This window comes from Mytilus californianus, unplaced genomic scaffold, assembly GCF_021869535.1.
Source record: "Mytilus californianus isolate M0D057914Y unplaced genomic scaffold, xbMytCali1.0.p SCAF_2, whole genome shotgun sequence".
NCBI lineage: Eukaryota > Metazoa > Mollusca > Bivalvia > Mytilida > Mytilidae > Mytilus > Mytilus californianus.
In genome coordinates, this window is record NW_026262668.1 from 1138274 (window position 1) to 1199529 (window position 61256).

At 32.6% G+C, this 61256-nt stretch overlaps 1 protein-coding gene across 1 annotated transcript; it reads left to right on the forward strand.

Annotated features, from left to right (window-relative positions):
- Positions 1–14031: 14031 nt before the first annotated feature.
- LOC127729050 (flavin-containing monooxygenase 5-like) lies at positions 14032–35373 on the forward strand. Its single transcript, XM_052236674.1, has 6 exons — positions 14032–14137; positions 19864–20078; positions 21355–21654; positions 31702–32256; positions 33495–33660; positions 34899–35373. Exons 1-6 carry the CDS (start codon positions 14032–14034, stop codon positions 35168–35170), a joined length of 1614 nt encoding a protein of 537 aa, XP_052092634.1. The 3' UTR covers positions 35171–35373.
- Positions 35374–61256: the final 25883 nt, after the last annotated feature.

Consider the following 61256-nt stretch of genomic DNA (forward strand, 5'->3'; position numbering starts at 1 on the left):
CTTATACCATATCTTATAAAGTTTATAACTTATCTTATATAACAGACATCTAATAATTTCTTTAGTTATAACTAAGATATCTCATAACAGATGTAAGACATCATATATAAATATAAAACAATAAAGAATAAAATATTAATAAAAATATAAATATAAATTACATCAGAAATCATATATCAGTCAGATGTAAGATATCTAATTAAAAAAATTCAAATTAAAATATAAATATTTGGAATATATCTAATATAATTCCGATACAAGACGTCATAAATAAATCAAATATAAAAGTATAAAGAGTATATATAAATAAAATCAGATATAAAATATTGTATGCAAATTAAGATATAAAAGTATGAATATATATATATAAATTTATTAGGATATCTTATGAGATTTATATATAAATCAGATATCATTTTTAAATATGAAATATAAAATTAGAACAATTATACAATGTATATAAATTAATCAGATATCTTATATCATTCATTTTGCCACTGGACGTTAAGCAACCAACTATCAATGAATATAAAATTCTATAAGATATCTGATAAATTCTAAAAGAAAGTATATGAAATATTGTATATATTAAAGATATATAAAATGTCTCAGAAATTGTAAGATATTTCATTAACTATGATATCTGATAACAATTTAAAAGATATCTTGAAATGTTTGTGAGAAATCTTGAAAAATAGGAGATATAAATATAAATACGGTGAGCTATATTTTACGGATGGTGTAACCAAATTGATACTGTGTCAAATTCATTTATCCGTTTAATTTTTCTTGAAAGGAATGTTTAGTGCAATTCAATTGTTTTGGCATTCTATAACATTTAAGGATTAAATTTTCATCACAAACACTTTACTTCCGGGTCTAAATTGAAAAAAGAGGTCATTTGTTTCGTATTTAGCAATAACTACTTTAAAATGAGGGATATTTCCCGGATAATTAAACATTTTTTATGTTTAGGGGATTGGATGTGGTTTCTCTTCTACATGAGCACTGACCTGTTTAAAGTAAAGTGGATGTCTTTAAAACACTATAAGGTCTTCCGACTGCTTAATTTCTTCTATGCAATCAGGAACAGAAAACTCAGCAAAATTGGCAAAATGATCTTGGTTGGTAAATGTAGAATCTGCAAAATGAACATCTTCTTGTATAAATGTAGAATACTCAATCGGGCTGGAAGAGTCCATAGGTGTTAAATAATAAAAACCCCATTTCTTGCTGCCATTCATAAAATTCTTTCTTATCCATCCAAAGCAACATTTCCATTCATAAGAGATAATTTCAGCTTAACTTGGTAACCTATGAAATAAAATAAAAAATGAAATAGATGTTTAGGATTTAATTCCCTATCACTTTCATTGCCTCGACAATATCATCAATACTTATCAGTCAAACGTAATATTTGGAAAACTCTTATATCAAAAGGACGGCACTTCTCTGTTGTTTATATAGATAATCACCTCAAATGAAGATCACAACGGATCCTTGAATCGATTTAAGCGTTATTCAGCTGTGAATATATAGTATTGAGTTATGTCTTCCCGCATATACTTCAATTTACTACCAAACAATACAATGTTAAATAGTGATTAAGATTATATTACAATGTTGACTGCTGTATCCCCAATTTTTGACATTTTACCTATTATATCTGTTAAATTTCGCTCACATTATTGTTGTCAATATAATGGAATTATATGCGACTGTCATACAAATGAGAGGTTAGGATAGTTATAAAACCAGGTTTAATCCATCTCTACATAAAGAAATGACTGTACCAAATCAGGAATATGACAGTTGTTTTGCATTCGTTTGATGTGTTTGAGCTTTTGATTTTGCCATTTGATAAAGGGCTTTCCGTTTTGAATTTTCCTTGGAGTTCGGTATTTTTGTTATTTTACTTTTTACATACGTTTATTTTATATTTTCTATTTCAAAGATTAGTTTGCTCTGTTTGTAATTAAAACTAACTGGTTCTCAATTTGACAAACCATAGTCATGTGTTATATTTTTAATTAACAATTTCAACGTTATGGAAATTTTCTACTAAAAGCGTTTAAATACCGTATGCTATGAATTAAAAATGGGTAAATTTTCATTAGGTTCTCTTTGATTGAACTAGACAATGTATAAACATAAGATGTTTTGTTAAAAACACAAACCTGTTTCTACTTTGAAAATACCCCTACTTTCTTCTTCGCTACGTTTAACTGATGCAACACGAACTCCGCCATTCAATGGAAAGAAGCAATCCTCTGAAATGTAAAATACCAGAATCAAAGGTTTTTTTTTTAATTCAAATGTTCCATTGTAAATTGAGAAATGTTTCTTACGTTTTTTACGTGAATAGTTCTAAGTCTTTATTGCTGCAAATTGATAAAACCTTATTAAAGAGACTGAATAATAAATTTTAAAAGATAATTCAACAAAGGCTTAAACTGACAATTTAGCAAATATTTAAAATCTTAAAGAAATGACGCTTCAGTGGAACCAAATTTACAGTTCTAAATGGAGGACAGAAAGATCCCTACCTCACAAAAACAATTCTTACCGCAGTACATTAAGATGTCAGGGTGTGCACTTTGTGATCCTTTATGGACATCATTGCTAATTTATCGTCAAAAGGAATTGGCATTGCATATCTTATATCAACTAACATTGTCTTTCACAATCATCTTCCCCGAGCTGAAACAGGTGGGTTTTTTTCTTTTTTTTATCTTTTGAAGTATGTTCCGTTGTTCATGCCCAAGATTTTATAGTCACATTGTGTGTATTGAATCTTTGGAAGCTTTTCTACGTGTCCAGTTGCTTCGAGGAAGTCATAATTAAAAAAAGGGGGAAATTTACTTTTTGTTGTAAGTTTTAACAATTTGATCTGGTGAGTTATTTTTATCTCTTTTTGTAGAGAAAAAAAAGAGTGATTTTTGCTTATCAGAAAAGAAAGAAACTTACTTTTGATTATACACATGGCAATGACAAAAACATATTTTACAAAGAATAAATATATATACTTATTATTACTTAGTTTAAATTCATGTTCACCGATTTGACTCAAATTCTCATATTTGGTTTATAACATACTAAAACGTATATCCAAATTTCAAAAAGTGTAAAAGACAATTAACAATGCCTGGGCTCGATAACATGTATCAGCATTTCGTGTGTATTTTAGTTTAGTCTAATTAACCATCAGGATGACATCCGAAGACTGCCGATGGTCAAATAACCCGATATAAACATAAATATAAATGAAGAAAGATTGCGAGCACGTGCAATGGAATTTTTCTAGGTCTGTTTGATTTCATGTTATAGGTTAAAAAAATCCGTTTACCATCGTTTTTACTTGTTTAAAATTGATCTTTTGTGAATCCAACCAGTCAACGAAATGGCTCACCCTTGTTTCACTTTCTTTGTTGACATTCCTTTCCTTTTAATAGCTGAACACGCCTAGAACATGCGTAACTCATGTTTAGATAAGGGGTTAAATTGACGGTCACTTGAATACGGATTTACATGAGGTTGAATTATTGACTTGCAAGTCAATAATGCATCAGCAATTTTTTTGAGCTTTTTTGACAAATTCGGGCCAAACTGACTGCTTTTAACGAAATATTATTTCAAAAGCCCGCTTTTAACTATACTTGAAACAAAAAGAATCGTATTTTAAATATGTTGTCTAAATCGTAATTAATGCCCCTTTAAATATTAACATAGTACCCAAACAACACAATATCTTTCACAAAGTGAACTATTACTGTTGTTGGGTCACGAATTGAATACTTTTCGATATTTTAATCTTTTTATTACGTTGTCTTTTTAATGCGAGTCAAGTAGAAAATGCAAGGAACTGTATCTTTTATGAAAATGCCTGTACTAAGTCAGGAATATGACAGTTGTTATCCATACGTATTCTGAATACACCTATATTTAGGAATCTGGCACATTTGATCCTAGATTTTGCCACACTTGATATTATTTACGTATACAACAATCACTTTCGCATTGTGGCGTCAGATATTTGTTTTTTCCTGACGACAAATTAATGCTGCGTTCACACGTAATTCGAATTCGATTCGCATTAACTAATTCGAATTAGTTTAATTCGCATTCGAAACGTTTTACGTCCAAACGTAAATTCTAATTCGAATTGCAATGCGCGTCAAATTCGCTTTACTGTCCGAACGACGTTAACTTTTAATTCGTATTAACAAAAACGCATTTCTAATGCGAATTAGATAATGCGATTTAGTTAATTCGAATCAATTCGAATTAAAAACGAAGAGTGTGTGAACGCGATTAGCGAATTCGATTCGCATTCGATTCGAATTCAATTCGAATTAAATGTACGTGTGAACGAGGCATTATATAGAAACGTTTGTGATATTCAGTAATTGCGGACAAATAGCGATACGGTCTATTGTTGCATGACGTCAGAGGAGTGAAATATTATAAGATTTCTTACACTGTGAAATTATCAGTGTTTATTTGACTTGATTGCAGCAAATGTAATAAATGCCACTTTTATTAGAAACCATAGCAAAGTTGAACAGATCAATTCAGAAATTGTGTTGAATTGTGGTAAATTATATTTTAGGACTGAGCAACGTGATATACAAAAAGATTGAAACTTAGTGAAAAAAATTACGTTGGTCCCTGATGTAATTTTTGAATTGGTCCTTTTATATTATCAGTATTTAAGATACAGATTTTTCAAATGATATGGATTGAAATGAAGAAAGAAAAGGAGCGTTTTATTTTAACCTGTTATATAAATTTATGACTAAGTGACATACCTCAGGTATTGAAGTTACATATGATGCTGTTGTTACTCTGTACAATCTGTCTACTATCTCACTAATGTTCAGTGATTGGAGCTGTTTACGAACAAAGTTAAACCTGTAAAAAATGTAAATCGTATAAACACTTTATTCATTTTTTGAGGGGGAATAACTTTAATTACCTTGTACATACTTTACGTTCAATCAGAATATTGATTGATTGATTGGTGTTTAACGCCACTTTCAGCACTATTGTGTTATTTCGTGGCGGTCAGTTTTTATTGGTGGAGGAAGCTTCCTCCACCAATAAAAACCTTCGGTAGGAAAACTGACAATCCTAAATCAATCCAAATATGGCTTTAAGACGTATCTCTTTCAAAATATTAATAAAATCCTGTTGTATTTTCACCTAGGCTGTAGAAGAGAACACATATATTTTGCAAAACTCCATAGTACTGGAACCATCTATTTACATTTTTTTTTTATCGAAAACGACTGTGTTTCTGTGGTTACGTAGAAACTTCCTCTCATTATTTCCTCAAATATCCAAAATATGATGAAATTCGAAGGGATACTACCAGGACAGTCTCTTTCATTAACCTAAAGATTATATTATACGGGGACAGATTAAAGTCTGATGGGGACAATTGGGAAATATCTCAAAAGTGTTTTGAAAGTTGACCTTGTATATAATATCTTTCAGTTATACATATTGATGTCAAATCGATCGGACCAACCGTAATCGACGATAATGTGTGGTGGTTCCAGTGACCTGCTTTCATTTGTGTTTGTGTTTTGTATTTATCAAAATTTATTATATTTATCTTAAACTGAATATACTCTTGGCACGTCGTATTGTTTGTTAAATAATTGTTTTTTTTTCGGGAGACGGATTTATAAAGTTTTTGCCAATTTTGTTCCAGAATCCCATATTTGACTGGTATGTAAAATTGTACTACTTTATTGTTTTTCTATAATAAATACTGTATGAACAAGAAGAGGACTGACGGACGGGCGGACTGACGGAATGACGGACTAACAGACGGAAGGGTCAAAAACATTATACCCTTCGCAATATTTGTGCGGGGAATAACTAAATTAGCATGCCTATGAAAATAAATAACCAAAAAGAAAAGATGTAAATTCTTTGTGTTTCCGTTTTCCGTTCCGTATTCCGTTTCCGCCTTTTAGCAACACCCGTTTTACCCTCCATCTCAAATTTATCAGCTAGCAAACAATCACTTAATAAACGGTACTTTGATTATTTACTCGTTAAGTGCATTATAAATTTAGCGCAACAGTTATCTTTTAAATTAAAATCAGTTTTTAACATAATACAAAATATAATTTCCCTTATTCGAAAAACAATTTACTTACGTAGAATAATACTTTGGTTTATATTCCTGCAGCTTAGCAAAGTCTGGTGTTTGTTTGTTGAGTAGGTATGCTGTATTACACAGTGGAACAAGTAGGTTCTTCATTTCCAGCATACCTATAAGAAAGGTTTTACACTAAAACTGCTCGTGAGATAGTTAAACCAATGACGCAAGACAATGGCCAGGGAGAAAACTAGAAAACTGGTTTAGGTCATCTTCATTTATTTATTTAATTCCATGTCAATCTACATGTCCTGCATGTACTGTATATCTTTATTGTGAATATTGATCAATAAAGCTGCCACAGTCGACAGGCAGATGGTCAGTTTAGCTTGTAGTTGAAACATTTCTGCTTCAAAACAAATTGTTTGATTTTCACCGACTCAAAACTATATTTGGAAATGTCAAATTAAAGAACCAGTCTTTAGAAAGTGTGATTTAACTCTGTGGAAGAATGCAAAAAAATCACCTGGATTTTTTACAATAATAAGTTCGGTTTGCTGACCGAATATTTGTCGACTCAATCTGCTTTTCTTATAAAGTGCCAGTGACTCCTTACACAAAAAAAAACCTTACGATTAAAATTGATAGTTTGTTTTTATTCTGATGGGTTCATTACTTGCTTCCATTGTTTATCCGTATATTATTTTTCAAAGATTACAGTATATCGAAGGGTGTTCAATGTGGCATGATATTATGCGATAGTTCTTTATTGTAATTACCGATAGTTCTATATTGAAATTACCGATAGTTCTATATTATAATTACCGATAGTTCTATAATGTAATTACCGATAGTTCTATATTGTAATTACCATAACAGAACAACTGTTTAATTTAAGAAAGTTTTTTCCAAACAAGATTTTTTATCATGGAAAAACTACTAAGATCGAGATTATTAATGTTTATTTGAAATCGAAACTTTAATGGATGTTATCAGAGAGTTCGAAACTTTAATGGATGTTATCAGAGCGTATAGGAAATATTTTAAGAGAAATCTGGCATTCAAAAATTGTTTAAAAAAATGGTAAATACCTCTTACATACATGTATAACGACATTACGACGATTTTAATGAAGTGAACAGACAAAAGACAATTTCACTGGGTTTTCTTCTCGAGTCAAGATATAGTTTGTAATAAGTTTTACCCAAAGATTGGCAAGATGGGATTTAACTTTTACTGACCCGAATTGATATGTTGGAATATGCAAGTGTAAATGAGACTTTAGAAATTAAGAAATGAGAGGGTGACAATATTAAAAATAGTTACCAAAATTATCTGTTTCCTGGACATAAGCCATCCTCCTGGCTACAAATACTGGTGCTGGCATTCCACATATAGTGAATCCTGCTCTAGCATGTTCTTTTAAAATACGACAGTACCACTTGTAATTGTCAATCCTTGAAATAAAACATATTGAACTAATGTTTGTGATCTTCGACACAAAGCCCACACTATAATATATTTACAGTTATAATTTTTGTCAGAAAATTAAACATTATCATTAAAAAAGAGAAATTTCCGTGTTACCAGGAAAAAAATTGTCAAAATTTCAATGTACGTATTTCGGTAGAAAAGGATATTTCAAACAGAATAAAACTTCAAAGATAATACATCTAATGCATCGTAAAGCCTATTTGGCTGAATGAAAATCATATTTGACATATATATATATATTTGAACATTATCATTTGTTATAATTCAGGTTGCACTTTAATATTAAAAGATTCATTCATTCTACTGAAATGATCCAACCACAGATTGAAAAATTAAAAGTGAGCTAAAACCTACAAAACTGTTCAGCAGATAAAAAAAATTGTACACAGGCAGCTGTATCGATGTTCAAAAAGTGCAAACCGCGAATCGTTGATTGGTGATAAGGATAGAATCGATCAAATGCTTGATTGTTGTTCTTTCCGACCCATCTGATGAAGCGGCTGATTGTTGTTCAATAAACTCATAAATCAACCATCGATTCGCATACACCAATCAACGATTGGTTAGCATTTTCTGTACATTATAGATATAAGAAGATGTGGTATGAGTGCCAATCTCTCCATCCAAGTCAAAATTTATAAAAGTAAACCATTATAGGTCACAGTACGGTCTTCAACACGGAGCCTTGGCTCACACCGAACAGTAAGCTATAAAGGGCCCCAAAAATTACTAGTGTAAAACCATTCAAACGGGAAAACCAACGGTCTAATCTATATAAAAAACGAGAAACGAGAAACACTTATGAACCACATCAACAAACGACAACTACTGAACATCAGATTCCTTATGTATGTAAGAAAAACTCATTTATATCACTTTATAAACTGGCGAAGAAGTCATTTAGCCACATGAAATCTTTGTCCAGATTGCTTCCAAAGATTTTTATTGTTGATCATTACTTTTACTCTCCAATGAGAGTCTGGTGATACATGGGACATAGCTATATCATATTTTACAGTTTGTGGACGTAAATTATAGATTTTACTGTCGCAAAATGATTTTTCTCGCTGCCTTTGGAAACATATTTTTTTTTTTAATCAATTTAGATCATTTTTGCTAACCGTCCTGTCTGAATGGTTAGATAATTGGAAATTGAAAAAAATGACATACACATCGATACTACATGTACTATGCATTTCATACTTCAATAACTACAACATGGAATAAGAAACAAACATGCAAAGAAAATAGTAAAAAATTTTAAAGGCACTTACCTTATGAATTGCTTTAAGGATGTTCGCTACTCTGTTTCAAAATAACAAACTTTTTTAAAGACTGTTATAAATTGATAGTATATAGACAAAGAAACTAAAAAAGCAGAAAAAAATGAAAGTTCCGTGTGCTTGTTTTCGAGATATAAGTCATTAAAAATTTGGCGGGAAATGATTCTCTCTAGATTTTTCATACATCTAACATTGGCTCTTTTATTCTTTCAAAAACGATGAAAAAATAACAAGGATTTTATAAGATTTTCAAAGATGACATTTTAAACCGTATGTAATCAAATTATGGAAAGAAAAGTAGGGGTTAGTGGGAAAAATTATTAATGACACTACATGGATAAAACCAGAGGATTCCGAATATCTGACAAAAATTCAAAAACAAGAGGAGCAAACATCCTTAAAGCAAAGCTAAGTCTTGACAACGTTATGTTCTCCTTATTCCTTAAAGATACTAGAATCCTTGACAGAAATTTGCGTGCGATAGAGTCACTACAAGAGTGGCAGCAATCAAAGTGGGGTGGGGGCTTCTTTATAGCGCTACATATGTTGTTAATGTATAGACTTTGTACAAGTCTCACTCATAACGTTGCCTTTTTGGTGGGCCCCCCTTTTTCAAAATTCTGGATCTGCACCTGATATGTAACTTACCTTAAGAATGATAATTTTTTTATGATTTTGTTTAGTTGATATTCAGTTTCTTTATGTTTTGCAAATTATTCTCTATTCTGTAAACCAAATCGATACCCTCTTTCGAGTTTCTTGCATACTTTAAAATTTTCTCTATGAAAATTCGACAATGCCTTTACCTCGTAAAAACCCTGGATGTTTATTTTAGGAAAATGGACATTTCCTTGGACATAATAAGGTACGGTTGTTGAATGCTGGACATATAGTTCAACAGATATCATCAAGAAATCAAAATATTGCACACATTTTAGTCTATGTATTGATGCTGTGACCTTCATCTTTGACCTAGTAGTTTCAAAATCAATAGAGGTCTTTTTCCTCCTAAGGTTTATTATTCACCAAAGGTTAGTAAAGATACGATTTGAGGCTGAAAAGAGTGCCTGGGTCTCGTTCTTCCAAGAGGATTCTCAAACTTTTGTTCGACTAAGCTGCAACTCGGCTAAAAATGGCAAATGTTAATATGACCTTACAGGCCTGTTGAACTAACAATATAGTATTTAACATTTGAGCTGCGTCGGATACACTTGTGCAAGTGTACGTATACATGTACATGTGTAAGACTTTTATTGATTTAAAAAAATAATTGGAACACTCAAATACGAAATAAAAGATGAATGTTGGTCTTTTTTGAAGGGTTCATATTTGTTTAGGGGCCAGCTGAAGGACGCCTCCGGGTGCGGGAGTTTCTCGCTGCATTGAAGACCCATTGGTGGCCTTCGGCTGTTGTCCTGCCGTATGGTCGGGTCGTTGTCTCTTTGACACATTCCCCATTTCCATTCTCAATTTTATTTATCAACTAAATTTTCAAACAGTTACAGTCTTTGCATAGAGACTTTTTCAACCCGAAAAAGGTTAACAGATGTATTGCATAAGGTCGATTTCTATACGACACAGCTTTTCATAAATGTACTGGAAGGATTTTAATTATACCTTGAAACTCTAACTATTATGGAAAAATTGAACAAACTGCACTAAACAGGATGGAGACAAACGATGTCTTCAAAACTAACCAGTGAAAAGCTGGCACTGCCAACTAATGCTCATTAAACTGTACATTTATTGCTTAGGTAAAACATGTACTATTATCGCTAATTTTCCACCTGTATAAATGTGTTACAATTCATCATGGGCTCCGAAAACATTATGACTAAGTAAGGACTGTATGCTCCAGGGAGTTTAAAATTTCAGTTATCTAGAAACCAAAGTTAGTACCAATATTTTCTGCATAGTTCCAAATACAAATACATAAGAACTCTTTAAGGGCATACACTTAAAATATTTGGTAGAGGTTCACCTGACCCTGGCAAACTCACCAGGTCAAGAAAAATATAAAGACATATTCAAGAGATATGATCATTTAGAAAACAAAATTTTGAAAAATGTCATACTATGTATGTACAACTATCCTAAGCAACTATGACATTGGCTTTTGACAAACTGACCTAACACCAATAGGCTTCCTACCTTTTTTTCTAATTTCAACAACTTGTATAAGTTTGCTTAAATACAATCCAAAAAGTATACCTAAAATCATCATCCAGAAACAATTAGTTTTTCTTTTTGTTCATTCTATTTTAGCAGCTAGCTGTGACACTGACCTTTGACATTTTAGTCAAAAAAGATCAATCGTATTCTCTATATCTTCCTTCTATGTAAGTTTCATTATAAACCTAAAAAGGATTTTAGCTGTGACCTTGACTTTTGTCTTGAAAATCAATAGATGTCTTCCCCTTCTCTATGGCTTCCATATATACTAATTTCATTAAAACTAAAATAGAAAACTGATTTAACCATCCCGAAACCAACTTTTAAATCAATCTTTAAGAGAGGCGAAGGATACCAAAGGGACATTCAAACCCATAAGTCGAAAACAAACTGACAATGCCATGGCAAAAAACGAAAAAACGACGAAAAAAAAACAACAGTACATAAAACAGAACATAAAAAACTAAAGACTGGGCAACACGAACCCCATCAAAAATCCGGGGGTTATCTCAGGTGCCCCGGAAGGGGAAAGCAGATCCTGCTCGACATGTGCACCCGTCGTGTTGTTCATGTACAAACCCGGTGATAAGTCTAATTCGGTAGGTCACATTCAAGGAAAAGAGGCCGGGATTGGGGAAAGTGACTTTGATCATCCGACATATTGACCCCACTATCAATTATTATAGGCTTCTTGCCCATGCATATATCTTCCATCTGTATAAGTTACAATCCTATCAAGCAAGGGTTACTAGTACTCAAATTATCATCTAGAAACCGTGCGTACTGTCCACACAGACGAACTAACAAACATGTTAACCCTGCCACATTCTATATGTGCCTGTCCCAAGTCAAGAGCCTGTAGTTCACTGGTTGTCGTTGGTTCAGGTCTGTCATATTTGCTTTTCGTAAATTATTTTGTAATAAATTAGGTCGTTAGTTTTCTCGTTTGAATTGTTTCACATTTTTCATGTCGGGGCCTTTCATAGCTGACTGTAAGGTATGGGTTTTTCTCGTTGTTGAATGCCGTACGGTTGCCTATAATTGCTTTCATCCTTTTCATATGCACTTCGTGGATAGTTGTCTCATTGGAAATCATTTCTTACTATACAAATCCTTGTTTAACATACATTTGAAATGAGTATTTGCGCATTTAGATCTATTATATCATCACAATATGGTTATCTAAGGCCGTGTGGTGTAAGTGTACTCTCAATTATGTTCCCACTGATAAAAATGAATATTTACATGTAGATTAAAACAGGTTTTGACTACATGCAGTCGATAGTCGATGTAGGCCTTGTGTGGGTTAAGTGTTCATAAAACAAGATATCAAAAACGCGGTTTATTGTGAATTTTTAAGGAATTTACATAGATATAGGAAGATGTGGTATGAGTGCCAATGAGACAACTCTCCATCCAAGTAACAATTTATAAAAGTAAACCATTATAGGTCAAGGTACGGCCTTCAACACGGAGCACTGGCTCACACCGAACAGCAAGCTATAAAGTGCCCCAAAAATTACTAGTGTAAAACCATTCAAACGGGAAAACCAACGGTCTAATCTATATAAAAACGAGAAACGAGAAACACGTATGAACTACATAAACAGACGACAACCACTGTGCATCAGATTCCTGACTTAAGACAGGTGCAAACATTTGCAGCGGGATTAAACGTTTTAATGGTACCAATCCTTCTCCCTGTATTGAATAAACATGATTATAATAATACTATTTATATGACAAAAAATCAAAAAATGCTCCGTTAAAAACATGATTTTTTGCATGAAACTAATTGTAAACATGTTTACAGTGCCAAGCGTTTGGTGTAACCACGGCTTCAATAAACGTTAAAAACTATTTTTAAATGATAAATGATAACAAATTTAAGGTCAACAATATTTTTCAAATTTAACGGCTGTGTAGAAAGATTAGGTTTAAACTATACGCTTAGCAGATAACAGGTAAGTAAGCGCATATTAACCTTTATTTACTCCGAATTTACAGTGTACTACAGTTATTCTGTTCTGAACTACATTGAAATATTCCTGAGAGAAACGAGTTTGATAATTTTATCCAAAACTATTGATGTCCGTGTAATGAAAAATGTTCATGCATTTCTCGTATAAACCATAGGTACTTGGGGACAGGACAATTTTTTTTTTTACCCTCCCCCTTTTTTCAAAAATCCGTTATTTTTTCGTTTTCTATTAATTTCAATTATTTTCGCGTTTTTTTCTGTATTATAAGAACATAAATATACTACAAATAACTTGTATTTGCTATTAACTATATCAATTCCAAGTTTACAATCCACAGCGGTCACCGATATATTATATAGATTATACCACATTTTCTTATTTTCATAAGCAGAGCAAAGCGGGTCCGTTCAGATTCAGAATAATGTGTCCGTATATGGTGGCATTGCCACTAGACATTACAACCATTCTTCCTCGTCATTATTTTCCCTCTTGTAGTCTTTCATCTTACTATGGAAAACTACGATCTAGGGTGGAAGCAGGTAATTTCAATTTTAAATTATTTTTGTTCATACGGCCAGGTGACCGAACGAACCACGATCATTCACTCTTGAGGCGAGCACGTTGTGGTGCTTCGAGTCGGTCATGAGATTGTGTGTTTGGATTTTTAATCAACTGTTTAGTCATATCAGTCACGCTTTTCACAATGATATATGAAATACTTATAAACCAGACTACCGATCTTGTTTATGAAATGAAGTGAACTTTGATTTTATACGTCTGCTGCAACTCGAATTTAGTTACTAAATGAATATATTTCAAATTACAATTTATTTTGAAACGAGCAATGTACACGTTAACAACATTTATTTTGATTTATATTCGATTAAAAAATTATGGTTATGCAAAAAAAAGAAAAATATTAACAAAGCACAAAGAATTTTCAATTTGAAAAAAACCTCATTATTATATGGTATTACAGACAATAAACATGAGGGTTGCGGTGATAGGAGCAGGAGCCAGTGGATTAACTGCTATAAAGTGTTGTATAGACGAAAGACTAGAACCAGTATGCTTTGAAAGAACTAATGATATAGGTATTTATCAAAGGACTTTTGTCCTGGACATCAATTGTTTTAAATTAGTTTAAAATGTATGTGAAATGACAATGCAGACTTCTGTCTATAAAATTAAAGCGTCTACTAGTATTCTCAGCAAAAAATTGTGATATATAAGATAACTATCTAATTAACATTAATCTTACACCTATTTTACTCTTCGACAGAATATTATGAGAATTTAAAATACGGAGATGTTGTATTATTGACAATGAGACTATCCACCAGACATTAAAGGAAGTGGATGTAAGGAATTATAGGTCACCGTATAGCTGTCACCGGGGAAATATGGGTGACTTGTGAGGTTGTGTTAACAAGAGCCTGACTGAATGGCCTCTTGTTACTGAAACTGTGTGATGCACCTGATCACACAATGAACGAATGCTCTGAATAGCAATGACACTTCTGAGACTGAAACTTTGGTGAAAACTAACTCTTGAGACTCTGAACTAGCGATGAATAAATCAATAATTCAGCATGGATACTTTTATTACAGATGGACTGTGTTCAGTGTAAAGTCCTGAGTCCAAATCTTGCTTATCAAAATTATAAACAAGCATTTATACACAATTGAAATGACAAGAATAAACATAACAAATAACAATTGATTTGAGTAATATTGTTCACTGTCAAGGATTAAACTAATTTTATAACTTGAAGAATAAAGTTAATTTACTAATCTGATTGGTTTATTCCTTGAATGCCAACATCCTTTGATCTACCGACGATTTACCTGTAAAATTATGTTGGCGTTCAAGGAATAGGTGTAAGTAGTTATCACAACAAAAGTGCATGCTTATCAAAACAATCATACTAATTAAACAGATAGGTAAATTACAGGTAGCTAAATCTAATTCATGTTTGTCAAGTTGTTGAATATCATTTTTTGCTGTTACTGCTTGAACAAATATGGATTCTCTTAAAATGAAACTTTGAAAAGTGTTGCATCACAAAGTGAACATGTGCATATTGTCAGGAATTCCAGTTTGCTCAAATTCTACAATAGCCTCTTTAGTCTTTGAAGGTTTTTTTTTCAATATTTCTATAGTTGTGTGTGCTGTAATATCCTCCCATATTACTTGATGGAATTTCTTGAAACTTTGTATCACGTGTTAGATTACAATGTTTTTATTTTGTTCAGTTTGTTCAGGATATTTTTCTTGATAATAATACTACACCTTTTTTTGATTGTAATTGATTCATAAAATAATATTGTTTAGGTGTTTAAAATGTTCGCAACTGATATGAATTCTTGTTTCCCCATTATTATGGATTTTCTTGAAACTTTTAAAGTTTCCAGCTTCGAAGTTATCAAATTTACTTAATTAGTTCTGAAAATTTTTGTCGAGCATGCGACTTTTGTCGCAGAGAGCTCGACATAGGGATAGTGATGCGGCGGTGTTAGCTAACTTCTTAAAAGCTTTGTATTTTAGAAGGTGGAAGACCTGGATGCTTCATACTTTGTATATAGATGCCTTATGTTACGAATTTTCCGTTTGTCACATGTCCATTGTCCATGACCTCATTTTCATGGTTCAGTGACTACTTAAAAAAAAGTTAAGATTTTTTGTAATGTTAATTTCTCTCTTATAATGAGTAATAGGATAACTATATTTGGTATGTGCGTACCTTGCAAGGTCCTCATGCCCATCAGACAGTTTTCACTTGACGTTGACCTCATTTCATGGATCAGTGAACAAGGTTAAGTTTTGGTGGTCAAGTCTATATCTCAGATACTAGAAGCAATAGGTCTAGCATATTCGGTGTATGGAAGGACTGTAAGGTGTACATGTCCAACTGGCAGGTTTCATCTGACCTTGACCTCATTTTCATGGTTCAGTGGTTATAGTTAAGTTTTTGTGCTTTGGTCTGTTTTTTCTTATACTGTATGCAACAGGTCTACTATATTTGGTGTATGGAATGATTGTAAGGTGTACATGTCTAGCTGGCAGTCGCCTTCTGACGTTGACCTCATTTTCATGGTTCAGTGGTCAATGTTAAATTTTTGAGTTTTGGTCTTTTTTTCTAATACTATATGCAATAGGTCAACTATATTTGGTGTATGGAATGATTGCAAGCTGTACATGTCTGCCTGGCATGGTTCATCTGACCTTGACCTCATTTTCATGGTTCATTAGTCAATATTTAGTTTTCTTGGTTAAGTCTGTATCTTAGAAACTATAAGCAATAGGTCAACTATATTTAGTGTATTGAATGATTGTAAGGTGTACATGTATTTCTTGTTTGGTTTATATGACCTTGACCTCATTTTCTTGGATCATGTTAAATTTATGTGATAGTTGTAGTAAAGCTTTATATTTAGAACTATCAACATAATATCAATGATTAGTAAAGAAGGCGAGACATTTCAGCGTGTGCCCTCTTGTTAAAGTTTAATTACTTATTCAATTGAAATCTTCATTTAGTTCATATTAACTATAGTCTATATAATATAATATTTAAAATGATATGGAATTAAATAAATCTCTAATATCCTTTTTTTAATGTCTTATGTTAATAAGCATTTCCATTCTCAAAATATCTTTTTTTTAATAAAAAGTAATAAAAATGTTTTCATCTTCTTTATTTCTTTAAAATTCACAATAATTTTATCCTAATGTCTACTATTTTTTCTTATCAAAAAGTGATAAAATTTTGCAATTTTATCAAGTTCACTAATTATTTAACAGTTAAATACTTATAAAAACACCTATTGTTATTATATAAACATCCATTGAAATATTTTTGTTGGCATTCAAGGAATAGGTAACATATAAAATGTTGGCATTCGAGGAAGACACCATCTGATTATGACAATTTAGAATATAGCAAAGTACTCTCGACCAATGAAATTGTAGGATTGGATGCCTCTTAGTATATGTAAGAGAATGATAATCCCTTTCTTCATGAATAAGTACGGAGTTAGCGAGTACTTATCATGAAGTAAGGGATTATCATTCTCTTACAAACTTAGAATATTGTAAAGTACTCTCGACCAATGAAATTGTAGGATTGGATGCCTCTTAATTGTTCAGAATGAATGTGAATCATGTTCTTAGTAAGGGATTATCCTATTATTTGGGTCTATTTACAGTTCAAAACAAAGAGTTTCTATAAATGAGTTACAACTGCCCCGAAGCACATTTATCAGATTGAAAGGATTTATCACAGGGTGATTGAAACTGACTGAAATATTTCCCAAATGATAAGAAAGTCCTCACATCACTAAAACTAATCCATAAATGATATGCCGAAAAAGGAAGTCATGCATCAATTATAAACATTGCACTGACAATGAAACTAATTCTTGAATGGATCATTTGAGCCTTGAGCACTTTACAATATTCTAAGTTTGTAAGAGAATGATAATCCCTTACTTCATGATAAGTACTCGCTAACGCTCGTACTTATTCATGAAAAAAGGGATTATCATTCTCTAACATATACATAGAACACATTACGAATAAGGTAAATGGTCACTAATTAGTTAACGGATTAAAACAAGTCACTCAATGTCCAAACTGAGAATTTCAAATTAACACAACAAAACATGTCAATTAAAAGATATGGATAAGATATGGTAAAAAGAAACCAAAATATAAAATGAATAATTAAACACAATGAATTTAAGTCCAAAAATGTCAGAACTGTAAATTTTTAGTATAAGTCCAAAATAATATGAGAAGCAACTTTTAGCTTGGTTACATAGCCTTCAACAATATACATTTGTGCTTCCATACATCCTTCTGCGCGCATTTGTATAGCATTACATATTTGTGGTATGTAATTCTATTTTCAACTGCATCCACCTAAGTTCGTTTAACATAGGAATGACGGGGATAAATGATCTGCATATAAAATAAATCTTTCTCTTCTTTTTATATTTTTAAATGGCGCAAGTTCCATACCAGGAAAGCCACCCCCCGAAACATCAAACAAAACACACATTTTAAAAGTTTTAGTGTTCTTGTTGTACCTTCATGTTTACATTATCCCCAACAATACAGCAGTAGTCAATCAGGGGGAAATATACCCCTTATTGTATGTTTTTTAGCAATGTCTTTTCTTATGAAGGAAGGTAAATTCTGGATAATGTATAATATCACAAACCTTATAAATTTGATTTCGCAGACTAAATGTTCTGTCAATTTTAATACCTACTAATTTATTCTATGTTTCATATGAATTTTATTATGTTTCTAAATGTATTTGTTAATTTGTTTGATAAGTCTGGATTGATAATAAGTTGGTTGATATAGCCGTTAGTTTTAATGGACTTCCCCCTTATTGAATTTACCTTGGAGTTCGTTAATTTTGTTATTACATTTTTTTCGTGCAACCAAACGCTATCTTTTTTTTTGTATTGATGAACATGTTACTCCCGAACTAATCTTCAAATCTATATAAATCTTCTTGCTCATCATCATTTATATTGCAGTATTTTTTCTCGTGGTTTAAATATAGTAATGTCAAACAGTTCTGTTTCCAATTTGTAATGCTTAGGGAAACGTAATTTATAAATAGTACACATAACAGATCTAGAGAACCAGTTATAGATCAAATGAATGATTAAGTTTTACAGACTGATGTTTAAAACAAACATATCAAATGCTTACTTGATGCGTTTTGTTACTTGTGCATCACTCGATCCATAAATTTCAAGCTTTACACAATGAATTTGCATAGCTATTAGATTATGGTTTGAAATAAAATCACAAACATACTGTAACCCAACCGAAAGTCGCAAAAATAAATCGCTCGCGAAAATTAGTTGGTTTACAATATAAGAAATATCCTTGATGTATCGATGTTCTATCATTTATTTAAGGAATGACTGTAATATTTTTTCTGTCTATGAAGAAATAACATCAAAAATGTGGTGCACACTGAATAAACCGCGTAGCGGGTTATTTTAAAGTGTGCACCACATTTTTTATATTATTTCGAATAGACAGAAAAAATATTACAGTCATTTCTTATAATTTAATTCTAAATTCCATTTTAAACCGGAGTAAACCATGAAAAAACGTTGATGACGTCACGGTCACATGACAAAATTATGTCTATGAGCTGATAAACAAAACAACGTCAGCCAATCAGAAGACGCGTTACATCCAAAATTAAATTATTGTGCATTAATCACAATAATGATAGTTACCCCCATTGCCAAAAGTAGGAAAATAAGCATAATTCTTTGGAAGCATTAATTGACCTTAAATTTTAGTAATAAGTCCTTTACAAAATTATAGTTCTTTTTTATGAAGTCAGAGACATATAATTTATTTTATGTCTCTGGTGAAGTTGAAATCAACCCTTCGAAAATTTTACTGACGCCATCACTAGTTGATTGACCGTTATGGAATATCTGTTTCACAGATAATGACAGATATGTAATTCCAATGTTATAACCACAATCCCATCCACTTTTCCTCGAATGATACCGACCGAATTAGACTTATCTCCGGGTTTGAACTTACATTAGCAACACGACGGGTGCCACAGGTTGAGCAGGATCTGTGCTTCCATACATACATTTTCTATGTTGTGTTTTGTGCGCCGTTGTTTGTCTTTTCGTCGTTTTTTATTTTAGCTATATTTATATATTCATTAATTCCTAGTATGTAATTATCATTACTTTTTTTTTCTATATGTTTTGCTTATCTTTGTCAGTTCTCATTTCCTTATGCTTTCATTATTTCAAACAGGCGGGCTATGGAGGTATTCAGATGAGGTCGTAGAGGGTCAGTCATGCGTAATGAAATCAACTGTTATCAACACTAGTAAAGAGATAATGACTTATAGTGATTTCCCAATACCATCAGAGTATCCAATGTATATGCATAATACTTATGTGCAGAAGTATTTCAATCTGTATGCTGACAGGTTTCACCTACGAAAGTGTATACGGTTTGAAACGGAGGTGATCTATTTGGAGTAGTATATATAGTATATAGTATATTAATTATTTAAATTTTTTTACGTAAGGACACTCAAGAAAGGTTCTAAAGTGTATGTAAAATAACATATTATAAGTGGAGGATGATCGAGTCAAAATGCTCCGTTCTGTGTTAATAAGAATCGGGCATTAAGATGTTAAATATATTCGAATATGTTACCATTACCCATAGTTAATTTAAATTAAGTCTTTACTTAATTTTGTTTATCCTAAGTCTTTAATAGTATTTAAAATACATATTTCCAAACTATATAGGTGTCCTAAAAAGATTTGATTATCTACATGGGTGTGATCTATGGTGCTCTGGAAGGGTAATACTAAGCAGAATCTGCTCTACTAGTGGCACTCGCCGTGTTACTAATACAATTACGTTGATAAGTAAAAGAAAAAGTCATTAGAGATCCCGCAATAGCAGATTTGTATAATTATCTTATCTAATCTAAAGACATCACAAAATTCGTTAACCGTCGTTCATGCTAATTTTCAAACTCTTAAGAATTGACTAATATGAAATTATGAAATTGAAAGACGTTTTTTAGGACAAAGGATAGACAAGACTTTTACCGTCCGAATTATAAAAAAAATATTAAATGACACAAAGTTCAACACTAAAAATTTGCAAGAGCAACACAAACCGTTTTTAATTCTCATTATATTTTGCATAAGGTTGACATATGCACAGCGACTAAATGTAAATAACGGATGAGACTTTTGCATACGATAATGAGAATTTTCTAAAAGAAATTCCTTTATCTCCAGACACTATGTTATTACCCTGTTGTACATATATTATATAATTAACTCTACTGTAGAGCAGGAAATGTCTTTCCTTCCGATGTGCCTGAGTTGGTCCCCGGATTTTGGTGGGGTTCCTGTTGCTTAATGTTTAGTTTTTTGTCTAGTGTTTGTGGACTGTTATATTTTGTTTGTTTCCGTTTGTTTTTCTTCTTTTTGGCATGGTGTAATCGGTAATTCTTCAACTTTCGACTTTGGTATGTTCTCCCCTTTTATAAACTTAACCTGTCTTTTTCTTTAACCGGAAAATTATGCATCGATGAACATCTGAAGTGCACGTGTATCTATTTATCGATCAGTTATTCAGCCATGTCATTCATAAACATTCTAAGGCATTTGAAAGTTAATTTGATGAGTAACTTATCACAAATGCATTAAACTACATGATCGGTATTTATTTATTAAAATTTATATGGAAAAATATTACGGTGTTTTTTGTCTATAGGTCTTGAGTGTGAGCAAGCATGCAGATTTCAAACAATCCGGTCAGTGGGTAATCAAAATAAAAGACAAGAAAAATGATAAAGTAGAAGAAGACATCTTTGATGCAGTCATTGTCTGCAGTGGTCACCATGCGGAAAAGAATGTACCTGATTTTCCAGGACTATCAGACTTCAAAGGAAAAATTGTTCACAGTCACGACTACAGACACCAAGCTGGGTTTGAAAATAAAAGAATAGTAGTGATTGGAATTGGCAATTCAGGAGGCGACATGGCGGTAGAACTTAGTCGGGTTGCTTCACAGGTAAAATTTGTGTAGGGCCACCCTTGAAAAATTCTTTTTGTTTGATGTTGCCTACCCATGTCTTGTAGGATTTGGTAGGCAGGGAAGTATGGATTTTATTTTTATTTTTTTTGGCCAACAGCACAAGTTAAATGTTTTGAGGATGTATTCTTCTGACGTTTCAGTCTCGTTGAAATCTCGTTCTGGAATTATTTCCAGAAAATGTGATACAAGTAGAAAATATCAATGAATTTTAAAAATGTTATAATTAAACTTAACTCTGTGAAAGAATTGTGTTTTTACAATAAGTAGTTTTTGAGTAATAAATTTTTCAAATTTTATTACCAATCAAGTCAGTCTTTTTAGCCAAACTTTTGAGAAAATGGATGAGGGGTACACGAAATGATTTTACCAGAAACATGTACATCCCATATCACTTTTTTTCTTTTCAAATTTCTTAGATATGTATTTTTTCAATCATTTAGAACAAAGAAGTTGAAATAATATGCATTTTGTTCTTAAAATAGAGAAAAATCACAAAGGAGTAGTTTCAGTAAGACCCCTTTTTGGCCCCAAAAAAAAGCAGTTTTACAAAATTGTTAAAATGTAAACTTTTAGCTATTAATTGGAAAGTAGAATACTTCTGTTACATAAATATGGGCTGTTTTTGACAATACAATGCACATGTATCGGGTACTAGCATCATTCAGCCTTGCGAAATTACTGAAATCTTCACAATTTTAGCATTTTGAGTTAATTTTTAGACGGTTTTCGTCTTAAATGGATGTGGCCGCATTTGTGTTCATTCTTAATATTTAAATGTAAGTTGTATTTGATGATAATACATAACATATATAAAGGTTGAAGATGAACACGGATGCGGCCACTTTCATTTTTGACAAAAAACATCTAAAAAGTGACATATTTTGGCATATTTGATTGATTTTTAATATTTAAGCTTGAATATGAGCGTTTTTAATGACTAAATCAGTTCAAATCTTTCACATAAATTAATTGAATCTACTAAAGTTGACACTTAAGTGTTTAAAAAGTGTCCACAATCTTTCATCAGATGAACCTGAAATTTGGGGCCAAAATCGGCCCTTACCGTACCTACTTTTTTTCATACCATAATTGTGGAACTGTGATTTTTTTTCACGATAATAGCCCAAAAATGGGTAAAAATCGATGAAAAATGGGAAAATCATCAAAATTGGGTACTTTCAAAGGGCCGTAGCAAAAAAAAAAAAAAGCATCATCATATGATTTTTCTTCACCAATTATTTTTTTACAGTCATATAAACCAAAAAATCAGGTTAAGAAAAAAAGTTTAATTCTAAAAAAAATTGGCTCCTCAGAGGTGTACATCCTTAAATAAGAAAAGCAGGGAAAAAAATTTAAAAAAAATTTGAAACGATTTGTGTCATAAAATTTTTGGGGTAGGCGGCTTTTTAGATGAGAATTAAAGTAGTCAACATCAAACAATTTGAATTTTATTTTTGGCCTCGAATTATCAAGTGAACTATGTTAAAGTTTGTCATCAAAGTCTTTTCAGTCTATGCATGCCTTTTAAATAACAATTGTGTCCTTCTTTATCCAAACCTTCTCATGTCTGCTAAAAAATGAATGTTAACATATTCATATTTAACGATTTCAATATATTTATAAAGAGAAATGATTACATTAAACAAAATAGATGAAATAAGAGATTTTAACTTAATGCTTTTTAGGTGTCAGACCACCAGTTCAAAATCCCTATCTTTTCAACCAAATTTTGCAATTTTCACAGCTTTCTTAAAAATTTACCTTAAGTTTAACTTCATAGAAACCGGGTATATTCTGAATTGTACATGTATCACCTTTCTACATGCCAATTTTCAACCCATGTTTAAAGTCTTATAAGAAAGAACTGCCTTTCTGAAGACAAGTACTCCTAAAAATAACCCCTGGTTTTCTGGAAATATTAAATTAGTATACTATGGAGCGCATTAATCCTCAATTTTTAATGCAAACTCATAGACAAATAAATTTTGGCTCAAAATGGTCTAAATATATTTCTCTTTCGCCAAAAGTTTCATTTCTGCAAATTTGTTGGTTATTTTAAGTAAACAATCAAAAGCACTATTTTGTGTCAGAGTAGGGCTACTTTTACTTGGAGGGAGTGAATTGGTGGTCTGACACCTTTACTGACGCGAATAATTTCGGTTTGTGACCCATTTTTAAAGGACGCTTAACTATGGTAACGGCATGCATGCCGTCACAAAACTTTACTCTGATTGGACGAAATTACGGAATTGAACAAAAACCAACATAAAAAGAAATACACTACAATAAAAGGAAAACATTACGGACATAAAATCAAACTTAAAAAATGAAATTATCCAGATAAATAAAAATCAATTTAGGTAAAGAAGTTGTCAATATCACCACTGTCAAATTGATTGGATTTTGAAAGCTTGGCCTTTAATAGCTGCGGAACCGTAGCCTTTAATACATGAGTAGGTAAATATCACTGACAGGTTAATTAGATCTACCAGGTCAATTATAAGCTTTTAATAGCTCAAGTGCTATAAATACATCTTATCGACTTAGTACAGTCTGAAACTTCCAAGGCGTAAAAACAAAATAGTATACTGGAAATAAAGAATTTAAAAATACATATATATATATCGCAAATCTAATTACTTGTCATAAGCTGTATCATATACACTACAAACCAGTAAAAGTCTGAAATGGCCTATATCTGTACTCGACTGTACTGGCCTATATCTGTACTCGACTGTACTGGCCTATATCTGTACTCGACTGTACTGGCCTATATCTGTACTCGACTGTACTGGCCTATATCTGTACTCGACTGTACTGGCCTATATCTGTACTCGACTGTACTGGCCTATATCTGTACTCGACTGTACTGGCCTATATCTGTACTCGACTGTACTGGCCTATATCTGTACTCGACTGTACTGGCCTATATCTGTACTCGACTGTACTGGCCTATATCTGTACTCGACTGTACTGGCCTATATCTGTACTCGACTGTACTGGCCTATATCTGTACTCGACTGTACTGGCCTATATCTGTACTCGACTGTACTGGCCTATATCTGTACTCGACTGTACTGGCCTATATCTGTACTCGACTGTACTGGCCTATATCTGTACTCGACTGTACTGGCCTATATCTGTACTCGACTGTACTGGCCTATATCTGTACTCGACTGTACTGGCCTATATCTGTACTCGACTGTACTGGCCTATATCTGTACTCGACTGTACTGGCCTATATCTGTACTCGACTGTACTGGCCTATATCTGTACTCGACTGTACTGATTTTTACTCGACCAGTCTGAATTGGTCTGAAATTTACTTGATAATACTCGACTGTGGTCTGAACCATACTTAACAGCCTGAACTTGTACTCGACCAGTACTTAACCATTTTATGCGCGTCTGAACCATGCTCGACCTAGTCTGAACCATGCTCGACCTAGTCTGAACCATACTCGACCTAGGCTGAACCATACTCGACCTAGTCTGAACCATACTCGACCCAGTCTGAACCAACCTAGACCTATTTTTTGTATCTATCTATTGTATTTCATCAATTTAGGAACTGTTATTAACAACAGCTATTTCCCCTGGCTATAAATTTGAACAACAATTTGAAATTAAAAATGTATTCAATATAGCATTGAAACCAAAATTTCACAATAAACATAATATAACTTCATCACCATATTCATCAACACTTATATACATTCATATATATCACCTTTAAAATGAAAATAAAACAAGCTGATCAAATAATCTCAAAACTGAATTGTGACTAATATTTTCAATGTTATTCAAAATTTTTTGAATGTTTCAGATATATTTTATGGTTACTGGACAATTTTCACCATTGAGCCTGGTATAGATTTATGGTGTCAGTTGAGTTTGATAATAATGCAGTGAACATTTTTTTTGTTAAAATATATATAAAATAGCATATAAAGCAACTTAATAAATTTAAAAAATGACACCTTTGTTTTGTTAAACCAAGAATTTAATATAATCATGATAATAGAACTTCCATAGTAATCCTGTGATAAACTTTTAAAAAAGGAAATGTGTTCCAAAGTTACAGTAAAAATTTATTTCAATTAAATTTAAATAATTTTTGTCAAAATTAAAGACATGGCATACAAGAAGCACTTTAATAAGGTTTAATCACCTCAGTACATGTGTGTTTTACAGGTAAAAAGAAAGCCCTATTTTTTCTTAAACTCGTGTATTACTTATCTAGTGAATTCAAAAGGCCTTGCGATTTAAGTTTCACAGGATGTTGCAATTTTGAATGAATGTTATTTAGAATTTAATTAATACTCTCTGACCAGGTGTGATCTTTTTCATGAGTTTGCCCCAAGCAGGAGGGCAGGAGGTATTACTTTATACTTCACCACTAATCAGAAGAACAATTTTATTAATTTCTTTAATTTTTATCCCTTTTTGATATATATTGTATATAGTATATATATCCCAAATTATAATAATAGATATATTTCTAAAATAAGGTTAAACAATTTCAGTGATTTTGTTGGCTGTTGTTACCTCATTAAAAAGATAATTATATAACTATTGTACATTTTTTGTACGTAACCATGAAACCTATGTAGTTTTTATTTAGGAATTTAGAAAAAAATAATAAAAAAAAAAAACACATGCCAAACTAGAAGCACCTTAATAAGGTTTAATTACCCTGAGTATAGGTGTGGTTTTTAGGTAAAAGAAAATCTTTTTTTAACAAAACTCTAAAACTTTGAAATTAATATAATTAAATTCGAATGTAGGACAGAAAGTCACAGGACAAAAAGCCACGGACAAAAAGTCACAGGACAAAAAGCCACGGACAAAAAGTCACGGACGAAAAGTCACAGGACAAAAAGTCGCAATTCAGTTTTGAGATTATCTTTCTCTGAACAAGAAAACACTAATTTTAAAAATAAATTTTGATTTTTTTCTTGAACTATAATCAGAGACATATATACACAGAGATTGGCAACTCCGTGAAATCCCGTTAAAAAACGCGGCCCGGAATGAGATTCTCGTCGATAATTATTCTACAACATGTAGACAAGTCAGGGATGAATAACCTCGATAGCTAATCAAGAAAAGTTATAGGAAAACTTATTTCAGATCAAATAAATTCTTTTTCTAAAAAACATCTTGAAATAGTTGTATTTTTTTTAATGTATTTGATTGAGAAAATATTTTTTTCTTTTTTTCGGCATTTCTTTTAATTTAAAAAGTAAAATCTGGTAATGATCATGATATTCCAAGAAACATTTCTTTGCTGAAGTTTGCTTCTAAATTACACAGTGAAATTATGTGTGTCCGATTTTCCGGTCATTATTTCCTTAAGAGTTGTGACTGTGGATTCAAAGGTGTGCGATTACGCAATTTATTGCCCTCCGATCACCTGAATTTTGCCGGAGGTGAAGTTCTAAGTGGATTATTACTTGGTAATTGTTTTTACAACTAAACAAATTCTGACATTATTTTAACCATGACCAGAACTTTATTTTAACAGAAACACTGGGCTATACTATGAATAGGGTAAACGGACAGAAAGTCACAGTACAAAAAGTCACAGGACATAAAGTCAAATTGGATAGGACAAAAAGTCACAAATAATTTATTGACAATTGTTTGAATATATAAGAGAAAGATCTTCAAATAATATCTTTTTTTACATTTATTAATTTTTAAGTTCAGGAAATTGTTCATAAGCCTTGATAAAAGAAAAAATTTTAAATTTTAATCATGCAAATAATATATTTCTTGGCACCATGAAGCCATTTAAGTGCCAAACCACTTTGACATTTTGTTATCATAACAATTATTTGATCATCATTGATATTTATTGAATGAATTTTAATTACAAAGTTGCTTCATATATTATAGTTCAATAAAAAATCAAAAAAATATTTTTAAAATTAGTGTTTTCTTGTTCAGAGAAAAATAATCTCAAAACTGAATTGTGACTTTTCGTCCGTGACTTTTTGTCCTGTGACTTACTGTCCTACATTCTACTATAGTATTCAATCAGGAACAAAAATAGTCATTTAACATGTCAAAAAAAGAAATCAGAAAGCAACTTTTTTATATAAAAAAAATATGTAGCCAGTAGAATTTTGTCTCGTGGAAAACGGATTTAAATGATTAATTTTTGATTGACCTACAATTACATTATTTGTGGAACCTTTGCATGAATTTCCTAAATGAACGTACATTATGTACAGTGTTGTCGAAATCACTATTTTTGCTGTCATGAAATATTGAATATGAATCTGTCATTATTTGTAGTTTTTTATAGACTTAATATCACAGACCCTGATTAAAAACAACGTGTATCATAAGTACAGTAAAATGCTCTGCTGAACTGTAGAATTTTAATGTTCTGTTTCATAGACCACAGAAGTACTGCAACATCCTTATCTTTACTCTTTCCTATCGGGTAGTGAAACTCGAGTTTGAAATTAGAAAGATTTAAAATTGAAGACAAGTTTTATCTGATCTTTTGAGGGTTTATGTTTCGGTGCAGTGCTACGTGGGCTGTTATTTTCTTTTCATTTGTCTTTTTTTTGTCTGTGTTACATGACCTTGTACTTATGTATTGCCCCTTGACATCTCCTGCTTCTGTTTAAACCTTTACCACTAATATCTCATCTGGTTTAAATAAAATAGTGTCTCATTCCCGGAATTTGTTATACAGGAATTCATTTTAATATCAGTTTTTTTATAAGCATATAAACTGCTTGGTCTCTTACATACATGTACCAGGTCACCAATATATAAGTACACGTTACGTGCTTTTGACCTCCACAAGAATTCTTAAACATTCATAGATGTGCAAAGAATATTTTTGTCGTTGGGTTGTTGTATCATTGACATATACCTCACATTTCTGAATATTCATAGCAGCTGTGCCTTTTCAATTTATTGCAGAAAATATTTGCATTAACATTTTTAAAAATAGGCGAGGTGAAACAGTGATCAGAATGAGGACATGTAAAACTGAAACAACACAACACAACAGATAAATATAAACAAGCACCATTGCTAAAGGACTGAAACAAACATAGATGATGACTAATATGAGCGACTAGTAGTGTACAAGTAGAGTGAACATTTCTTGCTTCTTATTCTACACATTTTGTCATTTCATGTAAACAATTAAATATGTTATTTTCCGAGGAAAGGAAGGAATTTGTGAAACGAAATTTTTTGCCTTTAGTACTGTCAAGTTATATATTCACAGGAGTGTTGTTGAATAAATGAACATTTTCCCTTTTCTTACATTATGCTACCTTTATGCTACAAAGGTAGCATTTCCATTCTCATGATATACAAAGATATTATAGAGTGGCCTTCCAATGATAGTCATACATGTAAATCATTGTCTCATTGGCAATCATACTACATTATCATATTGTTATACATGTATGTAAAAATTATGTACACGTATACTTTGTAAACGTAAAGAAGACAAATGAAGTTGAACACAAGATATTTATTTGCATTTTTATCCGTATAGTCTCTGCACAACTGCCACTTCTGTTTCAAATTCAATAGATTGAATGCGGAGTCTTGTATTTATTCTTAGTTCAATGATGTCACCATCACTTGCACAAAAATCGCATACACATGTACATCAAGTTTGGCATATGAACTAAGATATTTGAACTACAATAATGTGGTGTTTTCACAGTCAGGATAAGCACATGTCATTTTCTCTCTTACAAAACCATTTTTTAGTATCACATTGATAATAGTACATGTAATCGGTCCACTACATGACTGTGAAGTAACATTTGAAAAAAGTCATCACTAATAGTTGTTCCTGTCTGCCAGGGAATCTTTTTTTCAATCAGAAAGGCTAGGGAGTCCTACATTCAGCACATGTATGATATTACATCTCTTGTATGCTGCACTGTTAGGTAAATTTGATCAACATCTTTGTTCTTTTATAGCATGCAGGATCCTGTTAAAAAAAAAATGCTGTCAGATACTGAATGTAAATATACATGTATATAAACTTGTAAATGTCATCAAAGTGGTGGAAATAATGAAAAAAACAATTTATATACACAAAACCGGTATGTCTTGGGAAAGTAATTACTGTGATCAATGGTGATGGGTACATTTGTTCTTTTAAGATGGACAATTTTATAAACTGTAGCCATGGACAGGTGCCTGTCTTTATATTGAAGAGAATGAAAATGGCCGACAGCTTGAATGGTCATTTTTAATTGTAAATTGCATCAAAGCTGGTGAAAATATGGAAAAAACAACTGTTATACACAAATCCAGTATGTCATAAGAAAGTAATTCATGTGCTGGGAATAATTATTCTCTAAAGATGGAAAAGTTTATTGACTGTAGACATGGACAGGGGCCTGTCTTTATATTGAAGAGAATGAAAATGGCCGACAGCTTGAATGGTCATTTTTAATTGTAAATTGCATCAAAGTGGGTGAAAATATGTAAAAAACAACTGTTATATACAAATCCAGTATGTCATAAGAAAGTAATTCATGTGCTGGGAATAATTTTTCTCTAAAGATGGGAAAGTTTATTGACTGTAGACATGGACAGGGGCCTGTCTTTATATTTTAAAAATTGAACGTGGCCGACAGCGAGAATACTGAATTTTAATTGTAAATTGCATCAAAGTGGGTGATTTAATGAAAAATTCAACATATTTACACAAAACCAATATGTCTTGTGAAAAGTGATTCATCTCATAAATGGTTTTATTCCTTTTCGAACGAAAAGGTTTTAATAAAAAATACGTCCGTGTAAAAAATTTTCATAACGTCCATGTCGGCCAAACTTTCCCCTTATTATTAACCACAATAAAACGTTAATCGTCACAATATTTTAACTAACAATTACTACAAACTGAATAAAACAAGGTAAATAATTTATGAAATTGAAATATATACTTACATTATGCTGTTTTGAAATGCTTGATGTAAAATAAAAATCGAAGCGGTGGTGAACTTGTCATGATCAGATGCAAAATGGCGATCTCGTTAAAGTCTCGTGTGATGCGTGTTTTTAATTGGATTTCGCTGACCACTGTTACAGTTGCCAATCTCTGTGTATATATGTCTCTGCTATAATATATGAAGCAACTTTGTAATTAAAATTTATTCAATAAATATCAATGATGATCAAATAATTGTTATGATAACAAAATGTCAAAGTGGTTTGGCACTTAAATGGCTTCATATAAGATAATTTGATTTAACTATCTCTATTCGATAAATCTGAGAATCATGTAAGAATGTAAAAATCTGTTTTTATAATATATCTTTATTTTATTGTGGCTGTTGTCATGTCAGTTAAAAAGAAATTTATTTCAACAGTTAAAATTTAGAAAAAGTAGAGGTTTTTAAAGATAAGGGTCAAGTACAAATCAGTACAGTCTAGTATGGTTAAGACTGGGGTCGAGTAATGTCGAGTAAAATTCAGACCAATTCAGACGGGTCGAGTAAAAATCAGTACATGAGTCGAGTACAGATATAGGCCATTTCAGACTTTTACTGGTTTGTAGTGATAATAGGTCATCTCCCTTTGGCGTCCGTCCGGCCCCGATATACACACTGAAATAGGTTGTATCTATGTTAAAGTTGTGCTTGGCATATAGTTATAATTGACATTTTTATGGTGTTAAACTGTTTCAAGTTTGTTATTCTACGATTATCGTACGTGTATGTCTAATTTCACAGCTGTAGGTACTTCTTTATCTCCTAAAAATATCCAAATAATTTTTTACTCATTTAGTTAAGTACCATGAAGTGTATATGTTAATTCTTTAGAGAAAAGCGTATAATTATACTCAACTTTCAGAATCGTCAGCCTTTTGCCGTCAAATTGTGTGCAATTTTTTTTAACTATGATAAAAAAAAAACGATAAAGGTTCATATGGTTTATTTTAAACTCTATGCTCACATCTGAATGCGTCATATATCTTTTTAAAGATATAACTTGTTGACAGATCTTCTTACTATCCTATAGGTTTTTATCAGTACAAGACGTGGAAGTTGGGTTTTTAACAGAATAGCCGATAACGGTATGCCTGTAGATATGATAGGTCTTAAAAGGTCTGTGTTGAAATTGAGGAAGCTTTTACCTCCGTCTTTTTTTGAAAATATGATGGAGAATCAGGTAAATAAAAGGTTTGACCATTCAATCTACTGCCTTAAACCTAAGCATCGTATTACTGCTCAGCATCCCACAATTAACGATGACATGCCGAACAGACTTGCATCCGGGACTTTGAAGGTAAAACCAGATATCAAAATGTTTACAGAAAATGGAGTAATATTTGATGATGGCACCAAAGAGGAGAATATTGATGTTGTTGTCTTGGCAACAGGCTACATATTTGGGTTTCCTTTCTTGGACAAATCTGTTCTTGATGTCAAACAAAATCATGTGGAACTGTTTAAATATGTGTTTCCTCCAAAACTGGAACAGTCTACTTTATGTGTAATAGGATGTATACAGCCATTAGCGGCGATAATGCCGATATCCGAGTTACAGTGTAGATTAGCTACACGTGTTTTTCAGGTAAAACATGTGTAAATACAAAGCTTTTAACTATTTTATAACATAATCATAGATTCTTATACGAAAAAGTGTCATTCAAAGAAAAAAAAATGCTGAATTAGTTGGTTTAGTAAGTTTACTTTCACCAAGATCGACTCTTGGTTAAGTCATCATTTTTTGAACACCAAAGATGTATAAATAAGTACGGAAAAATACAGTTGAAACATGCATATTTACAAAACTGAATAAGCAAAGAGATTTATCAAATTTATGAAATGATGCATCCAAAATCAAAATATATATGATTAATCAGGACCCGTGCAGAAGTTTTAATATACAACAATTTCGATTGGCCGTCATTGAAGGGAAAACACATTTTTTCTCTTGTCACAATAAGAAACATTTGAGAAATAACAGAGCAAAAGTGATTCTTTTGCAAACGTCATTGTGTCAAACTGTGAAACATTGGGGTCATCCATCACTAACAAAAGTCATTGATCCCGATTGATGGATAGATTGTTGATTGCTTAACGTCTGGTCTCACTGAACTCGACATTTGGCGTATTAATACTGACCGTCAAACCGTACAAGAGATTGGCAACTACATTTAATGGCCATATACTCATCGAAATATCATACGGCTCTCAAATTTTTTTTTACTACTAATTAAAGTATTTTTTCGCGTAAACAGACATATTCCTTTCTGCTCACAAAATTATCTCTAAAACGTTCATGTAAATTAATGACGTCATGTGCACTGTTAAAGCAGTTACTGACCAATCAAATCTGTATAAATTATTGATACTGCACAGCTCGGTGAACCGATGACCCTACCTCTTAACGTTTGGCTCAAGTAGGGTCACATTAGCTGTGCAGTATAACTTAAGTTCAATAACTATTACATTTTCTTTTATTACAACCATAAACGAGTACGCCGGGATACTTAAGGTGGTACCAAACACCTTGACTAAAATTAATTTGGCTCGTTTAATTTTCATAAAATTTTGACAAAATATTTACTTTGACCCTTTCACAAAAATATATAAAAATTTCAAAACCTTGAACCACACACTTTATCGGAAAAATTTCTTTGGATATATAGCAGTTTGACAAACACTAATTTTGATCATTTAGAAGCTTAATATTTCCTTAACAAAAGAATGTGATTAAAACGTTCAGCTGATTTTTACAGAGTTATCTTCCTGTAGTGTTATGTACCACCTTAATCAGTTAGCGATTTGTTTTACTTTTACAACTAGGGAAAAGTTAAGCTTCCATGCTATGAGGAAATGATGACAGACATTAAAAACAAAGAATTAGCCATGCAACTGAAGTATGTACAAACACAAAGACATACCATTCAAGTCGATTATATCGATTACATGGACGAGCTGGCTACATTAAATGGATGTCTCCCTGATCTAAGTAAGTTCAAAGGAAGTTCTTATGAAAGTTACATTAGCATCCAGTTTCTTCAAATTTAGCAACCTCTTTTTTTTTTTATCTTAAATACACAAACAATTATGGGATCAACTATGGTCATTCTTAAACAGGATAAACAAATGAAGTTAGTGTAAGCTTGTCTGATTAAATGACTTCTTAGTGTTCTTTTGCGTTGAATTTCACTAGGAATCCTCATAACCATATACATATGCATATTTATACAAGATTAAACATCACTATACCAATTGTACACCTTTAACTTTATATTGCATTGCTAGCATGTTGAAAGACTACTGCATGAGTAGTTCCATCGTTCCGCAGGCTTCGTACCAAAGAAGTCGTATTGTTTTGAGGTCACAGAGGTGTTTCACATATTTTTTACGTTCAAAGCAAGTTCAGACTGATGAAGTACGTAAGTCCCAAATTTTTTTTCCGTTCTCTAACTTTAGTTGGCCTCAACCAAATGTTATGAAACTTATAAAACTTATACACAATGCTAATTACCACAAAACACAGATCCAGGTCGAATTTGGGTAGCATCACTTTTACCGTTCTCGATTTATTATGCTCTTTATAACGTTATATGCAAGCGGGGGCATCATCTGTGTCGCATGGACACATTCTCCATTTATTGTTTTTATTTTTCATTTTGTAAACGTGGCCTTCATTATCAACCAGTACTTTAAGTAGAAGATTTCTATATTATGTAACTCGCATGGGCTTTGATTTTGAGATTTGATTATCCTTTGGTTACATTGCACTTACATACGCGCATATCTATGGGTATTACATCTATGGCGCATGTAACTGTTTCTAATCGTGAGTCAAACCTTTAACCTATTACTTTGGACCACGAAGATAGCTACATTAAAGATAACGTTTTACATTTATTATTTATTATCTATTACAGAGTCATTACTATGGCTGCATTAGAGATAACTTTTTACATTTATTATTTATTATCTATTACAGAGTCATTGCTATGGCTGCATTAAAAATCACTTTTTACATTTATTATTTCTTATCTATTACAGAGTCATTGCTATGGCTGCATTAAAAATCACTTTTTACATTTATTATTTCTTATCTATTACAGAGTCATTGCTATGGCTGCATTAAAAATCACTTTTTACATTTCTTATTTCTTATCTATTACAGAGTCATTACTATGGCTGCCTTAGAGATTACTTTTTACATTTATTATTTATTATCTATTACAGAGTCATTACTATGGTCAGATCCTATGTTAGCTCTGAACTGTTACTTTGGGCCATGTACGCCATACCAATATAGGTTAAACGGACCCGGTAAATGGAGTGGAGCTAGACAAGCGATAATGACACAATGGGACAGGACATTTGCGTCCCTGAAAACAAGGCCATTGGGATTTACAGAACCAGCATCACAAAAGAAATTTCTAATTTTCTACTTCGTATTTGCTGTTGTATTTTGCTTTTTTATTCAGTATATATTTTTAGGTAAATTCTTATGATTAAAAAGAAATTTACAACGATTTGAAAAACGTGTAACATGATAATAAATTACGCAGATTTTTATTACAATTGTATCAGAATGGAAATGCAATGTCATTGCTCTCTTCAGTGTACAGCTATTCCAATCGGGTTATATATCAAAAGACTGTTTGTCGAAGATATAATTATATTTTATACTTTAATGCAATCGATAAAGAATTGCTTGAATGGAATTTATATAGCAATAAAAGTATTTTCTAACTTATTTGAAGTGCTTGTATATTGGGATCCTGCACAGTGGCGGATCCAGCAACTTTTCCCACAAAAGAAGAATATTCATTTCACTAAAATTTCATTCTGTCTTGTCTTTGACAAGACTATTATTTTCAGTTCTTACCCCCTCTTTTCAACTTTTAAAAGTAGCGGAAGACACAACATATTTTTTGGTAAGAGGACACTGACTTAAGGTATAGATAGACTATAGAAATAAGAAGATGTGGTATGATTGCCAATGAGACAAATCTCAACCAGAGACCAAATAACATAGAAGTGTAAAACTATTGATCACCGTATGGCCTTCATCAATGGACAAAACCCATACCGCATAGTCAGCTATAAAATGCCCCGAAATGACACATGTAAGACAATTTGAGAAAACTAACGGCCTGATTTATGTACAAAACAATGAACGAAAAACAAATATGATATACACATCAACAATTGCAAACCATTGAATTACAGGCTCCTGACTTGAGACAGGTACATACAGAATGCGCAAGTAGGGTTGAACTAGATTGTTGACACCAAACCCTCCCCTAACCTGAGACAGTGGTGTAACAGTTCAACAGAAGAACAAACTATAAATATCAATTGAAAAGGGCTTAACTCATCCGATCGAAACAAAGCAGATAAACATCTAACAAAAAGACAGACCAGACGTGGCAGAGTAGGTATTATATATCCACACAACAAAAAAGACATGTACAGATCTGAGAATACGGTAGTTACTGAAAGTCAATAACCAATAAAAAAAAATCATACATCTAGTAAAGGACTTCTGATATTGTTAAATACTTAAATAAGTATAACACATAAATTAATATATGAGCTTATTCAAAATTCATTTGAATAGCCCCTAACTGTAATTATAAGAGGGTAATTTTTCATATATAAGTTAGTCCTGTCGCAGTATAAGGTTTCAAAACCTAATAAGAAAATTTTGTGGAAATTATCTTTTCATTCATTATAGACTTTAATGATTTTGCGATTGCTAGTCTCCTTTGATTACAAAAAAACAATCGATTTCCTTTTCTATCTATTTCTGTTCTTCTTGGTCCTTTTCGATCCCTTTCTGTTCTTTTCTATAAGTTTTTGTGTATTCAGTTAGATGTGTAATAAATTGAATACACAAATTCTTGACCTCAATACATGTACCAGTATGATTATCAACTTTCATGGTATATTAACTGTGGTCAATCAAGACTGCATTTGAGTGGAGTTGAATCCAATTAATACTTACACCTTTAAATGTAATTGTTTGAAAATCATGACAGTTGTCCATCATACTGGTATTGAATCAATACTCTCATTTCCCTCATAAAAGAATGGGAATAATGGCATTTCAAAAAAGTGTGGGAATCAACTCTGATATCAATACACGTGCACCTCTTGAACCAGATTAAAATAAAGAAGTTGTTCGCCCAACTTTTCCTTAATTGAAGGACAAATAACATATCAAAAGTTGACGGTTGATGATTAAAATGGTGTATAAATTTTCTGTAAGTCATAGAAACACATAATTATTTTCATGATTTGTCTTCAACTTAGATTTTTGCACCATCTCCAATTCCAGAGTGATCACATGAATCCAGCATGGCTGAATCAAAAATCATCTACAAGAACTTATGTTGAAACTTCACAAACCCACTGTTGTTTTTCAATTATTTCTATTAATGTATTTCATTAGAAAACATACAAAGGATTTTTAGAATGACAGACGAGGAATCTTTTCAAAAACGTTGCCTTGATCTGAGTCACAAAGATGTCTATACGCCTTAGCATTAAAGCAATTGCTTTAAAAATCTGAGACACGGTTTGGTAGTTTGTGTATGGTAAATTCAAAGAATGAAAATCAATATTTACTACCATTTGATCTGAACATGCTAGTTCCATCCAAGTTGGAAGAACACTTTTTTAGCGGTTAATAAGCAATATTTTTTTATTGATCATACCAAAAATAACTTCATCTTAAGGTTAATAAAGAATAATATTCCAGCTTTAAAAAGAGTTACAGATTTTAAAAATCGACGAAGTTCTTTTTGTAGAAATTGATCGTTGGTTGGAGTCAAACAAGTCCAACGTAGAGCAACCCTCAAGAGCAATAACTCCAATAAGGTGTCGACTGACGATTTCTGTATTGTAGACTTATTTTAAGACCTTGTCTTGTTGATCAATTTTGCTATATCCATATATCTATCCGGCCTAGACGTTTCAGAGAAGAAGATCTCTGTAAAATTTAAATGACTACGACGAAAGGACAACAAACGCCAAAGTGATGACAAAGCTAACTTGACCATTTGGCACTATTTTAAAATGCTAGGTGAGTTTTAAAAAGTTTACAACAAAGGACGACGACGACAAACGCCACGTCATGACAATAGCTCATTTTGGACTTATAGACCCAGGTCAGCTGAAAAAATTGAGTATAACTACATTGAAGTACTATTTCTTTTTACATTTTATTATACACAACACTTTTATGAAAAACTCGTTGAACTTGTACTTTGAATAAGCTACACAGTGCGTTCAATATGCTTATGTGCATGCGACAATAATGAAATATCCACAAGAACAAATTAGTAAATTGCTAAAATAAAACTCTTGTACCACAACCTTTTTTATGGTTAATAATAGGGATGTCAACTCGGTGAACAATTACTAATCGAGTACTCGTTGGTTTTATCGAGCGATACTCGAGTACTTGCTCGGGAATATCTACAACACGAAAGCACAAAAAGACGTATTTTACATTCTGAGGTATGTTGTTCAACGGACGAAAAAAAAAGTATCTACATGCAACAAATTTATTTCATTTGAAAACATTTCCTTGTCAACTATTATTGGGGACAGTCGGGTTTTGCAACTTTGTAAATTACAGTCTTGCAGACGAAAATATTTGCTCTGACGGTACCGATGTGACGGAATGGCTAAGACGTCATGTTTAGTTTAAAGTGTTAGCCTAGGTATAGCCCACGTTTTTTCGGCGGCATTTTAAATGACAATTTAGCGCAAGCATTCGAAACATAATGTATTTTATTTACTAGTATGATTAATCAGTGATGCCTATTTAATTTTCCGAAAGAGGTTCCCAAGAAGATTAATTTTGTACAAAGTAGAAAGCAATATTCTAACAGGAAACCGATTAGTCGAGTATCGTTTTGGTATTCGATACTCGGTACTACCGAGCGATACTCGAATACTCGAGTACTCGTTGACATCCCTAGTTAATATACCTTTTTATTCATACCCATCATACTATTGTTTCAGTCCAATGAAGTTCTCCCTTCCAGAATTTAAACATATTCTCGGTAAAAAATTAGAGGGCTTCGACTAAAACAAAGTGATTGGTTGACAAACAATTGATACTCCGATAATGGTACTGTTATTTCTTGGTTTTTAAAATACAAATAACTTCGGAAACCGCACATTGACACCACATTGATATCCATTAAAACTTACAGATGGTAGCTTGACAATTAAAAAGAACCAGTTTTAAAAAGGCCAAAAAATGTACCCATTCAATCTTAATACTGGAATATATGGAACATCTGACCAATTTGTTTCATTAAGCGAGACTTTTAATAAAGTTCTTATTTTCCATGATATATTATAAAACCTGATACAAATAAGAATATAAAAATAAAATGCTCCGCTTGGACGCAGCTTGATACCCTGAACAGTTTGGGCAAGTATGGACACAACATTTAAGCTTAAAACAGACCTGAATTTGGATTGTGATTGAACATTTGACAAAGAAGGTTTAATGGGGTCAAAAGCGTTAAAAATTTGAAATTGGACACTTACCTATTATGGTCCAATATGAAATCAAACAAAAGTTTATTTTAGGACTCTTTGGACCTCATTGTGGACCAATTTTAAAAAGGAGCCTAAAATCCAAAATCTAAATACATGTTTAGATTCAGCATTTCAAAGAACCCATATATATATACAATTTATGTTGAAATCAAGAAAACTTTTAAGTTTAATTTTGGACCCCGATTTGGATCAAATTGAAAACTGGGCCCAAAATAAAAAATCTAAATACATATTTAGTAATAGACAATAAAAGCTTAGTTTTTTAAGGAGTTCGCTTCATCTAAAAAAATATTTTTATATATAGTATTCAACAAATTAGTTTATACAGAATAACAAACAAACCTACCACAAAATTCTTCAAACAATTTACCAAAAATAAATGGGAAATGTGTCCATGGGACACAGATGATGCCCCCGCTTGCGTATAACGTTATAAAGGGACATAACTCAAGAACCGTAGAAGTGACGCTACCCAAATTTGTACTTGATCAGAGTTTTGTGATAATAAGCATTGTGTATAAGTTTCATATTAACATTTGGTTGTAGTAAACTAAAGTTAGTGAACGGAAACGAAAAATTCATCTTTTTTTTCATTTGTAAATGGCATAACTCTAGAACGGTAAAAGTGACTCCACCAAAAATCAAACTTCATTGTACTGAAGAAGTACCTGTCTTTCAAATTTATCAAATTCCTCCTCTGTTGGGCTCTTGACTTTGAAGTTTTCTTTAATTAAATCATCTATTACATTCTTTACTGAAGCACAATTTTCCCCATGCCTTTCTTTAAATGATTGGATGGCCTTTAGAGTTCCAGTCACAAGAGGTATTACTCTGTGTAGTCTGCATCTTTTCTCTGTTAAAAAAATCTTGTGTTTAATAACTTAATTTAGATTATTTACCTATTTGAATCTTGACAGTACAGATATTACATTTTACTGAACTATGAATTATAAAATTGTAAAATAATTCTACCTGCAAGGCCTTTGACAGTTGTGACTGTTGTGGCAGCAAATCACACATCATGTACAGAGTTGCAATGAATTCAAACTTCTGTACAAATGTGGCCAGGCCTAGTGCTTGGGCATCGCCTCTCTCCTTGGCTTCTCTCTCCAAACTTGTGATGATTGAAGGAAAGCATCTCCTTATAGACTGGACAGCTTTGTCATGGGATAGCCACCTAACATCTTTTGCCTCAGTAATTTTGATAACTGGCTCCTGGAGAATTTCCTAAAATAGTGAGCATACAATATCAAGAGGCTCTCAAGAGCCTGAATCGCTCACCTGTATTTTTTTGCTTAAATCTTTCATCAATGATTATTTTTGCTTTTCAATATATATTAATGAGTGGCTTAAAAATGCCATTTAAATGTTCTTTATATCTGTCATATTTTCTTCACAGCCAAAAAAATGCAATTTACCCCTTTGTTCCATTTTAGCCATAGTGGCTATGTTTCTTGACGTACAAGGAAATAAAATACAAAATTTATACAAGATACTCTGAAACTCATTCAGCCCAAGTTTGGCTGAAATTGATTCAGCAGTTCCAATTGAGAAGATTTTTTAAAGTAAGCAAACTAGATTAGATGAACAAATTGTGAAAAATTGTCTTTAAAGGACAATAACTCCTTAAGGAGTCAATTGACAATTTTGGTCATAAAACACTATACGCCGGCAAGGCAGATTTACAACAATTTGGGTAATCATGTAAATGTTTGACAAATTTAACTACTTTTCTGCCAGATATATTTGCGGACCTACTAATGTATATGTAAATGAATTATTCCTTTGGCATTATTTGGGACGTCCTCAAAGATATGCTAAAGATAATTATTTTATTTCCATATCTTTATTCATATTCCAAAGATATGTAAAGATAGGACTTAGATTTGCATGCACTTTCCAGGATAGATGCATGCAAAGTTTAAAATTTGCATAGCTGTTTTACAGAGGTGTGGGCAGTTTTGAGAGACCGCGGTTTATAAAACATTTACAACCAATGTAAATGCTGTCAAATGTTTGTGTTATATTTGGAAACGTTTGTCGATATCGTTTATGTATGTAAAGGAGTGTATTTTATTTACTTATACTTTCCATTATCATAGTTATTTTGATAAATATCGATATTTGCAACATATCTTTACAGACGTATGCAAAGTTTTGAGAGACCGCGGTTTATAAAACATTTACAGCCAAAGTAAATGCTGTCAAATGTTTGTGTTATATTTGCAAACATTTGTCGATATAGTTTATGTATGTAAAGACATGTATTTTATTTACGTATACTTTCCATTAACTAGTTATTTTGATAAATATTAATATTTGCAACATATCTTTACAGACGTATGCAAAGTTTTGAGAGACCGCGGTTTATAAAACATTTACAGCCAAAGTAAATGCTGTCAAATGTTTGTGTTATATTTGCAAACGTTTGTCGATATAGTTTATATATGTAAAGACATGTATTTTATTTACTAATACTTTCCATTATCATAGTTATTTTGATAAATATTAATATTTGCAACATATCTTTACAGACGTATGCAAAGTTTTGAGAGACCGCGGTTTATAAAACATTTACAGCCAAAGTAAATGCTGTCAAATGTTTGTGTTATATTTGGAAACGTTTGTCGATATCGTTTGTGTATGTAAAGACATGTATTTTATTTACTAATAATTTCCATTATCATAGTTATTTTGATAAATATTAATATTTGCAACATTTCTTTACAGACGTATGCAAAGTTTTGAGAGACCGCGGTTTATAAAACATTTACAGCCAAAGTAAATGCTGTCAAATGTTTGTGTTATATTTGGAAACGTTTGTCGATATCGTTTATGTATGTAAAGACATGTATTTCATTTACTTATACTTTCCATTATCATAAATATTTTGATAAATATCGATATTTGCAACATATCTTTACAGACGTATGCAAAGTTTTGAGAGACCGCGGTTTATAAAACATTTACAGCCAAAGTAAATTCCTACAAATGTTTGTGTTATATTTGCAAACATTTGTCGATATAGTTTATATATGTAAAGATATGTATTTTATTTACTAATAATTTCCATATCATAGTTAGTTTGATAAATATTAATTTTTGCAACATATCTTTACAGACGTATGCAAGAGTTTTGAGAGACTGCGGCTTATAAAACATTTACAACCAAAGTAAATGCTGACAAATATTTGCTTATTTTTGCAAACATTTGTCGGATGTTTTCATGTACGTAAAGAAATGCATTTTATTTACTTCATAGTTATTATATGAAACATTGATACTGTTAAGTTGTCTTTACACAGGTATAGCTTTGCGAGACTGCAGTTTATATCTCGCATGCACAACAAACGTAAATGAGTGTCGTGATTAGAGCTAAAAGAAGAAAAAAAGAAAATAATTTACTCCCAAAAAATTAGAAAAAAAGGGTTTAATATATACAGAATAGAAAATAATCATGACAATGGACATTAAACATAAAAAAAAATAGAGAAATATGACCTAAATTATCATAGAATACAGATATGAAAGACCCCATCCAGACCCTAGTAAATGCTGTAAGATGTGTCGATTATTTCGCATTTAAGGAAAAAATAAATCCATATATTGTATAGTTCTTTTTGCAGCAAAGTTCACGTATTGATGGTTTTAGAGAGTCACACCGAGCGAATATTTGAATTGAAGTAGATATTGTTCTTCTCAAAACAGAACTGATTGAAGATATAATTAATGATATTAAAAAATGGCAGGGTGCTTTTTAAATGTCGGACCGATGATATTTTTTTTTCTTTTTGAATAAATAAGAAAATCTCCAAAGTACTCCAGAACCACCGAAAATATTTAAAATATTAATGGGAATTTTTTTTTAAGATCTTGCTTGCATAACAAAACACAAATGCTTTAAAATGTTCACAACTTTCCTTACAGCAGATTTTACAATTCGATATGCTTGTATCAGAACGGAAATTTAACTAAGACGATGAATTGTAACAGTAAACTGATATTTTTTTTACATATTATAGCCACATAATAAATGATGGATTGATTTGTGTAAACGTCCAGTTGCAAATACTACATGAATCTCAGGTGTAGGGAGAAATGCACTATTATGATAACACTGTACTAAATGGTTAGCAGCTTTTCCTTTTGTACTTCAAAATATGAAAACAACGATGTCATTCAGGAATGAACTCTAAACTAGAATAAATAAGATCAAATCGATAAACACGTTACGTTTTCTCAACCCAAGCTTAAGTCTACCAATCTTGATGTGGACTTGGAAAAAAGTTAGTTTAGCCTCTGCTTATTTGTGATTTTTTTTTCATTTTAAACAAGAGAATACAAAATAATTATTTCAATATAACTTGAGCCAAGGCGTGTGTTTTGCATGATCCTATAATTTGTAAATACACGAGTATGCACATACATGTATTTTATCAGAATGTTGTCAGAATGTTTATGTTTACAATTGAAAATGTTTAATAATACAATGAAAAAGAGCATGAATTAAATATCCCTTAGGTGGTAAATGTGTCACTTGTATGTAAATGAAGGGATTTTCCTGACTGTGAAATGGTTCATCTTTTAACACTACACGGTACCTTATTAGGAAAACCGTATGTGTTAATTACCAAAATTTATCGAAGACAATGTAACGCTAATTGTGTATAATAAAACCCAGACGTTGTAAAGAGATTGATAATATACAAATATACCAATTACGCAAGCCAAGAATATGCCAGATAAAGACATCATTAAACATGCAGTTTGAATTCGTGAAAACGTGTTAATACTTTGAAAAACGCAAATAATTTAAATAAAAGTTTACATGCTAGAAAATTAAAAGAGAAATAAGGACAGTTACTGTAACATTGTATCTAAAAATATGTTGTAATTATATACAGTAAAACTGTTTTTAAACAATTATCTTTTGTATATAAAAAACATTCTCGTTTCCCCGCTTCTCATACATGAAGCAGATATAATAGATTCGATGCAAAGCAAGTAATTTAATTATATCAGGTATAATCTCTGTATTTCGTGTTTTAACATGAATAAAAATGACCAACATTAATGAAAAAAAAAACTACATCAATTTCAATAACCTGGGCCCGTTGGTTTCCCGATGTTGACTTTATCCTATTTAAAGGTATAATGATATAAAAAAAAATCCCAGTACATGTATTTGTTCCAATCGAAGGCTCAAAATTTTTAATAAAACATTTCAATATCGAACTCTACCTCCATTTTGTCATCAGTTACAACATATTAAAATTTGAAAACCTTTGGATGAAAGGTTCATAAGTCATCGCACGGAAACAACAGGAGCAGTCCGCCCGCTCGTCCCCAGTACAACAGTAAATCAATAACGGGACTGGAAATCCGGTAATAAAAATAGCAAGTCATTAATAAATGTAAAATAAATCCGGTTTACTGTCACATTCTGACATCCTCATGTTTATGTCGTATACTTGTAAACTGGTGTTTGTCTTTGAGTCGCTTTTTGTTTTTACTCAATGCAATAAGCAGTGTGTCGGCACTGATTTTTAAAACTTGTCAGCAACAATTAAGGCTGATATATACCTGATATATAAGTTTTATAAAAATCTGGCAAGAATTGTACACGTTAGAGAGCTATCAAGACCGGACGGAAGGACGGACGCCCGGTATTTCAATGTTCCCATCAACGCGTCGCGCGGGGGACAAATCCTAAAATCATTTTGAATTTAGATTCATATTGATATGCATGGTCTTCGGGGATGGGTGTGTTTTTGGTGTTTTGAGTTAGACATGATAAACAGGCCTGGTACAGCTGGTAAAAAACGCACCTTTTCACAAAGTGGGGAGACAAAACGACTCACATGCGATTAGCAAAGGTGCCTTTTTGTGGGGGCATATTGGTCACATGGGCGTCGGGAAAAGCCCGAGAGTATTCACAGTCTAAAAGGAGTTTTTCTAACAAGTATACAAGTGTTTATGTAAATTAAAAGGGTTGCTATTTCTTTATTTGCAAAAATGGAAATGTGGGATATACACAGCAACCAGCCAATTAACGACAATCAAAACCAAAGACATATAGATAACACGTGACTAATGCAGAATGGACAAGTATTTGTCTACTGCAAATCTGTTCCGGTAGTTTTAGTAAAGATTTGTTGGTTTCTTGAATATGAAAGTTAATTATTATATTTAGTATATCAAGTATTAAATCTATCAAATTATAACATCACATGTTCACAACAATAGTCAGATTTAAGCTATAACAGCAACATAGTTCAGTCTCCTAGTACGTATTTGTTAGTCTTGAAAAAAAATCAAATCATTATGACATAAGGAGATGTGATATGATTGCCAATTAAACAACTTTCTATCAAAGACAAAATGACGTAAATGTAAGCTTGCTATACTAGTATTTGATATCTCCCAATTACCATCCCACTATGAACTGCTTATACAAAAAGATATTTTGTCACCAAAGATTTATAATAATTTATAAAATAGAACATACGTTTACATCATACAGAGTATGTTATATTAAGATTGTGTATTGTATCAGGATGTTGATTTTCTTTTTAATTTTCACAAATAACAGAATGTTTAACCTTTCTTGACTGCTGCACCAAATGTGTTTTTCAGACACAACAATTCAAATTGCACTGTATCGTCCTGTAAATGCATGAAATATTTGCCACCGGACGTTGAGCAACCATCAATCAATCAATTCAAATTGTACCTCAATATCACTGTTTACCACATTGACGTTACGCACGTTATTGCGTCAATACCGTGTAATCAACCAGTCCACACTAATAAACAGCTTTTCTATAAAATCATAACAGTGAAGTTATATAAATTTTTTATCCACAGACTAGACTAGTAAAAACTATTCCGAAAAAAACTACAAACTGTTTTATCATATTTTACAAAAGTCTAAAATAAGGACAACATATTGACAAAACGTCCAAAATATGCGTGTCAGACGTAACAGACTATACGCATAATAACTTTAGCAGGGGTGTTTGTGTTCTTCAAAACAGTGTTATATCCGCGAAAATTCGAAAGAATGATATGCTTTATATATAAAGTATTACAATATTACTGAATATGCGTTCCTGTAACAACCAACGTTATTTTTTGGCAAAAACAAAAAGTGTCCATTATGGTCAGATTTAGGAAAATCTTAAGTTATCAAAATTTATAGGTTTCAAAATGTAATATTATATGAAATTTCGTTTGTGTAAATTATGCTCACAAAAGTACATATATAGACTATATCAAAATCGAATTTTTGCAGCACTCACACCACATATAAAAAGGCAACGGCTTCTGGCAAATGTCTTGCAAGATGTCCAATGTCGGATTTCGCCGCTTTTTACAAATAAACTGTCATTTGCGACGTTATTATTGAAAATTGAGATTTGTTGCATGCTAAATATTGCTTTTCCGTAATTGTACTTTAACTCTACGAAACAGCTACATACTTTTTGATAATTTGCGTAGTCAAAACGACTTCGTTTTCAAAGAAATGAAATGTCTTGCAAGTTTGTCCACTGGACGATTTTCATACGTTTTGAACGTTGTAAATTCGGGACGCTATTTATGGTGGATCATCTGTATATATTTCCTCAGATAGAATTTTCTTGATAGTCAGATACTATCAAAAAGACCACAAAGTATAAAAAAAAAATCCGATGGCTTGGGTTGTTCGTTTAGATGAGGTTCTTTAGTTGTGAAAAAATTGTGTATTACGAGAGGATAAAAAATGATCTTTTTCAAATTTTCAAATTTGGGGAGCGTAAAACTGCGATTTTTTTTATTTCTCTGCAATAAGATTCATATGTATAGAACTTGAAAGTAAAAATAAAATTGGACCTGAATCGTGGCTATTTACCTCTCCATATCATACAAGGCTTGTAAACTTATGAGATGAATAGAATTAACCTTTTTTCTGACAATCGTTTCATCTCTTAATCTAATTGTTCCGTTATTAAAGAAAGTACAGTGAATTTTATAAGCAAGACCCGTTTAACTTGTAATTCCCGACAAACATTTTTTAATTAAATCAAAATATATATCTTCTTCCTTTTCGGATCAAAATGGGGAAACATTGCATTTTATTACGTTTTATTTCAATTGGTCTCTGGTAGAGAGTTGTCTCATTGGCACTCATCATACCGTATATCTTTTTTTTCATATAGACTTATGCATTACCCAAATACGATATATTTTGTTGTTTGTTGCTTACGTTACTTTCAGTGGGAAATATTTCATGCATATTCAGTACAACCAAACATTAAGAAGTATCAATATTGATGTGCAAAACATAAATTGCGAGCGAAATAAAATAAATATCCCCAATATAATCATGATAATCATTAATCGCCGTAAAACGTAAAAAAAATGACGTTACCATGCATTTGAGACGCAATATCGTGCGTAACGTCATTACGTTATTCTGTAACGTCACACGTTTTCTGTCAAATTCTAAGCGTATCGGTCAACTTTGAAGCAATGTATATAAAAAACAAGGATGATGACATATGTGTTGCTATATATATATATATATATATAAATAAATAAGAGGATGTGATATGATTGCCAATGACACAACACTCCACAAGAGACCAAATGACACTGAAATTTACATCTATAGGTCACTGTACTGCCTTCCATAATGAGCAAAGCCAATACCGCATAGTCAGCTATAAAAGGCCCCGAAATGACATATGTAAAACAATTCAAACGAGTAAACAAACGACCTAATATATGTACAAAATAATGAACGAAAAACAAATATGTTACAGAGCAACAAACTGAATTACAGGCTACTTGACTCGGGACAGGAACATACAGAATGTGGCGAGGTTAAACTCGTTTAAAGGCGCCAACCCTCCCCTAACCTGGGACATAAACTGGACCCCTGTTGTGTTCCCTTATCGCTACACTAACGGTGCGAAGCTTAAGATGGAATGACGGATCAGTTTAACCTGGGACAGTTGTGTAACAGTACAACATGAGAATAAACTGTAGAAATCAGTTAAAAATCAGTTAAAAAACTCATCAGATGGATACAAATAGAATACATCTTACAAAAACAGAGTGGACGTGGAGGGGTACTTATACATCCCAACAACCAAAAGACTTTAAGTACAGATCTTAGAGTACTCGCAGTTACTGACAGCTAGTTGAAAGCTAATAACAACTAATACAAAAAACATGCATCTTAGATGCATAATCCTGGATATTATGCTAGTTTTTAGACTTTCTCCGTATATAAGAATAAAGCCATCTATTGAAAAATCTAAAAAAAGAAAAAGAAAAGTTAAAACAAGGCATTTTCCCTGTGTAAATTTGTTGTCAAAATTTTTCTAATCAAATTTACGAAAAAACAAAAATGGTGACCCCCATTTTTTTATCACATATTCCGATGTAACTCGATTTAAAGTACAAGTGTGCCAAAAATTTTAGAAATAGGGAGATATGCCATTCGGTATCGTGTTATCTTGAAATATAAGTACACAGTTTTGGACTATGAAGAAAAATTGCCCACTTGCAGGGGGACACGAAACTGCATTGAAAATGAAAAAAATCTGGAGCAAAATTAAACATACAAACCTAGGTTAGAAAAAGGCACTACTTTAAAAAAAAAGAAAAAAAATTTACATGTAAGAGATACAATCATAATAATTTAGTGTAATAAAAAAAGACATAGATAACTAGAATGACAACTTCTATGAGGGTGTGGATTGAGTTTACAGAATAGAGAATAATGGGCTTAAAAATAAAGAATAGAAAAGAAAAGGATAGGCCAAAAATTTAAGAAAAGAGAATAGTGGGCTTCTAGAATATAAAGAATAGAGAATAATGGGCAAAATTTATATAGAATAGAGAAAAAATGGCGTAAATAATATAAAGAATTGAAGAACACCCACCTCCCTCCTTTTCCAGACCCTCTTTGATCCTATGACTGTTTAAAGAAAGAAGCGCCGTACTTCATAGGAACAAATAGAATTGAAATATATTATTTTCTCTCATAAAGTCTTTTGTATAGTTGGAAACATTGTCAACTAGTTAAAATTATTATTAAAAATGAAATTGATATCTATTCGTTTTTTCATGAATCACAGAGTTCAGTTTACTAGTGCATTTTAAGAATAAGGGACAAAAAATAACGGACAGGAAATCACATGTCAAAAAAGTCACGATTATCATTCTTTACAATGAACAAGATTTATATTTGGGTAGTTCATTTTATGACTTTCATTTAACATAGTTGTAGTCTTAGGTTATTTTTTACTTTTGTGGACGGTATTCATCCGCTGGCGTTGTTGCATGTCTCCTCTCTACTCTGACGTCCTGGGTAGCATTTTTCGTTTCTGTACTTTTGTCTTTGTGTTGTAAACGTTCACACTTAATTTTTTGTGTAAATGGTTAATGAAACTTGGTTGATAAAAACGGAGCACTCAGTCTGTCATAAATTAGTTTTGGCACAATCTTAGTGCTAAAGATTAATCTCATCTGCTAGGAGTGTATTTAGTAGCAATCTTAGAAGGATTGATAGCCTTTAAACTCATGTTGTGCTTGCAATCCTTAGAGTACTCTTTACCCTTCTCGGAACGCTCGGTTAATTTTTATTTGATCTACTTAAATCGTCTTTGAATTCTCATAGCATATGATATGTGTCAACATTCTTTTTTTACTGAAAACTTTACAGAAAATTGTAAGAGTGGTCAGGGGCACCCTTATCTTTATCTTAGTTAATGAAAATAGCAACTGCAGTTTTTTCCAGCGCATAACTGTTGTCTTAACAAAATAGAACCTAAGTTCACGACACATAACAAGTAGATGCATCACAGGAAAGCAGTGTTTCACATACCCCCCTCCAAAAAAAAAACAAAAAAAAAAAACAATAAAAAAAATCCCTGTTGCTAGTACCTAGACTATGACCTGTCACCCCCAATGTTAGTCAATACGGGTGCAGTACTAGTCCATAACTTATGTGCATTGATAAGTAGATACAATTACCAAAAGCAATTCACTTTAACATTTCTTTTTACATTTGAGCCACCTGTGATTTTTTATTTTTGAAGCATTTTTTACAATGACTATTAATCTATGAACTAACCTCACATTTTGAATAGTAATTTGAATATATTGTACCGTGTACAACAGCATTTGCATGGATAGATTCTGCCAGATTTGCAACTTGCATAATTAACTAATTACAAATTAATTTATTTAAAAAGATCACGTTTAGTACCCAAAGAACTAATACTTCAATAGATAAACCTTTAAATTAAGTACAACCTGCATAGGTATTACGACATCGTGAACGCAGGAGTTATATGTAAAATAAAAGATGTCGTATGATAGCCAATGGAACGAATACTTTTATCCGCCAGGCACCAAAAGAATTGATATTAACAGCTTCAAAGATAAGCATGATGCGAGTTAAATATTGTAAAATCAGAAATGTGCCTAGTAGATATATATATATATATAGACACAGGGGCTTGTCACCTTTTTTGTTTTATTTTTTTATTGGAAAATATTCTTTAATATTTCAACTTATTTAGAGTTTTAAGCACTCAATGCGATTTAACAATAACTGTAGTTTATGTATGTTGCCCCTCTTTCCTTATTTTCCGCCTGTGTGGAAAGCAAGTACAATGATACATGTGTTAGACTCGGCTGTTAAAGGACAAATGATACATGTAGTTATTTTAAGACTTTGCGTTAAATATGTATAAGAAAGAAGTGCAAGATATTCCATTATTCAAACACGAATCATATACATTTCCGCTAAAACTATAAGTCTAGACTTCGTCTTGTTGTACAGGGTACAAATGCCTTATTTTTTTTTAAAGATAGGTTTTCCATGATACGAGCCCCTATCAACATTAGTGTAATATGTATTTGTCGTTTACAAATCTTCTTGAATTATGTTAAAACAAATTTACTTCGTCACATCAATTTTGAGACTTATATAACCTTCAATGTTGTTTCAATGATTTTTCAATTGGAATTTGTGCAAAGTATATGTTAAATGCAATTGTTGCACAAAAAAAAAACACCAAAAAAAATTATTTGATCATGATAGAAAATATAAACAGCTGCGCCATGAGCGCATGACACGCCCGTCACTTTTTAAGAATGCAGTTCAATAACTTCTCAATGTCATATCAGAAAATCATGAAAAACTAAAGGGAGGTTATCTTAATAGATATAAACCAGTCACCAAAGTTTTATGATAACTGCTCAAAGCATTGTCCAAAAACTGGAACATCCCCCCTTTTTTATGAATAAAATCACGTAACTCTGAAACTTTAATTCTAAAATTTATAAAAATCGAAAGGGAGCTTGTGTCAATGAATATAAACAATTCACCAAAGTTTCATAAAAACTGCTGAACGCATTTTGAGTTATTGTCCGAAAACTGGAAAATCACCTCTTTTTTCATAAATAAAACCCCATAACGCGGAAACGTAAAATCTAAAATTTATAAAAATCAAAAGGGAGCTCATGTCAATAGATATAAACAATTCACCAAAGTTTCGTGCAATTTGGTGAAACTGTTCTTGAGTTATTGTCCGAAAACTGGAAAATCCCCCCTTTTTTCATAAATAAAACCCCAAAACTCGGAAACTTAAAATCTAAAATTTATAAAAAAAAAAAACGAAAGGGAGCTCATGTCAATAGATATTAACAATTCACCAAAGTTTCATGCGAATTGGTCCAAGCGTTTTTGAGTTATTGTCTGACATGTTGACGACGGACGGACGGACGGACGTACGGACGGACGGACGTACGGACGGACGTACAGACGGACAACGGTAAACCATAATACGTCCCATAAACGGGCGTATAAAAAAACGATTCCTGTCAAAGTACATATGAAAGCTGTAAAATTTTAGGATAAAATAGGCGGTAAATGAGATATCGAATGACTGATAGTTCGATAACTTATTTTAGTTTTGCGTATTTAAAAACAACACAATCAAATGTCAACGGGGGAATTGTTTTAAGACAATTTATAAATGATAAAGAAATGATAAATATTTGTGCCTTATTATATTGATAGATATTAATACTAGCGGTGGTCTTCTATTGATTTTTTCGGACCAGATCTTTCTGTAAAAGGTGATAATTGTCACACTTTACTACTGATAAACCCCGTTGATCGGAGGAAGGGCGACATCTCGTCGATGGAATGATATTATCTATCGATTTTGTTTGATTTAATTGGCAAAATGTGTGTAAATTATGACACGTGACTCACTGGTTCTTTGTAATTCTTAACTTTCTTTCTCACATACAAGAAAGTTTTTGCAGAGGACGCTTCATGAAGCACACGGAGTTCAACATCTCGTGACTGGACTTAACGGATAAGGAAAATATTCGTCAATAGATTTAACGTTTATATATGTGTGCAAACTAGCCGATTAAAAAAAAAAAACATTCTCTCAAGATGTGTTTTGTGTCAAATATTATGTGGCAACTAATCTACAGATGAAGGAATATTTCTAGACTAGTTCAGAAACTTCGACTTTTTATAAAAACTTGATAAATCGCTCGATAACCTTCCGAATGTTACCGATTTTAAATTTGTTACTATCTAGTATTGTTAGGCTTGATTTGTATATGTGTATTATTTCTACCAGTAATCAGAGACACACACATATATATATATATATAGTATCAGAAGTCCATTACTAGACGAAGTGTGCAACCCGCTATATAGTATGGCGATCACGTTGTCCCCGTACTTCCAACTGTGATTGAAACGGGATTTGAGCGAGATTGCTATTAATAGTAACAAAAATCAATGGCCAAATTTTTAATGATGCATTCTGGGTAGAGATAATTTATGCAAAACACCCTATAACTTAATTAGCACACAGTTGAAAATAATGTTTGACCATCGACGTGTTAATGAATATCAGATCCTATAGATTCCATAATATATCAGTGTTATGAGTCATTATGATGGTTTCAATATTAAACGATAAAAATGTTTGTATAATTTATCAATTTAAAAACTACAATTATAACCCTGGGACTATAACCGTAGAAAAATTGTCAAACGAAAAAAAGCTCACTTCTTAGTACAATAAACGTTTAGTTTTATAGTTAAAAAATTGTCATTAAAAAGTTGGCAAGGAAAAATTAGGTCGGAAAATTGTGTATCCATATTCAGTACAAGCATGGAAGTAATATTGAACAAGTAACACTGGAGTATTAGTAGACCGAATTCTTCTGTCCCTATAATGCATATATTTCTTAATTTCAATTTGCTTTTTATTGATTTTGCTATTTACAATAAATGGTCGGATATTATTGTATTTCGGTAGAAGCTTATACATCACCGCATATAGCTTCCCGCTTGAAGCCGAAAATAACCGAGACATAATTCGTTAACACAACGTTCCATTTAAAAAAAGAGTCAATTATGACTATAGTTTGGCAAAAACAACTATATATCTTTTAAATAAACGATACATTTTTAATCCGACACGGCAGATTTTAAAATTTTCATTTTGCTTTGCGCGATGAAAAATGGTACCAATGAATTCGTGTATAAAATTTTATATAATTTTATATAATTTTATATAATTTTATAAATGTTGAATTAAAATGAAGAAGTTTAATAACTGGCAATATGAAACAACCGCGCACTAAGTCGGCTCACTTTATTTACAACATACTGATAATTAATCAAACGCTCATGGAGACTAATTAACAGCTATCTGTTGGATGATTATATTTTTACCCGTGATTCCATAGTTATAAAACGAGATTTGAGGGGACCACCAATGGCGCTTTCCACTGATAAAGGGGACATCGTGATCGCCTTACTATATAGCACAGGTTGCACACTTTCGTCTAGTAATGGACTTCTGATAGTATATATGTCTCTGCAGTAACATATAATACATATTGTAGTATATATCTCTTTTTAAAAAAGTAAATTCTATGTTTTATAAACAGAGTGAATAATGACTCGTGCAATTCCAGAAGTTTCAAAGAGATACTCAAAGGAAACGATCGTTTTATGCTACGCGAATGAACCATCATAACTTCCAGAGAATAGAAGATTTTGATGGATAAAGCAATTCACGCAGTACATCAAACAGAGAAGAGATCAAGAACCGATTTTGTAGACCCGATTTTTTTTTTTATTTAATCGAAATTATTAAAATACATGTATAATAAATGATAGTACCAATATGCCAAAACCAATCCCAAAGCATTTGTCATATCATAGCTTCTTGACCAGTAAAGCTATGGCAATATTTGTCCATATAATCTGCACCTTTCAAATATATCAGCAAATATAACTATTTACCATACATTTCTAGCTGTCTTAAATATCTTTCTTTATAATATCTTTGCATACATATTCAAAGTTTCATATGCCCAATATATTTACACATACATTTCTAGCTGTCTGGAATATCTTTCTTTATCATTTCTTTGCATATGTATTCAAAGTTACATATGCCCAATATATTTACACATGTCATTGATATTATCATTTGACCACATTTCTGAATTAAACGAATTGTCTGCAAATCTATGTATTTACCATACATTTAGGAATATGCTCAAAGGCTTTTGATATGTTCTGATTTGACATACATTTCAGCCGACTATAAAGACTAACAAAAATATTCCTTTAAAATACATTTGACAAGTCTCTGCAGATTAAAGGAAATGATGCTATACACCCCTCTATAAAGTTCTCGTTTTCAATTAATTTACATACCAGGCAAATGTAGATGCACCTTACACTTTATAACCCCTATAAAATTATTTGAACGATGATGCTTTGCTACCTAGACAAAGAAACACATTTGCGGATAAATTTACATCATAGAAAAATGCATGACAAAGATTTCCATTTGCAGAGGTATACAAATACATAAGTTTGCGAAAGTTTTGAGATGGTTATAAACATATGCAAATTCTAAACTTTAAAATGGTTTGATTAGGTGTTAATATATTTTATAAACCGCGGTCTCTCATAACCGCCCATAGGAGGGTATAGCACAAGAAATGTTGATATTTACAACATGTAAAGACAAGATAAACTAAATGCAGCGGTTTGTAAATATATGTAAATGTCGGTCTCTGAATACATATACATAACATTTGCATACCTCTTCAAATCCGGAATTTCGTGTAGTGAAACTTATTTGTAGATCTTACTTTGCTGAACATTTTTACTGTTTATCTTTATCTATAACAATATTCAAGATAATAACCGAAAAATTGCAAAATTTCCTTAAAATCATCAATTCAGGGGCAATAACCTAAAAATCGGATACCCAATTTGGCTGAGAATTTCAAGGCAGGTAGACCTTGACCTAATGAATACTTTAACTTCTTGTCTGATTTGCTCTAAATGCTTTATTTTTTGAGATATGTCAAAAACTGCATTTTACCCTATGTTCTATTCTTAGCCATGGCGGCCATGTTTTCTGAAGAAACAGAAAATAAAACACAAACTTTATTTTAGATACCCTAAAAATCATTCAGCTTAAGTTTGGTTTAATTTGGTTCAGTAGTTTCAGAGGAGAAGATTTTTTAAAGTTAGAAAACATGATAAACAAATTGTGTAAAATTGTCCTTAAAGGGCAATAACTCCTTAAGGGGTCAATTGAAAATTTTGGTCATATAAACTTATTTGTAGATCTTACTTTGCTGAACATTTTTGCGGTTTACAGTTTATCTTTATCTATAATAATATTCAAGATAATAACCAAAAACTGCAAAATTTCCTTATAATTACCAATTTAGTGGCAGCAACCCAACAATGGGTTGTTAGATTCATCTAAAAATTCCAGGGCTGATAGAACTTGACCTAATGAACATTTTTACCCTTTGTCAGATTTGCTCTAAATGCTTTGGTTTTTGAGATATAAACCAAAAACTGCATTTTACCCCTATGTTCTATTTTTGGCCATGGCGGCCATGTTTTTTGACGAAACAGAAAATAAAAGACAGACTTTATTCTAGATACCCTAAGGATCATTCAGCTTAAGTTTGGTTGGAATTGGTTCAATAGTTTCAGAGGAGAAGATGTTTGAAATAGTTTACACCGGACGGACGACGACGACGGACGACGCCGGACGACGACGGACGCCAAGTGATGGCAAAAGCTCACCGTTCCGAAGGAACGGTGAGCTAAAAATGAATACATAAATTTAATGATTCTGTTTGTTTAAGTGTTTAATAAACAACCACACAAACATAAATATAATATTTTAGTCATACTAGTATTATTATTTTTTTCTTCCTGAATATGATGTAATGCTGCCATTCTGACTGCATTGTACTGGTAGAACATGTACAGCTGTTCCACAATTGCCTTGAACTTCTTTAGATAAGGGACGGCAGCAGCAGCTTGAGAGCTTGCTAAAGCCAACCTGCGAGCAACACAGTGGTTTGCAATCAATGTTGGAACAGACTCCTTCAGCAATGCTGCAACCCCTCCTTTTCTAGCAAGCATGACAGATGCTCCATCACTACCTAAAGCACACATCTTCTCCAGTGGCACATCAATCTTTTCCAGAGCTTGAACTATGGCACTCTTAATTGTTGCTGCTTTCCCGTCAAAAAGTTCAACATTTTAGGAAATGAGTAGAGCTTTCGCCATTTTTAAGAAATCTGAAACAAAAAACAAATCTTAAGTATTTAAATGAAAGAAGTGGCTGAAAAAGTTAGTAGTTTAAAGAATTAAACAATTCATAAGAAATATCAAAATTTAAAGAATTTTTACCTCACAAAGAGAATCAACTCCTTTTTAACAGCTACATCAGTTGTTTCATCAACCATTACAGTGTAGAAGGGGGAATTTTTCCGGTACGTCTAAACACTGCTAAGGAGTCCTTAGTGCACTAAGGACGTATACTATGCCACTAAGGACTAGATGGGGTGCTGTTACATGTATTATTTTTCCATATTAAGTTAGAGATTGATATATAATGCATAAATTAAAATTTTTATAGAAAAATAATCACAAATAAACGAGTTATTAAGCATTGTTTAAGCACGTGCCCATTTTTCTTTGATATGCCGAAAATCAGTGAACCGATTGACACGTGCCATATAACATAACAACTAAATAAACAATCATAATCTTTTTATTTTAAGTAACTAACAATTGTATCGAAAAGATTAATGCTTAATAATTTATAATTAAAAATGTGGTTCTTATTTGCAATGATGAAAAGGACAAATAATTTTATTAATTTTTTATTTCTTTCTCGACAAAGTTATATTTGCCATTTGTGCACGACTTTGATGTGCGCCAACTAATAAGTTAAGAGTGTGGTCAGCTTGTTAAATGTTTATGTAAGAGCATGGAAGTAATATTTAGAGATACCAAGACAAAAGGAAAAGATATATTTATAAGTTTTTTGTTTTAATTTTAATTCCGACAAAGATGCGTGTTTCATTAAAATTTATGAGTAAATTCGGAAAAAAATATCAAAACTTGGTGTTTGCTTTTCCACTTTCTATTACTGCTTCATACTTAGTACGAATTACGATTGAATTGAAAAAAAAAAAATCATGTGACGTCCTTGGGGTTATTCAAAACCACTAGTGTTCAACCAGTTTGATAGCTGTTTACAAAGGCTTCATACCGTACTTTTTTTTTGTAATTGTTCGACATTTGTTTTTTTCTCAAAGTATAAGAAGTTTAAATATCATTATCGAACTTTGAAGTTTCATTTTCAAATATATAAAGGAGACAAATGTTTTTTTTTAAATGTTCCACAGTTTTTAGCACATTATTTACGAAAATTATCCCGTATGTGTTAATTTAGAGCTATAGATATAATTTTGACATAAAAAGGTTATGCTTCGTACGAATGCCTTGAAAATATGCTTTTTCATGATGTGAAAATATGCTTTTTCATTTATATGTGAAAATAATCATTTTTTGTAATACAAAATAATTTGAATACTTTATACCTAAACCTATCACGTGTAAAAATGAAAAAAAACAAGGATTTGTATAGTATATTCCTATACAAATCCTTGAAAAAACCAACAGAAATATTTTCAAATATAATTTCTTTAAATCTATTTTTTCTTTAAGAAGAACAAGTATGTCAGAAGGAAATCCGATTTGTATTTTTTTAACCAAATTGTTTGTTTAAGATATTGTATGAAATAATGACTATGTTGTATGTGCTTTACTCATTGTTGAAGACCGTACGGTGACTTATAGTTATTAATTCCTGTGTCATTTTGTCTCTTGTGAAGAGTTGTCTCATCGCCAATCATACCACATCTTCTTTCTTATATTGGTTGCATGTAGTAAAAATTTATTATCATATTGAATTCGTTTTTGTCCAGTAATACATTGCTTAACGTCTTCATATATGAAAATAAATTTAGATATATTGCTCTGGAAACAAATCTATTATTTACAAGAAATAATTACAAAATACTCTTGAGAATCTGAAAAAAAAACATGAATAAAATTTTTTAAAACAACTTATTCAGTAAGAAGTCAAGTCAAAATTGATCACTGAAATATAATCTTAAAAACTATTCATTTATTAGTATCCAACTTTTCCAATATTGTCGATTAAACACAACAGATAGCAGGATTCCCGTGTAATCAGTTATGTAATTTGACACGTGTCTAACGGTTCATTGATTTTCGGCATATCAAAGAAAAACAGGCACGTGTCTAAACAATGTTGAATAACTCATTTATTTGTGATTATTTTTCTATAACATTTGAAATTTATGCATTAAATATCAATATCTACAATAATATGAAAAGACATAACATGTAATAGCAGCCCATCTAGTCCTTAGTGGCATATCATAAGTCCTTAGTGCACTAAGGACTCTGTTGTGATCCCGAGTAAATATATGAACTTACCCAAGACGTTTCTTGGCGTCGATCACTTGGATGGCTTTCTGGTAAAATTGGTTACTGTCGTCTTGATTTTTTGGTGTACCGGAAAGCGAGAGAAGGCATCATGGGATCGGGCAACTTCCGGCAGGGTCTGGCTTAGTACCAACGAATACCACACTTCCCCCAGCTTTATATTTTTGTTGTACGTTTTAGAATTTAATGATTCTTTGCCAAATTGTCCAAAATAATAACTGAATTTTCCAGGTGGGCCCCCTCCGATGAGAGGGGCCCAGATTAGACAAAGGTACTAGTTATATCTGTATTTGGGGCTGCTAAATTAAGTTAACCCTGTTGGTATGTACAGCCAGCCCCTTACCCCTTCCAGCAACGATCCCCGTCCCCTCAACCCCTTGGTGATGCCCCCTTGATTAGGATGGGGCTAGTAAGTTATTAAAATAAACTTAAAAATAAACTTAAAAATAACCGTCCTCTCTGGACAAGTTTTAACAGATATTTACACATATATACACAACTGCTTACAATGACTAAAAATATATACACAACTGCTTCCCCTACCTACACCCTATAAAGAGCCCGTGCATTGCTGGTGGTGGCCTCCAGCAATGCCCAAAGGGTGTCCCCTGACCTAAAGACCAATAGTCCCATTGCCACCTCGGCAATATACTGGGAGTGCCCATAGCTGTGGTTGGGCACCCATGACGGCCTTAAATAGGGGGCATCACTCTCTAATAGTATCCTTTCCAGGGGGAGGGACGACACCACTTGCCCTTGTTCTTGGTCGAACCGGATTACCTCCCCCGTAAACCCGAAATAGACATTGGGGAAGGCATCCCTCCACCGCCTTGCTTCCTGCATGCCCCCGTCAAAACAATGGAGGTGAATCCTCTGCTGAGGGGCCACCCTCTCCCGGACTGTGGTGAGGACTTTTAGGTGCGCCTCCGCACTATGGCGATCCTCGGGAGTCCCTCTAATGTGGAGAATGAGGGGAACCTCTGGCCTCCCCTTGCACAGGTTCAGGACCCACCTTAGGGTGCTAACTTGCCTTTGAAGAGGTGGGTCCCGCTGGCTTTGGTCCAACCCAACTTCTCCAATGGCCCTCACCCCCGGCAACCCCACCAGCTGTTCCATCTTGCCAAATGAACTATCGTCCAGCTGATGGGCCTTTTTGGGGTGAACTCCTATAGCCGTGACCCAGGGTGATCCTCTAGGAGGTTCCTGCAATGCCCATGCAGATGGCCATGTCCCTGGGTCACAATAGACCATAACCCCTCCCACTAGGTCCACTGGGTTTCTGGGGGGGGGGGGGGGGGGGGGTGGGAAGGCGCATCTCGATGAACCGTTGCCGGTCCATCCTTCCGTTCATCCTCCATTGCCTCCACCCCCGGTCCAAATGGAAGTGGGAGTCGAATGCAGGTGGTGTGGGGCCTCTAACTGCACTCAGGTTCTCCACAAATAATTTTTTCCCTGGAGGGGAGTCGGAGGGGGACCTCAAAGGATCTATTCCCCCTTCTGCCTGTCCTAGCTGGCCTGCTGGGGACCCTGTGGCTGCCCTGGGTCCTTGCAACCTAAACATTCCCCTGAATGCCTCTGCCCTATCTCCCAACTCTCCCATTATGGCTGCCTGGACCCTCCAGTCAATGAGGGCTCCAGGAGAGTTAACCGGCGCTGTCGAAAAGTATGGGGGAACTGGTCGTCCCCCTTCCAGGCATACTTCTTCCATCTGGCCCTGGACTGCCTGCCCAATGATGTGGGGTCGGGTTATTGCCAGCCTATTAATGTGGGTAACCAAATCCTCTAGGTCCCCACCCACTAGCATCCAGGCCTGTGCTTGTAGCGCTGCAAACCTGATTGGTGCGAGGGAAGCCCTTTCGGATGGATCGGATGATTCTCTGAATACTTCAGCCACATGTTCCAGCATCACATGTGGCTGAATATCCAATGCCCTTATGGGGCAACCCTGGATGGGGCACTGCTGTAGGGTGGGGAGGTGGCTCTCCCTTGGCGGTGTAGGTCCTTGGGGTGTCCTCTGGCCTGACACCCCAGTCTCCCTCAGCTGGTAGTCTGGTTGGGGTGTCCTCTGACTTGACACCCCAGTCTCCCTGGCTTGG

Bases quoted from the DNA above. Each gene is read 5' to 3' on its own strand.
- LOC127729050 (XM_052236674.1), top strand. From the start codon at position 14,032: ATGAGGGTTGCGGTGATAGGAGCAGGAGCCAGTGGATTAACTGCTATA. The intron at 20,079-21,354 runs GTGATCTATTTG...TTTTGTCTATAG, and splicing joins GTATACGGTTTGAAACGGAG to GTCTTGAGTGTGAGCAAGCA. The intron at 33,661-34,898 runs GTAAGTTCAAAG...TATCTATTACAG, and splicing joins TGGATGTCTCCCTGATCTAA to AGTCATTACTATGGTCAGAT.